The sequence below is a fragment of the Episyrphus balteatus genome, chromosome 3 (genome assembly GCF_945859705.1).
Source record: "Episyrphus balteatus chromosome 3, idEpiBalt1.1, whole genome shotgun sequence".
In the NCBI taxonomy this organism is placed as follows: domain Eukaryota; kingdom Metazoa; phylum Arthropoda; class Insecta; order Diptera; family Syrphidae; genus Episyrphus; species Episyrphus balteatus.
In genome coordinates this window covers 50,339,065-50,411,153 of record NC_079136.1, presented here as the reverse complement: position 1 = coordinate 50,411,153, position 72,089 = coordinate 50,339,065, and the positions used below count along the sequence as shown (strand labels likewise).

General features: G+C 30.2%; 4 protein-coding genes and 1 non-coding gene across 5 annotated transcripts in view; 1 reads left to right on the top strand and 4 right to left on the bottom strand.

Annotated features, from left to right (window-relative positions):
- The window catches only part of LOC129916687 (neprilysin-4-like), a 15,501-nt gene extending 8,359 nt beyond the window's left edge, over window positions 1–7,142 (bottom strand). The window contains exon 1 of the mRNA XM_055996784.1: window positions 6,149–7,142. Coding sequence (XP_055852759.1) covers window positions 6,149–6,894 — 746 coding nt within the window. The 5' untranslated portion in view covers window positions 6,895–7,142. The remainder of the gene's footprint in view (window positions 1–6,148) is intronic.
- Window positions 7,143–18,441: 11,299 nt separating this feature from the next.
- Window positions 18,442–27,676, top strand: LOC129916688 (neprilysin-4-like). The gene is made up of 2 exons (XM_055996785.1): window positions 18,442–19,323; window positions 26,149–27,676. Exons 1-2 carry the CDS (start codon window positions 18,596–18,598, stop codon window positions 27,614–27,616), a joined length of 2,196 nt encoding a protein of 731 aa, XP_055852760.1. The 5' UTR covers window positions 18,442–18,595; the 3' UTR covers window positions 27,617–27,676.
- Window positions 27,677–37,935: 10,259 nt separating this feature from the next.
- Trnak-uuu (transfer RNA lysine (anticodon UUU)) lies at window positions 37,936–38,008 on the bottom strand. Its single transcript has one exon. It is a non-coding gene; the product is annotated as a tRNA-Lys (tRNA).
- A 4,387-nt stretch (window positions 38,009–42,395) lies between these two features.
- Window positions 42,396–49,090, bottom strand: LOC129916714 (neuroendocrine convertase 1-like). Its single transcript, XM_055996823.1, has 7 exons — window positions 48,998–49,090; window positions 48,803–48,943; window positions 48,415–48,750; window positions 48,144–48,356; window positions 47,936–48,036; window positions 43,064–43,272; window positions 42,396–42,997 (listed from the first exon to the last, which is right to left on the bottom strand). The coding sequence occupies exons 1-7, from the start codon at window positions 48,998–49,000 to the stop codon at window positions 42,606–42,608; spliced, it is 1,395 nt and encodes a 464-aa protein (XP_055852798.1). The 5' UTR covers window positions 49,001–49,090; the 3' UTR covers window positions 42,396–42,605.
- A 12,846-nt stretch (window positions 49,091–61,936) lies between these two features.
- LOC129916697 (neprilysin-11) lies at window positions 61,937–63,995 on the bottom strand. Its single transcript, XM_055996796.1, has one exon. The coding sequence runs from the start codon at window positions 63,858–63,860 to the stop codon at window positions 61,983–61,985; it is 1,878 nt and encodes a 625-aa protein (XP_055852771.1). The 5' UTR covers window positions 63,861–63,995; the 3' UTR covers window positions 61,937–61,982.
- Window positions 63,996–72,089: the final 8,094 nt, after the last annotated feature.

The window sequence follows — 72,089 nt, the reverse complement described above, 5'->3', positions numbered from 1 at the left end:
GTTAGAAATCCAAAAATTATTTTTTTCAAAATTTTATTTTTGATTTATATTACAGTTATATAAATCCTTTTTTAAAGAAAATTTCGTTGAAATGTAATACCTAAGTAGTTTCGGAGAATATCGGATTTAAAAAAACCGTTCTATGGCAGGTAACGTTAATAATGATTTTCAAAAAACAATTTCATCGAATGATGATTTTTGGTTAAATAACATTAATTCTAAAAACCCCTCTGGAGAGTCGTCAAATAATGCTATATACCAAGTTTGACATCAATCGGTCCATCCGTTAAGGCTGTAGCTTCGTATACAGACAGACAGACTGATAAACGGACTTGGAACCCACTTTTTTAGCATTCTCTATCATCGTAATGTCATGGAAAAATGTTATCTCAACTTTTTTTTTACGAATGCATAACTTGATATACATATAGCATAGCCGTATTTAGGGGGGGGGGGGGTTTGGGTGTTTAACCCCCCCCCCGAAATTTTTTTTCAGAAAATCAAAAGATACCTATATTATAAACATATACAAGTCTAATATGTGCAGCACTAAATGATTTGTTTTTGTATTTTAGTGATTTGATATGAAAATCTCCCTTAAAATCACTACCAATTTTGCATCGTTGCAGAAGCTGTCGATAAAGTTTGTATAAAGGAAAACAAAAATTGTTTGGTCCATTACAAAGAGTTTTTATCTCTTTGACCATTTCCTTAAGCACTATGTTAACACCTTAAAATGCTCTTTTAAGAACCCTTTAAATACCACAAGTACTTATGCAGGGTTTTTGGTGCCGAGACTAAACTATGCTTTTTCAAAGGGTTTCGGTGGCCGAACTCGAATCCAAAGACGGACTTATTCGATCACATCTCGTTTTTGAATCTATTTAAATCTTTCAGACATCTTTTCTACTGTCCGAGATATCTTCAGTTGCTTATTACCCACTTATGTTCTATGTTAAACTTAAATCCAGTATGTAAGCGAAAATAAATGTATCGATTTATTCAGAGACTGTAGTACCTACCAACGCTAGGAAATAACCTCAAAAACTGGTAAAAAGCGGGATTTTCGATTTTCTAACGGGAATATCTCAAAAACGCGATGTGATAGAATTTTTCTGAGTTCGGATTCGAGCTCAGCACATAAAAAACCTTTAGAAAAGTATATCTTGGTTCCTGTAACAAAAACCTTGTTGGCCATACTCAAAATAAAAAAATGCAATTATACTTTTGCAATGAAAGAAAAACTTGTTTTTATTTCTAAAAATTATAAGAGAAAGTAACGGGACATTTTGTTCTTCTCAATATTCTTGTTTTTTGATCCCCTTTAATAAAAAAAATAGTAGGGTGTCGCTGCAATACTCGGTTTTATATAAATAGCATTTTTATATGGTGCGATTATACTTTTGCAAAGCACTGTATTTACAACATTTCGTTATTCTTTTGTTTCAAATTATAAAATTAAACAATTTCAGTTTATTGTTAAATTTCAAAGTGAAGTATAACACTGGTCAACAAAATTAAACTTCTTTTTTGTTACAGAAACCAGGGTATACTCTTCTATAGGTTTTTTGTGTGCTGAGCTCGAAACCGAAGTCAGAAAAATTCGATCACAAAACGTTTTTAAGATATTCCCGTTAGAAAATCGAAAATGCCGCTTTTTACCAGTTTTCAAGGTTATTTTTTAGCGTTTACTTATTTTTTTTTAAATTGAATTTGTAACAATTTCTAAAAGAATTAAGTTTTGTCTCTCTAAATCCGTTTAAATCTTTTAAATATCTATTTTCTTCCTCGAGAAATCATAACTTGAAATCAAAGTGTTTGGGGCATCTCATATTTATTTGCTTTTAATAGCAAATATCGAAAAGTTCTGTACCAATAGCTTTCAAATTTTGACACAATTCTTTTAGAAACTGTCACAAATTTAATTTAAAAAAAAATACGTAAACGCTAAAAAATAACTTTGAAAATTGGTAAAAATCGGCATTTTCGATTTTCTAACGGGAATATCTCCAAAACGTGATGTGATAGAATTTTTCTGACTTTGGATTCGAGCTCAGCCTATAGAAAAGTATACCCTGGCTTCTGTAACAAAAACCTTGTTGACCAGTGTAATTAGCTCATGTCAAAGAACTTGGATTATTTAAAATTTTGGTTTTTAAGTATTGCTAATTTCATTTAAAACTCAATAGATAGAATGTACCTGTCAATTTTGTGCTACAAAATTTCAGTGCAAGAAAAAGTCCATTTTTCAATGTTTTATATATTAAATTATAGGAAATAATTTTTGAAGTTATACTTCTTATGGGAGGGTGGGTATGAAAATTTACTTTTTGACAAGAATGTCAAAGGGATTATGACGCGATCACCCTGGGTAGCAGGGCTGTCGTTTTACCTTTGGAGTAGGGAGTACTTTAGTATTTAAAAATGCAGTACGCCGCAGTACGGCAAACATAAAACACACAACACGTTGCAAGTAACATGTTGCATGTGGCAAGTTGCATGTGGCAAGTTGTATGTGGCAAGTTGCATGTGGCAAGTTGCGTGTGGCAAGTTGTATGTGGCAAGTTGCCTGTGGCAAGTTGCATGTGGCAAGTTGCATGTGGCAAGTTACATGTGGCAAGTTGCATGTGGCAAGTTGCATGTGGTAATTTACATGTGGCAAGTTGCCAGGGTTGCAAAAAGTTCACATTTCAGCTCAGCTCACAGCTCAGCTCAAATTTGAGCTAGGTACCATAGCTTAGCTCATTTGAGCTGAGCTGAAAGTGAGTGCCCCAACTTCCAACGCCTATATCTCGGAATTTTGAAGAAAATGAAAAAAAATTTTTTGATGCCAAAAAGTAGCGGGGACTCTTACCTACATTTGGGTACAACTCTCATCCCTGTAGGTCCACGCGTTCTCAAACCGGGAGAACTTAAAAGTAAAAAAAAAAATAGGCACGATTCTGAAAAAATAGGCATGATGTGGCGGTTTAACATGGAAGGCGATTTTTTAAAAATCTGACAATGTGCAAAGCGTAGGCCCATGACACAAGCTATCATTAAGCATCACTCCCAAAAATTGCTCTCAAGCGGTTTAGCTTCCAGGAGCGTTCAAAGATTCGGGGATTTTTCGAAAAAAAAATTTACCCCAACTTTCAAACGCGATTTTCTCGGAATTTTGAAAAAAATCGAAAAACCGGATTTTACCACTATCGGGTAGCTGAGAATATAACCTTTCATATGGCACCACTCCCCTGTCTCTAGATCAAAGCGTTCCAACGCCTATATCGCAGAATTTTGAAGAAAATGAAAATAAAATTTTTGATGCCAAAAGGTAGCGGGGACTCAAACCTACATTTGGGTACAACTCCCATTCCTGTAGGTCCACGCGTTCTCAAACCGGGAGAACTTAAAAGTAAAAAAAAAATAGGCACGATTCTGAAAAAATAGGCATGATATGGCGGTTTAACATGGAAGGCGATTTTTTTTTAAATCTGAAAGTGTGCAAAGCGTAGGCCCATGACAAAAGCTATCATTTGGCATCACTCCTAAAAATTGCTCTCAAGCCGTTTAGCTTCCAGGAGCGTTCAAAGATTCGGGGATTTTTCGAAAAAAAATTTTACCCCAACTTTCAAACGCGATTTTCTCGGAATTTTGAAAAAAATCGAAAAACCGGACTATACCACTATCGGGTAGCTGAGAATATAACCTTTCATATGGCACCACTCCCCTGTCTCTAGATCAAAGCGTTCCAACGCCTATATCGCGGAATTTTGAAGAAAATGAAAATAAAATTTTTGATGCCAAAAGGTAGCGGGGACTCAAAACTACATTTGGGTACAACTCCCATCCCTGTAGGTCCACGCGTTCTCAAACCGGGAGAACTTAAAAGTAAAAAAAAAAATAGGCACGATTCTGAAAAAATAGGCAAGATGTGGCGGTTTAACATGGAAGGCGATTTTTTAAAAATCTGAAAGTGTGCAAAGCGTAGGCCCATGACATAAGCTATCATTTGGCATCACTCCCAAAAATTGCTCTCAAGCCGTTTAGCTTCCAGGAGCGTTCAAAGATTCGGGGATTTTTCGAAAAAAAATTTTACCCCAACTTTCAAACGCGATTTTCTCTGAATTTTGAAAAAAATCGAAAAACCGGACTATACCACTTTCAGGTAGCTGAGAATATAACCTTTCATATGGCACCACTCCCCTGTCTCTAGATCAAAGCGTTCCACGCCTATATCGCGGAATTTTGAAGAAAATGAAAATAAAATTTTTGATGCCAAAAGGTAGCGGGGACTCAAACCTACATTTGGGTACAACTCCCATCCCTGTAGGTCCACGCGTTCTCAAACCGGGAGAACTTAAAAGTAAAAAAAAAAAATAGGCACGATTCTGAAAAAATAGGCATGATGTGGCGGTTTAACATGGAAGGCGATTTTTTAAAAATCTGACAATGTGCAAAGCGTAGGCCCATGACACAAGCTATCATTTGGCATCACTCCCAAAAATTACTCTCAAGCGGTTTAGCTTCAAGGAGCGTTTAAAGATTCGGGGATTTTTCGAAAAAAAAAAAATTTACCCCAACTTTCAAAACCGATTTTCTCGGAATTTTAAAAAAAGTCGAAAAACCGGATTGTACCGGAATTTTTTTTTATGATAAAAAAAGAAATATTTTACTAAAAAAATAGAAATATATTTACCATTAAAAAAACCAAGAGAAAAGATCACGAAAAATTATCTGTCTTATTTATAAAAATATCCATGTGTTAAAATAATTCCATTAATAACTAGAACCAAACATCTTAAGCTATGGTGTTTTATAAAAGTTTAAAATATCTTCATATTTCATTGTACTTTCCAAATAAAAATCAATGTATCCTCTCACCCATCACAGCTCAGCTCACTTTACCTTAGCTCACCCAACAGCTCAGCTCAGCTCACCGACAGCTCAGCTCACCCAACGGCTCAGCTCAACCATCAGCTCAGCTCAAATGAGCTGAGCTATGGTACAAAGCTCAAAAGTGAGCTAGCTCAAAATTTGAGCTGAGCTGTGAGCTGAGCTCAGCTAACTTTTGAGCTTTGTGGCAACCCTGCAAGTTTCATATTGCTACTACTAGTGCTGAAGCACACACAATTCTCATAAAATTACCATATCGCACATTTTATGAGCAATTCATTTACTTTCGTTACCGTACGTTCTGAACCGCACAACATGAGTAAATTTCACAGAATAAATTGAAAACTACATGGACGCAAGGAGGATGAAAGAATTAATTTATTGTTCACTTGATAAAAATGTAAAAAAACGAATTGTGGATTAATTAATTTAATAATAGAAGTTAAAAATATCAAATGAAATTCATTTACATATACCGAATGAGAAGTATAACTTCAGTCGCGTGTACATGTGTACACACACTCTTTTTTTTTTATAAAGCCTTAGAATGGTTAAAATTTGTTTCTTAAAAAAAATTTTCTTGCTCGCTAACGCTCGCAATTTATATCAACCAACTTATCACTCTTTGTACCTACAAAACTAGAGATGCCGCTGAATATTCGGCCATTTTTAAATTCGTTTACCGTAAGCAGGGCTTTTTTAAACTTTTAACTACGAATTCCTTTCCTAAAAAATACTTAAAAAGGATATTATCAAATTTTTCGCTTCTACACAGTTCAAATGACTATTTGATTTAGCGGGATTTAGAATCGACTGCAGTTACATATAGTTGATACAAAGTATTGTGATTTCTAAAAAAAAATTTTGTTTGGTCTGAGCTAAATTTATTTTTCCCTGGGGAAAACTGGACTAATAAAATTGTTAATTAACACGAACTAATAACTAAAAAAGATAATTTATTGCTAAAACTACATGAACTACATGTTAACTGACAAATTTAAATAGTTTTCCAATAAATCTTATCTTTTCAATAAATCTTATAAATCTTTCAATATTCAATTAACAAAAATCCAGATTTGTGTGATTTATTCATCGATCAACTTATCACAACTAAAACAAATGTAATTAAAAAAAAATTCACACATCATTATTATCATTTTTTTAACGACTTCATTGGAATAATAAGCAAAAAAAAGCTTTCCCTCTAAACCACAATCTTGGATCATCTTTATTTACTAATAAATTACAATCTTGGACTTTGAATATCTCATACCTGTAAGCTTCAAGGTTCTTTGAGTTTTCCGGTTTCAAGAAATTATCACGATTTGTCATTCCCAATGTCGTCTGTTCCATAAAAATCGTGTATTCCGTTGAAATCGTTGGATTCTTTTCAACTTCATAAGCAATTATTACACCATTCCCGATGTACGATGAATTGATTGCCAATTGAATCCAATCGAATTCATTCTCATTCCAATTCTCATCCAACACTGGCCATCCACCTAAATCCTTGACAAACTTCAAAAGTGGTTCAACTCCTCGTTTGGCAGTTGCCTCTTTATCAACACAATTTTTATAATACATCTTTGCTTTGTCCATGGCACTTGGCGGCTTCTCATGACTAATTGGTTCCATTAGGAGTTCCCGCAGTTCATTCTCAAGATTGTGATGTAATAATTGAATGGTTGAATACTGCCATTTGTCATTGGGAATCGGATTATGCTTCTCCCAGTTGCCACATGCATATTCATAAAAGTCATCACATGGATCAACCGACTCGTTGATAAAGCTTTGCATTACCTCCGATTGTTTGGCACGAATAGCATCGCGACTGATGTTGTGCCTCCAAGGTGATGAGTTCGATGCACTTGGTGCATCAGACATAAGATCAGGCCTTTTGGTCTCATTTCCGTGAAGAAGAAAAGATTGACCGAAATTTGTCAAAATGAGTATGACTGCTGCCAAAATAACCGAAATTACTGTCAACAGTATACAAATTTTCGTGCCAGTGATCTTCATTTGAAGACAGTTTATTTATTTTTTAAATCGCAAAGAACTATTGACACGCGATCTTCGAATTTATTTCGAATTTAATTATATTTTTAAGAACAATTAAATTTGTATACTCGTACTAGACATTGTTTTATTTTGGGGTGAATTTATGATAATCGCCAAAAAGAATTCTATAATTATTATTATTATTATTGTTACAAAGTATAAATTCTCTATAGTCTTCTCTGTACGAGGCGCCGCAATTGACTATCATTGCTAGAGGAAGCTTTTTTTCTAAATTGTTTCTCGACTCGGCGGCGCACAGCGGATTTTTTAAAATATCTCTCTATACCTAGTCTTTTATTTTTTATTTTTTTTCTTCTCCTTTTAAATTAATCGCAATTCTAATCAATTAAAGATTTCTGTGAAGAAGATCTATCTACACGATAAAGGGGGCATCGGATCTAGCAAATTTTGTTTTTCATGTTTATTTTTTTTGTTGTTTGTAAGTTGCAATCATTTATGTAGTAAAGATACTTTAAGGGAGGTTTATGGGCTTGCAAAAATATTGAAGAAAATCCAATTTGGATTTTTTTCACTATTTTGAAAATACTCCACCAATATTACATTTTGATATTTAGTTATATGATGGAAAAAATGTTGATTAATGTTTTAAATATACAGAAACTTAAATTGAGACCAAAAATTCTACTTTTATTTTAAACTATTTATTTTAAAGTGAAAACACATACTATTTTTTAAGTGAAGGAGTTATGGTTAAGTGATCATAATTTGACCGCAATATAAAGTAAATAATAAAAACTAAAAATTTAATAAGTTTTTCATAGATTCAGCTACATCTTTCTTAGACATCCATTCAAGTGACAATTCAAACGATTTATTGGGTCACTGTGGTGTATGAGTAACATTTGTGTTTCTATAGAAAAACCTAAATATCAGTTTATATAAAATATCTATCCCTGTCAAAATAATCTAGCCAACTTAATTGAAGCCGGATGCAATTTTTGAATATAATTTTATTATTATATATTATTTTATGTAAAAAGACAAAAAGCAATTAGTTATTATCGAACAAAAAAATAGCACCGATAAAAATGAGATCTACATCAATGGTATATAACAAATATGATTTTTTTTTTTAACCAGCACCGGGGATTTGCTATGACGATTTATAATTTCATTAGTGATAAATACTGGAAAAAAAAGCCTTAAAACTATGTTTTACTGTTTTTTATAACGGTTAAAATTATTCTCATCGTATTTAAAAAATTAAAAAAAAAAGATCACACCAAAAACAAAAGAAAAAACAAACGGAGGAGGGTACTACATCTTGGGTGCCGAGATTTGATAACGGTATTTTGTAGAGAAGTTGAATACGATCATTTTTTTTTATGGGAGGGGTGGTCTATCTCCCCCGTTTAGGCGATTTTCTAAAAAATGACTTAAAATAATAAAAAAAAACATTAAAAACCAACGGCAACACTTACAGTTATGGAGTGATACCTTTTTCAAAAGCTAGTACTGTACACTTAATTTTAATTTTTAAATAATTTTATTTCAATCAATGGTTTTTGAAATAATCCATTTAAAAGTAAGAAATTGGGGAAAAAAAGTTTAAAAAAACATATTAAATACTATTTTTGTCAAGAATGTGGATCACAATATAACAATGGCTGATAAAATAAACTGTCACAATTGATTCCTTATATCAAATACTGAAATCCAGATATTTTAATGATTTATAGTTTTTGAGAAAATTGAAAAATAGAAAATTGAAAAATAGGTAGCTTTATTTTGTGTTGAGAGTTATCGGTATAGCACATTAAAATAATGAAAAAACGATTTTTTTGGTCCACCCTATTATGTGGGCATCTTCATATATTCATGTGTATGTATGTATGTAAGATAGGTACCTTAGAAAAAAACGATACCAAATCATTGATTTTTTTTCCACGATACGAAAAAGTTGAGTTCAAAATGGATTGATTGTTGTTTTCTGACCGCGAAATGCACGTATAGTGCATATACAGGGTGTCCCAAAAGTTAACGTCAAAACGAAAACGGTTGATAGGGTAGGTGGTGACAGTTATCAGAAAAATAATAAAAAAAATCGCAGCCAAATATTTTGGGAAATATGGGCATTTGAAAAAAAGTCGAAAAAATGGTCACCCTGTGACGGTTTTTCATGTGCCGTGACTACAAATCTTAATTTTTCTCATTTTTTTCTTTTGTTACGGAACCTTGAATAACCCTGCTATCAAATGCATTAAAAAATTTTAACTCAGCTGCATCAGTTTTAAAGAAAATATTACTTTTTTACCCAACTTAGTACTAAAAATTTTTACATGACTCTAATTCAATGAGCCGTAGTGTAAAAAAAATGCACTATGATGTTTCGGCAAGTTGCCTTAAAAGTTGGTGTGTTCAATTTTCTTTTCAAAATGTTACAACATTGTTGGGAATATTCCATAAATAACCGAGATAAATTTTTTTTTCTTAAGAAATCCGACTTTTTTATGAGGTAATTTTTCCATATTATTCAAGTTTTGTACCCTATCAGAACCTTTCAGAATACAAAAACTTAAATAATATGGAAAAATTACCTAAAAAAAAGTCGGATTTCTTAAGAAAAAAAAATTTATCTCGGTTATTTATGGAATATTCCCAACAATGTTGTACCATTTTGAAAAGTAAATTGAACACACCAACTTTTAAGGCAACTTGCCGAAACGTCGTAGTGCATTGATGGTAAAGCAATCGTCTAGTGAAACAACACTTGTAGGATCGATCCCCAGTGGCTGACAGTTTTTTTTTTTTTTAATAATACAGGTCTACAAGGTTTTTGGTGCCGAGACAATGATATACTTTTCTATAGGTTTTCGGTGTGCTGAATTCGAATCTGAAGTCAGAAATATCCTATCAGCTCCCGTTTTTGAAATATTACCGTTAGAAGATGTAAAAAAACTACTTTTGAGGTTATTCTTTTACATTTTTTTTTTAAATATAAATTATAACGGTTTCTATAAGAACTATATTCCTTCTTTCAAGATCTTTTTAAATCTTTTCGATATATTTTTTATTGTTCGAGATATCGTCAGTTTTTTGACTTATTTTAATGTATCAAACAGATATCACGTTTTTATCTCCTTCTTTATAAAAACACAGTTACATCATTTTAAGATATCTCCGGAAGTAAAAAAGATATTGCAAAGATTTAAACAGGTCTTGAAAGAAAGAAAATAATTCTTATAGAAACCGTTATGATGTATATTTTAAAAAAAATTCTTCAAATTAAGGCATAACATCAAAAGTGTTAAAAAAACGTTTTTTTTTTTGCATTTTCTAACGGTAATATTTCCAAAACGGGAGCTGATAGGATGTTTTTGACTTCGCGTTCAACACACCGAAAACCTTCAGAAAAGTATATTTTGATTCATGTGGTAGAAGTTCTTGTTAACTCCAAAATAAGTCAAAAAACGATTTTTTCGAACTTTCTAACGGTAATATTTCAAAAACGGGATCTGATACGATATTTCTGATTTCAGATTCGAGTTCAGCACATGAAAAACTTATAAAAAAGTATATCATAGTCTCGGCACCAAAAAAAGAATTAAATTTTGTAGACCAGACCACACAAAAATAAGATACTTTTCCTCTTAAATTAAGTGGATTTCTTTTAAATTTGCAAATTTAAGAAATTAAGTAGATTTGTCCACTTAATTTAAGACGGAAATCATCTTGGCAAAAAAACATGAAGAAATCCGCTTGATTTAATACAGAACCTGATTGAATTTAGGTGGTCTTTTTTCTCCGTGTAAGTAACTGACTGACTGAAAAAAAAAAAAATAAATAAAAACAAATTAAGAGTTTTTATTCAGAACTTTTAAATTTCGTAGAATGGTAGAGCTGGTAACGTATATAAAGACAAAGGAATAAATTTAAAGTTTCACATTTTCTGCTGAGGTGGCTTACGAACCAACCATTATGAAATACAATAAGGAAATCCTAGGGGATTCAGGTTAACAAATTTCATGGTCTATCCTTTACTAGCGGTTGTAGAATTGAACCTCGAACATTGTTACTGTAATAAAGGTAGTTGAATTATTGGCATCTAAAATTAGTTCTCATATGAAAAGCACTCAGATAGTATAAGAGCACTAAGTTCTGATTCTATATTTGGTTTTAAATTTGTATCAATTTATTTTTGATAGAATATATTAACTTGGCAGGTTTTCAAACAAATTTATCGTCTTTGATCTGAAAATGTTTGATTGATTCAGCCTTTCAAATTTTATGCAGGAAGAACAAAATTCTTGTGTTTTCTAATTTTTTCGTCTTTACAAATTAAATCCTTGAATAAAACGTATTTTCTGATCTTGTAAATAATTTTCTGTCGATAAATCTACAGAAAAGTTTTATCTTTTTTCACAATACTTACGCTTCCTTTATCTGACATATCCAATAATTCTTCAACACTTTACAAAATCCTTGGGATGAAGCAGATACGTGCGACCAAGTTGTGGTATATTATCTGCACTCAAATCAAAATACGGTCTTTTTGCATATGTGGTAGAGGTAGAGTCTAGAGTGCATACAAAAAAGCTCTCAGTCATATAGTCAGTATTGTTTGAATGAAACGTGTTTTGTTTATAGTTCTTCAAAATTGATAAATCACAACTGAAGATGCACTTTGTGGGTGTGTGATAGCTTTTGTTGTACTCGTATACTCGTACTCATATTATGTTGACAATTTGTGATGACATTGCCCCGATACTACATAAAGAAGATAAATAGGTTAGAGCTAGCAAAGTTGAATCTATTGTTAAACATTAAACACAGGGGCGTCTTTTCTCATAACGATAATTGTCTTTTTCGTGACAATGAACATTTAATGATTTTATTTATTTTTTTTTTTTTTTTTATTTACTTTGTATGTTTGTTAGGTTAACAATTTGTTAAAATTTATTAATAAATACAAAATAATAAACAGAAGTTGGGTGAAACCAATTAAATGCATTTTAATAGACGTGAAAAATATATTAATGGGAGACTATTGTTCTTATATTTGATTGGATTGCCACTAAAATGACACACATTAGATGAGATTTTTTAATTAAAAGAAGAAGAAATATACATTTCCACGGTGAAATTAGCTTTTTTTTTAAAGATAAAAATGAATAAAAAAACATACATTGTAGGTAGTTTAATCATCATGCATTGCACGAAGACGTGACTTTATGAATTGTGGTCTTCAATAACTGACTTCTTGAAGACGTTACCTATTAACTACATATAATTATGCAATAATTGTTATGAATTAAGCCTTGTCTGTGGCTTAAATCTTACAATTTTTTTTTTTTTAATTTTCCAGACAAAAAAAAAACTGGTTACATAAAAATTAGATTTGAGACTTATTATAGATGTTGTATTTTTGCATACCCATCTAATAACTTTATATGAGATGACACATAATAACCTGTTAAACCTGCCACAACTAATGTCAATCATAATCATTTTTCAAAGTGTCAGAAATACAAGTTAAGTAGTAATTGGCTTGTATAGGAAGTTGTTGAAAAATAAAACAATTAACTGATCAAGTACACAAAATAAATGTTAAAATTTTTACACATAACAATTAGAAGTTGAAAGAATAATTTATAATTTAATTTAATATACTTGTTAAGATAAATAGGTACTGAATGTAGATTTGTTTTAGCAGGTGTGGAAAAAGAATACAATTTTGGAGTAAATGTTGTTAAAGTAAAAGCGGGTAAGATGGCGCGGCGCGGCGGGGGAGATGGTGCACTTTAAATATCTTGTACATTTATTGCTCTTAAAATGTATGAAAAATATTTTTAGCTTTCTTTAAATATTTTAAATCGAAGTAGCTGGCATTCGTTTCTTTGTTTGTGATACAAAAAATTAAAAAAAAAAAAAAAAAATTCAAAGCAAATCATGTGATAAAATTTTTGTTTCGCTCTTTTTTTTGTTCCGATATTTTGTGAGTCGTTGGGATCTTAGATGACCTTGATACACCAATAAATACAAGAGAGTATAAGTTATGCATTGCATGTGAAATCTGAGCTCTAGTTCTATCTAGAGCTGTAGCAAATCGTATGTATTCGTTACTAAAATGCGGGTATTCACTTCAGTAACGAGTAACGAAACGTTACTTTCTAAACAGTATCGTTACTCGTACGTTTCGTTACTGGGTACTGAAGTAACGAAACATACGAAACGTACCAGATACGAAACATACGAGTAACGACTCGATTCCAGTTTCAATACTTAATCCGATGTAAGAGATACGAAATGAAGTGATACACTTAATTTGTCGCATTTCGCATCTCGTGTTGGTATCGTAACCATAGTCAGAATGCTAACTGCAGATAATTATCTGGAGTTTACTTTTGTCTCGATTAAAACAGTAGTGCCAAGGTTCAATAATCATTGTGTTATCGATAATTTATACAGAATTATCAAAAGAGACGTTTTTGTATTTTCTCTATTTGGCCGAAATGTGTATATCCACGACGCAACCAATCTGTTTATGGCCTTGGTGTTAATGGTATTGATATTTAGCTTAAGAATGTACAAAAGATTTTTGGTTTTTCAAAAAATTAGTTTATTTTCGGTGCAAAATTTTCAACACAAAAAAAAGCAGAGAAAACGAGGTTTGAAAATCACTCTCAATAGAAAAAATAAATGAAAAATTGTTCGACATGGTTGTATTGAAGTGTTAATATTTCGAGATCTGCGCGTTGCACTTTTGAAATAAAGGTCTCTAAAGAATTGTGATAAGATTACTGAAAGAATATAAACAAAAAATTACCAAAGTTTTGTCTAAAAATTTGGAAAAAAATCAAAAAAGTTTCCACGTTTGATTAAAAAAAACGAAACAAATTCAATATAGCTACCTTTAAACTCTTATTACATGAGAATGCCTCAACTAATTTTAATGTTTATGACCTTAAAATGTAGCTTAGATTATAGAAATTGTTTTTTTCAAAAAAAAAATTTTTACACCCTTATACCAATGTACGAAACATACTTAAAATACCAAACATACGAAACGTATCAAATACATGAAATATACGAAATGTACGAAATATGCGAAACATACGAAAGTAACGAGTAACGATATTATTGATGCGGGTACTAGTATCAAAAGTAACGTATACATGCGGGTACTCATTTTGTCGTTACTTTTACAGCCCTAGTTCTATCTGCTTTTTATGGGTGCTTACAAGTAGGAACTATGCGATAAAAGGATGGCGCTGTTTTTTTGCGGGTGCAATGCCGCATTCCGTAATAGAATTTTTTACTTGAGTATAGTGTGAGTCTTAGCATGTGCCATATCACCCGCAAAATATTTTTTTTTAAAGTTATTCAGCGAAGTTTTCATTAAAACACACAATTTAGAATGAGGTAGTGTAAGTGAACTTTTTAAACGTTTACATTGACATAATTTTTATCTATTGCTTCGTTGACATACAAAACATTAAAAATAATTATAAAATTCTGTAAAACAAATAATACGTTGAATATTACCTAAATATAGAACATTTTTGCATTGTTAGAAATATGAAATGTGGTTTACTTTGAAAAATATTCCAAAAACAAAAAAGGTATGTCATTTCACCCGCTTTTACCCTACCACTCAGAAAATTAAATAATTGATTATGTTAGTTAATTAGTATGCGTTTCTTTTATAGTTCCATTAGTTTAGTTACGCCTGCAAACATTTTGTTCCTTCATTCGACGATTTACTCTTTCAACATTAAAAGATTTAAGAAAAATCTTCTAACAGAATCTCTATTATTTGCAGATAAAAAATGGCTTTTATGAAAACATTTATACAATACTTTTGAATTAGCAAATGGCAAATGTTTTAATGAATTAAATTGTATTCAAGGTCTTAAAAAAATTAAAGACCCTTGAAGATGTTGACAAAAAACTAAACGAACCGTTGGAAAGGAAACTCTCGACTAAAATCGGGCTGAGTTTCTGCAGAGTATAGTTTTTGGAAATCCTTTCGAGTTCGAATATTTCTGAGTGAAGAAATATGTTAATCATATGGGGCTGCAGAAATGGTAACGGAGTTACGAATAATAGAGTTACGCGCGACAGAGTTACGGCCGACAAAGTTACGCGAAACCGAAGTTACGAAAAACTAGAGTTACGAATTCTAAAGTTATGTTAAGCTATGACATGTGATTTTTGGGTTGGCAACAATTGCGAGGAACGATATGGAATTATGGAAATAATTAAAATTTTCATAAGAAAAAAATTTCTTTGATTTTAAAATAAGGACTACCTCTATCACCCGAGTACATCGACAGATTTTAAAACTTCTTACGATTTCTGAAACCTCCTTAACCCAGTTAATAAATCAGCTTTAGATTTTTAGCACCCACGCGAAATATGAATGTCGCAACGACTTTAAAAAAAATTGGCCCACTATGCGCCTTAGTTCTGACACCCAAACCTGACTGCATGTTATACAACATTTTTTTCGAAATTTAAAAGTGTCAAACTATCTTAAAATGAATTTGTTTTTGGTAAGTAAGAGAACATTGAAACAAGAAAAAATACAAACATAATATTTTGAAATAGGAAGTTACACTTTTTGAAAATCTAATTAATTTTTTAGATCGATTTTTGTTTTACTTTTTGAATTCAGGATTTTCATTTAAATGATGTATGTATTTGTATGCTAAGCAGTATAAACAGAAAAGATTTTGTTTTATTAACAATAAAGAAGAATGAAGGTAATCTTCCTACTCTTGTAAATGATTGATTTATGCATACTTGTTATAAACTTAAAACTATTTCTTTTTTTTTATAATTTTAAAATCTTATCTTCCGTGTTGACTGACAAAAAATGAAAAAAAAAAAAAATAAATAAACAAAAGATCTGCGCAATGTCAACATTGTGGCTCAAATGTGTTTGTCATTATAGAACCACCAACTAATAATACTTCGCCCACAAACTATGAAAAGGTACAACTTTAAAAGAGTTTTGATCCTTGTTGACATTTTTCTTCGGCAATTTGTATGCAAAGACTGACATGTCGTCCTCACCCACAAGTCTTTCTTTTTACAAACGGAATTGACTATAGGAACAAATCGATTTGCATTTTACACCCAGCTCAATGTTATGTTGGAACAGAGAAAAGCACCCATGCACCTTGACGAACATGCATTCGCTGCTTGTGCAAAACATTATGCCAAAAGACTGAAGTCTTGTAACTAAACTTCAACAGAAATCCTGCGGTAGGTTTCGTGTCTATAATTTGTCATCAGTTATTCTTTGTCAAAATGTCATCTCTATTCATGCAAAAGATTATGATCTATGATGGAGTTGATGTGAGTCCTGTTTCAATGAGCTAGATCTCTTTTGTTGAATAAAAACGCAAAGTATTCATTAAGTTTTTATTGTTAGTAATTGTAAACATTACTTTTAATTATTTGTTGTTGTGGTTTTCTGACACGAATAAAGATAATTTATCCAACTATGCCTTTTGAATATTAATGCAATCTTCTTTTCTTTGTGGTTAGAAATTTGACATTGATTTTTAATTGTTAAAATATTTAATAGCTCTCTGTTGTGTTTACAGATTTTTGTTATAAATATTTCGTTACATTTTATGTATAAACTGGGCAAGTGAAGATAAGATTTATTTTACTATTTTATTGAATAGTTTAATAATGTTTTTGTGTGATATTTTATACCATAAAATAAGTACCAAACCTTCGAATTATTTAAATATTTTTCTGACTGCTTTCATTTTAAAGCTAATAGTCCAGTGCATTTATAATTTGACACAACAGAAGCAGTTTGTACTACCTTTTGGCATGGCGGCCAATTTTTTTGGATTTTTGTTTTAAATAAATATCTGGCCTTCTATTCATCTTAGGTAAAAGTTGGCAATGCAATAAACGTAGACAATTGAATTTCCCATCTTTTATGTTGAGCACACTTTTTCGATTTTCTGAATATTAAAAAAGTTACAGGTCAAAATTTATTAAAAAATTGAATAAAACGTTCGAAAAAAAGATTGTTTACCTGTGCCCCGGTAGGTACATTTAGTAGGTACAATATGTGTATTTTTCAACAAAAAAGTATCAGATGTTTTGTTCAAAATTTATTTTTTTTTTTTTACTTTTTTGACTTGTAACTTTTTTAATATTCAGAATATCGAAAAATTATTCTTAACATTAAAGACGGGAAATGCAATTGCCTGCGATTGTTGCATTACCAACTCTTTCTCTTACCTATGGTGAATAGAAATCGAAATATTAAATAAAAACTAGAAACCAAGATGGTGGACAGAAGGTGAATTTCACGGGTGCGAAAAATCAGGGTTAGGTATATTATTCAGCCATTGTTAAGACTTTTTTATAAAATTAAAAAAAAAAACGTAAAATTCGTTACTTAAATTATAAAACCAAGATCTTAAATCAAATTAAGCTCAAAAAAAAAAATGCAGTTAAATTTCTTTTACAAAGATGCATTCTTAGAAAAAAATTTAAAACCCGTTTTTTAAAAAACTAATTTTTTACTGATCAATTTTTGAAAAAAAAAAGTTTTAATCAACGCTTAAAATCAAAATTAAAAAAAATCAATGTCCCGTTTTCGAAAAAAAATTTCAATTTTTTTTCAAAATTTATTTTTTGATTTATATAAAAACTATATAAGTGTTTTTGTGTAAACATTTTCGCTGAAATTAGGCAAATCGTTTGGGAGAAAATCAGATTTAAAAAATATGGTACGTTTTTCAAAAAAAAAAAAAACTTTTTTCATAAATAGATAGACCTTGCTTACTTGAATATCTTGATCAGAATTGTAGGAGCTGTTTTTGAGAAAATTAAACTTTTCCAAATTTGGTATATCATAGGTACCGTTATTTTCGATCCAAAAAAATTAATTTCAAAAACCCCCCAACCCAAAAACTGCTACATACCAAGTTTGAAGTGGATCTGCCCATCCGTTTAGGCTATAGATCCTTATACAGACCGACAGACATCCTGACAGAATGACAGAAAGACGGACTTTCGAGACCAACTTTTTTTCGCTTGGGTATGCAAATCGATCTGAATTTAAGATACAAAATTAAATTAAATTAAATCTAATTTCTTGATAATTGTTACAGATAAATTCTTCGTTTTTTCCTAGGTAATGTCATAATTACAAAAATAATTTTTTTCGACTTCTTCGACATCTAAATTTTAGTTTTGATCAAAGCCTTGAACATTTTTTTTTTTCACTAAAACTTGTCTTAAAAAAGAACCAGTAAAAAGGGTGTGTGTTTTATTTACGCACCTAAGAAGTTTTTCTTCCTTATCATTAACTTGTAAAAACGCAATAATCAGATCAAGACCTTATACACAATCTTAATTTTGAGGTTCTTAACGAAATGAGATGAACTTTTTGCTTCCACAGAAACCGAAAAAATGTTCTCTTCATTATGTGGCATAGCCTGAAGAGTTCCAATTCTATTTCTATATTGATAAGCAGTGCATTCAACTATACGAACAGTGATCTACATTCATAAACACATTAATTCAGAATATCTGAAAAAAATTGATTAAAAATTTGTTTTACTGATGAAGTGATGATAGTCTATAAAACAATTTCGGACCGAAAGCACTAACATGCTCTTTATCTCGTAGTTGTGGAAAGTTTGAAATAATTAAATTAAAAATGTCAAGTTTAAAATGTGTCTTGCTTTTAGCAATATATTTTCTAGGATCGGTTGTGTCTTCACCAATTTTGCCTGAATTTCTTAATAAATCTTCCATTAATTTAGATGTTGATCAACAGTTATCTAATTCAAATCTATTACCTGATTCGAATTCAATTAATAATCTCCGGCTTGGAATTCGAGCAAAACAATCAAAATTAATGCAAAGCTTTATGAATACTTCAATAGATCCATGTGATAACTTTTATGATTATGCTTGCGGTAATTGGGAAAAACACAATCCAATACCAAAAGATAAATGGAGATATTCTACAACACAATTACTACAAAGTAATCTTCAATTACAACTAAAAGAATTACTTTCTGAGCCTATTGATGAAGATGAGAGACCACTAAGTGCAATAAATAAAGCTAAGTTGTACTACAAAAACTGTCTGGATCAAGAAACAACAAATCAAAAAGGAGTTGAATCGCTTTTAAAACTTATCGAAGGAATTGGTGGATGGCCTGTTTTAGAAACAAATTGGACTGATAAAGAATTCGATTGGGTGCAGCTTTCAATTGATACAGCTTTTGTTGGAAATGGCATCATGATTGCATTTGATGTTGTAAAAAATCCAACAGTTCCGACAGAAAATACAATGTTTTTGAAACAAACGACTTTGGGAATGGTCAATCGTGATAATTATATGAAGAAGGAGAATTCAAAGAGTCTTGAAGCTTATAGGTAAGTGTGAAAGATATGCGAAGAAAAAATATTTTTATAAAAAGTTAAGTTAAGTTAAAATTCTATCCTAAGTGGGCAAAAATATTTTAACAACACCTCAGTTTTTGCAACTAATTAAGTTATTCTCTGAACTACCAATCTAATAACACTGGTCTGCAAAATTTAACTTTTTTTTTCTCCTTCAAATAATTTTTTGATAGGTATTATAAAAGATTAGACTTTCCTGAATCTAAATCTGGTTTCAGAAAAATTCTATCAGGTACCATTTTTGTAAAAATGTGAGTAATTTCTAAAAAATCACCCTTTTAGATTAATTTGAACTTGTATAAAATTAAAACTATTTGTCGCATTGAGCTCAAATTTGGAGAACTTATTCTTCATAATCTTCTTCTTCTATCGATTGACACCAAAAACCAAATATGTTCTTTTACATTCATGTTTACTCATTTTTTAAAATACTGATTGACAAAAAAAGCAGACATTTCGAAATCCTTCATTTTTTAGTAAATCCTACATGAACAAAAGCACCTTAATTAAGGAAATTGTAAAATATCAATGCCCATTATATTTAAAACGTCAAATATGTAAAGAAAACCAAAATAAAATACATTAAACAAAATTTTTACGTGTTTTGTAATTTTATATACTATTTTTCTATTTAGAAATATCTTATTTGTAATAAACCATTCGATAAACTGCCTTGTAAAGCTTCAGATTTGTTTCTCCTAGAAACAAAAGTATACTTTCCTAATAGTTTTTGATGTGCTGAGTTAGAATCCGAAGTCAAAAAAATTCTATCACGTGAGGATTTTGATATACGCGTTAAAGTATCACAAAATTTTTTGAGTTCGGATTCAAAATCAGCACACTAAAGTCCATTCGAAAAGTATACTTTTGTTCTAGGGAGAAAGATATATTAATTTTTAGAGATCAGTTTCTTTATGGTAAGATATGCCAAACCTACTAAACTTACTTAAATTAAGATATCTCGGAGAAGAAAAGAGATATTGAGAAGATTGAAATTGAATTTGAAATAAAAAAATAAGTTCTTTCATAAACCGTATCAATTTTAATTGAAAAAGATTACACTGTGTCAAAATATTTCTTCGAAAACAGCAAAAAAATGGGTTTTTGAGATTTTCTAACGGAAATATCTAAAAAACGTGACGTGCTAGGTCAGTTCTGACTTCAGATTCGGAATCAGCATACAAAAATCCTTTAGAAAAGTGTAGTTTTATTTAAAGGAGGATTTCCTTGCAGACCAGTGTAATTTTTTTAATTTGTTTGCAAATTGTTCTGGAAAATTTTGAAAAAAAAAATTGAAAAGAGTAATAATTTGTTTTAAACTGCTATATAGAAAACTATTTTTAGGTCTTAACCAAGTTGTTCGTCACTGAGTTGCTATTCTTTACTTTACACTTCTTTGCAATTTTATTGAAGGAGCTATAGTACAGGAAAGATAGACTTTTTCGTGGAACGAAATATAGGACGGCTGAATTTTTCAAATCTGAAAGAGGGGTATTAGAAAAGCTTAAGTCCTGGTTTTCGGGACGCCACCCCCCTGGCGAAATCCGCCATTTTGAAAAACGCGAATCGCTCTATACCTCCAAAACTATATGTGTCCTAGAGAAATAGTTATCAGCACAAAGTTCTTGGAAATTTAATTATCCTTTTCGCCAGAGGGGTGGCGTCCCGAAAACCAGGACTTAAGCTTTTCTAATACCCTTCTTTCAGATTTGAAAAATTCAGTAGTCCTATATTTCGTTCCACAATATGCCTGTTTTTTTACTAACTTTCCTGTACTACTAGTCTATTAGACATTAGAGTATTTGTACCGTACCAATGGGTCAAATTCATTGATAGGTATAACAATATTCTACATAATGTAAATGTTCTATATAAAAAAACATAGGTATCTAAAAGCAATGAATCATACAATATAAATGATCAACTTTCTGAACTTTCTGATTGTGAAAGCTATTAAAAAGTATTGTATGCAAAACTTATAGATCATGAAACTATCTACAAAAGATCTTTTTTTTAAGAATGATAGCTTAGACCATTATTTAAAAAAGGAGTATGTGTAGTGTTGTACACATGTACATTGTACATTGAAATTCACTAAGTAGGTTCAGACCATAGCAAAACTGTTAGACAGTAATGAGAATCAGATGGTGCTACTTGCTAGTCCCTTTGACATTACTTTTCAAAAAGTAAATTTTTGATAACTCATTTTGTCTTTCGCATAAAACTCTTTAAAATTTGATTTGATTGAGAAGATTTATATACAATTTATTTATTATTCAACTAGCTAACCCCCACCCGCTTCGCTGAGTGCACATTAAAAAAAATAGAACCTGTTTGAAAATAAATTAAAACCGAAAAAAAAACTGGTTTATTGTAATGAACATTAACAAATTTATTGTAATTTAAGCAGTTATTGGACATTGTTAATGGAATAATGGCACTTGATTATGAAGGCCGAATTACACTTCAAAACAATTTATAAGTGTATTTCCAAGTATTAAAACAAATTACAAAAAGAGTGTGTGTACACATGTACACTCGACTGAAGTTATACTTCTCATTCAGAATACATATATAAATGAATTTCATTTGATATTTTTAATTTCTATTATTAAATTAATTAATCCACACTTCGTTTTTTACATTTTTATCAAGTGAACAATAAATTAATTCTTTCATCCTCCTTGCGTCCATGTAGTTTTCAATTTAATCTGTGAACTTTACTCGTTGTGCGGTTCAGAACGTACTATATGGTTAACGAAAGTAAATGATTGCGCATAAAATGTGCGATATGGTAATTTTATGAGAATTGTGTGTGCTTCAGCACTAGTAGTAGCAATATGCAACTTGCAGGGTTGCTACAAAGCTCAAAAGTGAGCTCAGCTCGCAGCTCAGCTGAGCTGTTGGGTGAGCTAAGATAAAGTGAGCTGAGCTGAGCTGTGATGGGTGAGAGGATACATTGATTTTTATTTGGAAAGTATAATGAAATATGAAGATATTTTAAACTTTTATAAAACACCATAGCTTAAGATGTTTGGTTCTAGTTATTAATGGAATTATTTTAACACATAGATATTTTTATAAATAAGACAGATAATTTTTCGTGATCTTTTCTCTTGGTGTTTTTGATAGTAAATATATTTCTATTTTTTTAGTAAAATATTTCTTTTTTTATCATAAAAAAAAAATTCCGGTACAATCCGGTTTTTCGACTTTTTTCAAAATTCCGAGAAAATCGGTTTTGAAAGTTGGGGTAAAATTTTTTTTCGAAAAATCCCCGAATCTTTGAAGGCTCCTGGAAGCTAAACCGCTTGAGAGCAATTTTTGGGAGTGATGCCCAATGATAGCTTGTGTCATGGGCCTACGCTTTGCACATTCTCAGATTTTTAAAAAATCATCTTCCATGTTAAACCGCCACATCATACCTATTTTTTCAGAATCGGGCTTAACTTTTTTTTTACCTTTAAGTTCACCCGGTTTGAGAACGCGTGCACCTACAGGGATGGGAGTTGTACCCAAATGTAGGTTAGAGTTCCCGCTATCTTTTGGCATCAAAAATTTTATTTTCATTTTCTTCAAAATTCCGCGATATAGGCGTTGGAACGCTTTGATCTAGAGGCAGGGGAGTGGTGCCATATGAAAGCTTATATTCTCAGCTAGCCGACAGTGGTATAATCCGGTTTTTCGATTTTTTTCAAAATTCCGAGAAAATCGCGTTTGAAAGTTGGGGTAAAATTTTTTTTCGAAAAATCCCCGAATCTTTGAAGGCTCCTGGAAGCTAAACCGCTTGAGAGCAATTTTTGGGAGTGATGCCCAATGATAGCTTGTGTCATGGGCCTACGCTTTGCACATTCTCAGATTTTTAAAAAATCATCTTCCATGTTAAACCGCCACATCATACCTATTTTTTCAGAATCGGGCTTAACTTTTTTTTTACCTTTAAGTTCACCCGGTTTGAGAACGCGTGCACCTACAGGGATGGGAGTTGTACCCAAATGTAGGTTAGAGTCCTCGCTACCTTTTGGCATCAAAAAATTTTTTTTCATTTTTTTTTTCAAAATTCCGAGATATAGGCGTTGGAAGTTGGGGCGCTCACTTTCAGCTCAGCTCACTTTCAGCTCAGCTTAAATGAGCTAAGCTATGGTACCTAGCTCAAATTTGAGCTGAGCTGTGAGCTGAGCTGAAATGTGAGCTTTTTGCAACCCTGGCAACTTGCCACATGCAACTTGCCACACGCAACTTGCCACATACAACTTGCCACATGCAACTTGCCACATACGACTTGCCACATGCAACTTGCCACATGAAACATGTTACTTGCAACGTGTTGTGTGTTTTATGTTTGCCGTACTGCGGCGTACTGCATTTTTAAATACTAAAGTACTGCCTACTCTAAAGGTGAAACGACAGCCCTGCTACCCAGGGTGATCGCGTCATAATCCCTTTGACATTCTTGTCAAAAAGTAAATTTTCATACCCACCCTCCCATAAGAAGTATAACTTCAAAAATCATGCTTGGCTGAGTGAACGTGAAATAATGGCTGGTACAAATAAATATGTTTCTGAAATCAATGCAATAATTTTAAACGATATAAATGCACAATTTTTTGCCTACAAATCGGTTGACCCTATCACAAAAATGAATGCAATGTATCAAATTACCAAACGGAGTTTTTGAATTCATTGGCTATACCAGGACTGCCTCAACATCATTTAGCTCGGAAAGAAGTAGCGCCCATTATTATGCTTCGGAACATACAGCCACCTAAACTTTGCAATGTACAAAACTTGTCTTGAAGAAGTTAATGGCAAATCTAATTGAAGCTACCATTTTTTGTGAAAAACTCAAAGGCGAAGATGTGTTGATTCGTCAAGTACCGTTTTTTTGGTCCAAAAAAATTAATTCCCAAAACCCTCTGGAGTGTCGCCAAATAACGCTACATACCAAGTTTTACATAAATCGGTTCATCCGTTTAGGCTGTAGCTTCGTTTACAGACAGACAGACGGACTTCCGGGACCCACTTCTTTGGCATTCTCTATCATCGTAATGTCAGGGGGAAAAAATGTTATCTCAACTTTTTTTGTACGAATGCAAGACTTGATATATAGTACCTATATCGCAAGTAAAAATAAAATTTTTTGGTGCATGATGGTGAATTTTTAAAGTTTGAAATGTCTTAAATTTTTTTTGTCCTATATACCTGCGCGTGAATATAAACAATAATAATTATTATTTTGAAAGCCTGTCTTAATATATTTTTTTTACAAATTAAGCTTAGTTAAACTTTTTAATAAGCTAGAGTGTTTCTTCACTCGTACAAATTGACAGCTATGTAAAGATGGGAGAAAAGGTATTATGTTTTTTTGATACAAACCATCTATATATTAATACCTTTCAAACAAAACAAAAATTACCAAAATCGGACCAGCCAAACGCGAGTTTATCGGCCACACACACTTAACGAACTCTCTTTTATATATAAGATTAAAACTATCAGCATGTTTTTTTTAAACCTTCAAGTTCAAAAATATCATTTTTATTTTACAAATTCGTCAAAAGTGGAAAAATTAGTTTTTGCTATTTGCTTGACAATATTGGAAAAAAAAAAATTACGCTCATATAACAGCAAACAGTATTTCCTACAAGATTTTCTTTAAAATCTTTTTCGAGTGATCGAGTGGTTAAGAGCTATAATGAGCTTAAGATTTTGCATATTAAAAAAAGACTGTTTTTCGATTCGCATGTTTAAATGCACAATATCTTTTGACCGATTCGTTAAAGCTTCTTAAAAAAAATATATTTAAGCCCAAGAAAGTATAAGTTATCGCACTTCTTAACTTTAATTTTAATATTCCTACAAGCTATTTAGCAAGCTCTAGTACTGCATCCCATTTGAAAGGTCACAGAATGCAAAATGGTTGAAGATCTTTTTCATTAAAGAAATGTTACACATACGCCATAGTGACCCTCTAATTTTACTACTGGCTAATGGTGAATCTAGTTGATTTTTGGGTTGGGATCGAAATTCTGTATGTTGCAAAATTCTGTATTCAAAATACTGTATGCCAAAATACTGTATGTCAAAATTCTGTATGTGCAAAATGCTGTACGAACAAAATTCTGAAAGTCAAAATTCTGTATAGCAAAATTCTGGTTGTTCAAAATACTGTTTTTCAAAATTTTGTACATCAAAATTCTGTATATCAAAATTCTGTAAAAATGCTGTAAAAAATATCGTTTTAATAATGTAAAAAAGTGCGCGCGCACTTTTTGTATTGAAAATACAGTATTTTGCCGTACAGAATTTTACAAAACAGAATTTTGCAAGTCAGTATTTTGTCCATACAGTATTTTGACCCTACAGAATTTTGTCGTAGGTACAGAATTTTGACAAGCAGAATTATGACCCGCTCCCTTGATTTTTGTGGACTATTTATTGGTAAACATCCGTATATTAACTGAAAATTATTCTTTGCTTTCATACTTGCCATGGAAGAAATAGCTTTAGAACATCTTTCAAAAGGACGTTCTGTTTAAATGAAACATAAAGCAATTTGTCTTATAAAATCTAGAAGGAAAGTCTTACCAATATTAATAGTGACTTGCTCTAAAATAGACAACCGCAAGTTCATAGTATCTATTAGTGCCTTCGTTTTTCAACTTTGAGCCATTGGTAAAAGGTATCAAGGACGGTTTTTCTGAAGAGCTGTTCTAACAAGTAAACTTTACCATGCATCCATCACCTTTTCCGGTTTAATGCATTAAACTTCATAATGTCTTTTCTTTTTCTTTTCAGAAAATTTGTGAAAAAGGTCCTTCAATTACTAAATGTTAATGACGAAAAAGCCCAAGAAGCTTCAGATGATATTGTGAATTTTGAGGTATTACTCGCTAACGCAACTCTTCCCATGGAAGCAACAAAAACTTTAAACTTTTATCAACTAAATATAACCCAACTGAGCAAATCCTTTTCATACATTGATTGGCAAAAATATCTCTCAGGAGTGCAAGGAACCAAAGCTACCATGAATCAAACAATTGTAATGCAACTTGGCATAAAATATTTCGAAAATCTTTACTATTTGCTAACAAAAACCAAAACTACAACTTTGGCAAATTACATGATCTGGCGGTTAGTTCTCTTTGAGATTATCAATCTCGGAGAAAGTTTTCGAGCGGCTTTGGATGAGTTCACAAGTTCCATCACAGGTCAGGCAGAACCGGCTCCTTTATGGAAAATTTGTGTTAATCAAGTTAATGCTGGAATGGGCATGGCAACATCTGGAATGTATATCAAGAAATATTTCGATGAGTTCAGCAAAAACGAAACTCTCAGATTAATAAACTCGCTGAAAGAAATTTTCAATGACAATCTTGTTGAACTCGATTGGATAGATTCACAGACAAAAGCCTACGCTAAGGATAAGGCCAATGCAATGAGGGTTGCCGCTGGTTATCCTGATTACATTCGATCAGAAGAATCTCTTAATAAATTGTATAAGGAAGTGGAAATTGTGTCAGGAAAGCACTTTGAAAATTCCTTATCTATGACAAAACATAATTGGCGAAAAAGTCGAGATCGTCTATTCAAACCATACGATCGTGATCAATGGACTCTTCCACCAACAATTGTCAATGCTCTGTATAATTTTGGAGCTAATCGAATTTTAATTCTAGCTAGTATTTTACAACCTCCAATCTTCCATCGAGATCATCCACAATCGTTGAATTATGGTGCCATTGGAATGTTTATGGGTCACGAGATTATCCATGGTTTCGATGATATTGGCAGGAATTTTGATTCGGAGGGGAACACATTCGAATGGTGGAGTCCAAAGGCTATAGTTCACTTTAAGGAAAAACAAAAATGTTTTCTAAAACAATATGAAAATTTTTCGAAAGAAGATCAAAGTTTTAAGAGTATTGCAACAATAAGTGAGAATTTGGCTGATAATGGTGGACTGAGATTAGCATACAAGGCTTATTCAAAGATAAAACAACAGATGGATCCATCGACGTTAAAGGATGAAACTTTTCCAGATATGACATTCAATGAGGATCAGTTATTTTTCTTGAGTTTTGCTCAAACTTTTTGTGCAGCAACAAGACCCGAGGCTTTGATTGAATCGAAAAGTTATGAAGCGCATAGTCCGGAAAAGTATCGCATATTAGGTGCATTGATGAATTTTGAAAAATTTTCTGAAACTTTCCAATGTCCTGTTGGTAGTCGATTTAATCCTAGCGAAAAATGTAGATTATGGTAAAAAAAAGGTGTGATTTTTCAAGAATTTAAATAAAGTTGAAAAGAAAAATTCGTCGGTCAAGTGGTTTTTTTTTTGAGGTGATAACGTCTTATAAATCGATTAACCATGGCAGCATCCACGAAAAAGTGACGCCATTTTCTCCAGTTCCACCTGAAACTGAAACTTTTGGAGATACTAAAATCTTCTATAGCTTATTTGAATGATAATAACTTAAAGTTGAATATAAATGAAGGATTTTTAAAAATTTTATCATTTAATAAGGTAAATAGGGGTAAAATAAAATTGCAAAAAAGTGGCTATTTTCTACACGCCGCACAGTGGTGGTAATTCGCCAATCTGACTGGACAAAATAGAAAAAAAAAGTTTAGCCACATGATTTTAAATCATGAGTTGAGCTTCTCAATACAATGGGTAACTATAATTAATGTTTTGTTTTTTTGTTTTCATCTCGGATTAGCGTTAGCTAAGCTTGAAAGTTGGTTCTTGTCAACAGTTGGATGGAGATAATACAAAGTATTCTATTTTTCGCTTGAGTTTGGTTGACGATTAAAAACGCTGTGGTACTTTTATTGTTGTAATTGTTTTTTTTTTTATTGTTAATCTACATTTGGAGGTAAAGTATTATAATTTGTATTTATTAATTACCATTGCAACTATTTAAAAATAAATTCTGTAAGAAGGCTAGAAAGTGCAAAAAAAAAAATATCTTTGTTTTTCAAATAGAGGTAAAGTTAATTTTTCCGCATTTTTCCGGTCTGAAATTAATTTATTAATGTTTTGTGGAGTGTTGTCATTAAGATTTGCTAGTTACATGTCACGCGTTTTCTCGACCGCCATACAACTTTTTTCACTTTTGAAAATGAAGTCAAAATTTTCAAAAAAACAAATTTTCGAAAAACGTGTCAAAACTGCCAAATAAGATCGAAAAGACAGTTTTTTTGATCTTTTAATGAGCAGGTATCATCTTTGAAACATTTTTGACGATAAACAAAAATTAAAAACATATATAAAAGTTTTGCGCTTCAAGTTAAGCGAAAAAAAGACAAAAAAGGTGGAAGACACATTAGACCGCTCTGAATTTCATTTTACTTGACCAATATTATGTGGTAACTAAATAAACAAAAGCAGTAGATTGTGAAACAAAAGTAGAAAAGAATTTTTAAAAATTAAAAAACGGGAAAAATATAACAAACGGAAGGTTAAAAGTCTCCTAACATCTTAAACAAGTTCAATGCAAAAAGCAAGCAAGTGTAAAAGGCCAGAAATAGGGTCACGAAGAAATTTAGAGAATTATTAGCTTGAAAAACATCGATGGTAATATAAACACAGCTATTTTTAATAGGCCCTTATGTTTCAACTTTGCATCGCCCAAAAAGGAGTTACTTTTTTAGATTATCTGCAGATATTTTTAAAGGTGATGCCATTTTTTATGATTGAGAAACATATTTAATTAAAATCATTGCTAAAATTTTAATTTAAAGCATGATATTGAGAAAATAAATCATATATGTCACCTGTCAAAAACGTGTGTAAAAGTTCTATTTCTTAATAAAAACTAATTATTCTGCCTCTCTTTTTTCGTAAATAGCAATAGAGTTTTTATTTATTGAGATTTTTCAAGCGTTTTTTAAAATAATTAAGTATATCCAATCATAGAATATGTTTATGGAAACATAAGTTCAAATACTATAAAAATGCATTTTCTTCATCACTATTTTGATCCACTTTTTGCAGAAACTATAGATTTCTTTTTAAAAAATCTTTCTTTTTTATAGAATTTTATCTATTCACATTCATTTGTTTAAAACTGTTTAGAAAAAAAGTCGATTTAACGCGAGTTATTAATTTTGTCCAGCTAGATTCGTGATTGGCCACACTGTGCGCCGTGCTGTAAAAAGTTGAATTTTTTTTTAAATAGATAGATAAATTTATTGTAAGGCTAACAATGGTGTTTAAAACTTTTTTTTTTAATTTCAAACTAAAACATAAGGTAGACCTTTGACAAAGTAGTGATTACAGGTAGGGGACATTTTTTTTTTACAATTTGAAAAATGCCATTCAGTATATAATGAAAAAAAAAGTAGGGGTCTACCACGGACTCTCTGCGTTTTGAAATATGAACTTTTGAAAAACACCTACATTTTTAGGGGTATTTTGAGTGAATTTTTATTTTTAGAAATTTTTCGTAGCGTTCAAAAAATTTCAAACTTATAGAACATATAGTTTATGCACATGCATGTGAAAAAAATTGGTATTCTCAAATGATTTTTGAATGAATAACGAAAAAAAAAACAATTTTTTTGTCCCAAGTTTTTTGACCGTTTTTAAGCGTTTTTTATTTATATCTGTTTTTTTTTCTTAAACAGATAAATGAATAAAATCTGTTGCCCATAAACAGCAGCCACCAGTGTGGTAAGTACCGTATTCTCAGTTTAAAATTTCAACATGGTTGGCTTTAAAAAATTCTTACTTTTTTTTGAAGGCATCGTAGAAATATGATTTAAGCGTCATATAAAAGGTGAAATAATAAATTTTCAGATGATATAAAGTTTATTTAGGGTTGTCATTTAAAAAAATGGACTTTAAAGGTAATTAAAGAGAAAGAAGATTGATTTTCTTGTTTTTTTTTATGATGAAAATTGATTGGGTTCAAAATATTCTAGCTTCTTTTTGTAGATGTCGTGCAGACATGGTTGATATGAATATTTTAAACTGAAACAATAAGCTTTCAGATGGTATAAAGTGTATATAAAAAAATGGATTTAATGGTGTTAAAAGAAAAAAAGTTTGAATTTTTCGTTTTTTTTTATGAAAAATGATTGTTTTCAATAAATAATTTGTATACCTTTATAAAAAATTGATATACATACGTAATGAGAAAAGAAAAAAAGGTATTTTTTTAGCATTTTCTTGTAAATTATGATAGGATTCAAAAAATTATTCCGTTTTTCTACAAAACATACAGATATAAATAATATGTTAGGTCTTAATCTTTCGTTTAAGTACTTGACTATAACGGCTATATTATTTACTAGTTTAAAAAATACATCTGGATGTAAAATTGTCAAATGTCAAAAATATCCAAATCCAAAATAGTTATCCCGATTTTAACTATGAAAATAATTAAAAAATAGTTAAAAATGGCTATTTTTTTATCTGTGTGATAGTGAATATCATGGATTTGGATTTATTTTTGACATTTCAATTTCCTTACATCCAGATGTATTTTTTAAACTAGTGAATAATATGGCCGTAAGATTTATTATCTTATAAATTTTGTTACAAGAAAGTTGACATATAAATAATTTTTAGGTAATTTTTTTTAACAAAAGCACACAACCTATTTTCTAATGAGGTTATCGCGTTAAATCATCGTCCGTAAACCGGCTTTGCAGGCAACCACTTTTTCGGAATAAAATAATAAAATAAATAAAATTTTGAAAAAATTGATTTTTGGATTAAAAAACAAAAACTTAATTTTTTTTTTTGAAAAAAAAGACTAAAAAGAAGACTTAAATTTGGTACAATTCGTCGCGTCGGCGGGAACCAAATTTGTTCTAAGCCCTTAACATATTCTATCGAGTAAGCAGAATTTTGCTTTCTGCAGGCGAATTATACCTTAACATTATTAATTTATTGAAAAAAAAAACTAAAATTCAAGAAACCAAGATAATTCCCGGGACTGCACTTTATCGACGGTAACATGGATTTTTCACAGGATTTGACCAAACACTTTTGAATTTCGCTAGCTAAATTTCTTATAAACATAAGAACCGTTTGGAAATTTAAGACATGAAAATCATTTTTGACTTGACTTTGATATCATGAAAATATTCTTTCTTTAAAATAACGACTTTTTTCAAATGCCATTCTAGTACCTCCTTAAAATACTTAAAATACATCAGAAAACAAAAACGCAATAAAACTTTCATTCATTCAAAAACATAATATTTTCTAAAAATATTACTTTCAGGTAATTAAACTGCAAACAAAAAATACACATAAAAGCCAAGGTTATTCCTAAGTATATAATGCATACACGACTGCTGTGCATCTTCACTGACTCCCAACAATCTGACAGCAGCCCGCCAAATAACCATCTGCTTCAAATATTCTCCGTCAAACTTCAAATTTTTTGAGTGATGTCTTGAAGGGACTTGTTTTTCTGTTGGTGTGTATTTTTAATTTAAAAATAAAAAAATAATAATAAAAAAAAAATACACACCCACTCCACACAACCCTCGACCTCTCGAGAAACATAGAAGACAGAACTCCACGCAAAAATTGTTTGGTTTAATTTATTTCAATGCGCGCCCCCGTTTTAGATATTTTAAAAGCCTTTTTTAAGAAAATGTATTTTTATCCATCATAATCATCTGCTCCCACTTGCGTGCATTCGTTTTGCATATCTCCCATCAAAACATTTCGTTATTTTTTTTTAAGCTTTTTATTTTTTTAATTTCGTCATTTTGATCTTTAGGTAGTCAAGTCGTCTCTAAAGAAAGAAGAAGTAGCTATGATCTTTATGATGAGCTATTGCGGTCTTGTGTGCTTCGGTCGTTAAAAAACTCTTGCACAGGTTTATCTGAACGCATAGCCTTGATGCCGGTTCCTCATGAGTGCAGAATTTTCAATGATTCCCATTCCCAATCCCATCCACACTTTACTTAATTCTGTTCAACGGATATGTGCATCTGGATGTTATTTTGTCAACGATGATCTTGCCCAGCAGTTTGACTTCATCTTCACTACATTTCAAATTGTTTGTTTTCATTTTCATTCAGAGATGCCATTCGAAAATTTTGACTTCTTACACACTCGCGTTTGGATCAATTTATATGTACTTATGTATGCGAATGCGAACATTTGTGTTATTTGTGTGCTGAATTCAGGCCCGCTTACAAAAAATCACGAAAATAGGGGGAATCTTGAGAAATGGAAGTTTTCCATATTTTCACAACCAATAAGTGCACGTTTTTTGTGAACATTTTGTAAGTCGGTTTTTTACATATATTCGGTATTTAAAAATTCACCTAAACAGCCCAACACTTGAAGATTTGCAATACTTCATGCACTTTAAAATGGAGCAAAAAAACATTTTTGAAAAAAAGTTAGTGTAAAATACATAGATCGGAACCAAAAAAAAAAAAAAAAAACAAGTTCACTTTTAAAGAGATGCGATGGGTACCATATTTATTAATGTCATGCGTCGGACAAGGTTTTCTTTTGTCACTGGTATGCGCGTTTTTAAATAATGAACTAAAATATAAATTAAAACCAGTTCTTAAATATTATTTTTTATTTCAAAATAAAACTCACAAAAAAAAAAAAAAAAAGAAAACACAGTACAAGGAAAACACACACAAAAATCAATTATTTTGAATTCCAATTAGTACTTAAATAAGAAATACATATTTACACAAAAAAATAATTAATTTTGGTCAAAATCTTTAAAAAAAAACATCAGAATAAGAAAACTCGGTTATTTTTCCGTAACTTAATTCAATTTTGGACAAAAATGCTATCTGCAATAAAGTTGAATCTAGTGTTTTTAAAATTGAATCATTTAATTTCAAAACATGATAAGTCCATGATTTTAAATTTTGCAGGAGAAGAAAAAAACGTTCTATTTTCTTTTGAAGTATGTAGCAAAATTTATAAAAAATATAATCTGTAGAACTTTTTCCTAGGTACAAAATACCGTTTCGTTTTTTAATTTTTGGAGCGATAGTTCAAAAGATTAAAAATAAAAACGCTTTTGGACTTATCATACTTTGAAAATAAAGGGATGTGAAATTACTTTTAAAATAAGTACACAATTTTGCTTTCATCTCCAGTCTATCACAAAATTGTATTTGAGATTAAAATATAATGTCCGGAGTGCTTCTTTAACTTTAAAGAAGCTTTAAACTTAAGATTTTCAGACAGTAGCATAATATAGCATTTACACATAAAAAAGCTGTTGTTTATTTTCAAAAGATGATAAGTCCGGGACTTATCCTGTTTTTGATACTAAAAAAAATAGAGTAGATACTTCATTATTTTGAAGATAGACGTGGTTATCCCTAGAGTAACAATTTAGTCAAAAAAACGAATTTTAAAAAAAGTGGACTTATCATGTTTTGAAAATAAATGATTCAATTATGTTTGCTGTTACTACTTTTTATGGTGTTATCATATTCCCATTTTTTTGCTCAAAAACGCCTCACAACATTTTTAAATTTTTATTTTAAGGGGGGAAATCCCTCTGGAAGACAGATTTTTCAATAATTTTTTTTTTGAAAACCGAAAGCATTTGTTGAAATTTGGAAAAGTATATGATATTATTGACATTATGAAGTATTGATAAAATTTTATTGAAGTAAAAAAAAAAAACAAAATGGTGGCTCTAGAGCTCTTTGAAGTTGACGCCTTGCGTTAGCGCCGTGCAATGCCCTGGTCCAAAAACTATTTATGATCAAAAAAGAAATTTTTTTCCAATAAAACATATTTATACGCATTGCATGAACCTAAACTTAGTAAAAACAAATCTAAAATAAAAATTAGAAACCAAAAAAACACAATGTTTTTTTTATAAAGAAATTGTTAAAAAAATATTTATTGTAATTAGTTTATTAAACTTTTAGGTTCATGCAATGGCCATTTATATAACGAGTAATTTGGCTTTTATTTCAAGGCGATAGCTTCATTAGTTTTTGAGTTACGTTGCACGGCGCGGAAAAAAACGCGTTTCGAGAAAAATGCGTTTAAAGTTTACGTTTTCGTACTGTGGTAGGTTCGGAGCGCATGGGTTTGGGACTTTTGAGGCTTCATTTAAGGCTAAGACCACTGAAAATAGTTTCTTCGGTTGATAAATGAATTTATTAGACAAAAAAAAAAATAATTCAAAAATAAAAAATTCCAGAGGGATTTCCCCCCTTAAGCTGTGTAAAGTTGGAGGGAGCTATTAGATAAAAACTATACTATCCTCTTTTCCTAGATGGTGGCCGTTACCGTTTCTCCCGAAATCCTATAATCCCAACAAGTTGACATTAATGATAAGGACATACACTCAAATACATTCCATGAAAAAAATATTTGTACCGCCAAAAAGCGATTTCAAAAACTTATGGTCACCGAACTTATTATACCTCTATTGCAAGTAAAAATTGAAAACAACTTTTGAAAAGTTTGGAAATATTAATAATGTTGTGACCGAACTACCTGGTGGAATCAGAATTGCAGGCACCATCGTTAATGTTCTTTTGTACGCCGATGATTTGGTAGTTTTGTCTGAAACTCCACAAAATCTACAGCTGATGTTAAACCGCCTGGTTTCATTCTGTGAGAAGTGGGGACTTATCATTAACACAGATAAATCGAAGGTAATGGTTTTCTCAAGAAATAATCGGGGTAGCTCAACACAAAGCTATAATTGGTTCTTGGGAACTAACCGTCTTGATGTTGTGAGAGAATATACATATTTGGGAGTAAAGCTTAATACAACACTTGATTTCAAAACACATTTTGAAGAAAAAACTAAAACTTGCCAGAAACTCATAAACGCTACATGGAAAAATGTTTTGTTCAATGAACACGTTAGTCTATCGACAAAGTACAAAATCTTTGATTCAGTCATTAAATCGACATTGTGTTACGCTGCAGAAGTATGGGGAACTGATGAATTTGAAGAAATGGAAAAGCTGCAAAGAAGTTTCATCAAAAAATTGTTCAACCTACCAATAAAAACTCCAAATTATGCTATTTATTTAGAAACAGGTTTACCCAAAATTTTTACTACTACTCTTAAAACACAAGCCGACTATATTCTAAAAGTGCTCGACCTCCCCGAATCACGACTTGTACGGAAAATGCTGCAGTATGAAATCCGAAATAAAGATTGGTGGATGGAGAAATGGCGAAATCTTGGCGAAGTCTATGGAGAAAATACCAACATAATTCCCGGCGATAGAATAACACTAAAAGATCGGTTGTATAGTACAATACAAAAGTTTGAAGATAATCAGAGAGCGTTGCTTGTAGCGGAAGCCCAGCAGTCGGATAGCAGATTCTTGTACTCGAAACTCAACTATAATCTAGAAGCTGATAACTATTTTTGTGATTTGCATAGTTACCAACAAATCTCCCTAATATTTAAAACTAGATGCGAGGTCCTTGGGCTAAACGGTGCACCATATAATGGAAGTTTTGATCGGTTTTGCACATTGTGTAACCTAAAATCCAAAGAGGACTGCTTTCACTTTATTGGAGTGTGCCCAATTTATGCATTACAAAGAAAACAATATTTAGGAGCTAAATATTTAACGGTGCAAGAAACAGTGGATTTGCTAAATGGCCCGAACTGGAAAAATCTTTATTTATTCTTAAAGAGTGCATATAAATATAGAATGTTATTGATAACTGAATTTGATTAAAACAAAATTGTAATGCAAACTTATTAAACCAAAAAAAAAAAAAAAAAAAAAAAAAAAAAATTGTTAAAATATTATTGCCAACTGAGCTGACGGCAATGCCATAGCTTATAATTCATTTTTATAATAATCATGTAATTACTTTATGAAATCAATAAATGAATTACTTACTTACTTACAACGGCGTATACAAGGGGGGGGTCACGGGGTCATGACCCCCCCCAAGAACTCAAAACTTAAACAAGAAATTGTTATGTTATACTCAATTCCTTTAAGAAAGACCGTTTTCAAAATATTGAAGTTTTAGAACATGAACGAAAATGAAAAGTGAAAAAAAATTTTTGGTATTCAAACAACCTATTTTACCATTTTTTGGGGATGCGATCATATTTTTAGCGAATGCTATGCTGGATTAGGATTATTTTCATTAGTTCGATAATATTACAAATTGACAGACACTAAGTTGAGTTCTGCTGTAGAGTTTTGTGTAGATTTAAAATCCGAACAAGAATACATATTTAGAGCTTTAAAAAAAAATTTAATTGGGTATGTAAAAAAAAAATCATCACTAGAGCAACTTTCCCTATAAAAATAAACGGATTAATCCTCAAGAACTCATCGATTTTCATACATTACTCAATCTTCAATCGCGTTTTAAGGCAAACTATAATTTTAGTCCAGTGAATAGAGACATTTTACTATGAAGCAAATGGAAAAAATAGGGACAGGCTGAAATCTTGCAGAACTGAAGTTTTTTGAGGTTTGTTCAATTTTTGGCAAAAATCTCAGTTTTTACTATAACTACATAATTGAATCATCTGAGAATATTCGGAAAGCATTGATATTTCATAAATAAGTACATTTTTACAAAAAAAATTTTGGCCGCCATTTTGAAAAATGCCTTTTTGTGATTTTCTCGGCTTCCGTTTGTTGTAGAAAAGATTGTTTTGTCTTGTTTTGTAGAAAAACTCATTCTCTATTTTTTTTTTAATTAAAAAACTTTTTTTTTTGTAATGTTTCCGTATAAAAAGTTTTCAAAGAAAAAATGTAGGTAAAATTTTCGGAGATAGTCGTCAATATTACATTTTTTTCTCGATTAAGGTTCATCTTACCGAAAAAATCTTATCATAATTTTTGTACAAATCTAAATTTACATTTATATTATGTTTTTTTTTGCACGCCCAAAACTGTTTAAGTTATAACGAGAAAAAATTCACGACCACCCCGAAAATTTTACATTTTTGTGTCACTTCTAATACGAAAACAATACAACAAAAAATTATTTAAAACAAAAATTAGACAATTAATTTTTAATTTTGTCTGTACTGAGGTAATTTATTCAAAAATTATCTTTAAGGTGTAATAGCACCGTGTAGACACGAAACCGAGTGTCATTTTCATCAGTATATAAAACAAAGAAGAAACTTTATTTTCTTTTAAGTTTTTTCTTAGCTCGATTTGGTGTATCAAACTCCAAACTAAATTTTTTCATTCAATTTTAAAACAAAATTAAAAAACAAAATTATTTTCAAATGCGATTCGTTTGCCTGAGGTTAAGAAGACTTTTAATTCAAAAGTTACCACTGTTTATTACATAAAAAAAGATTTTATTTTTTATTGTAACTTTTAAAATTACTTTAGGCTAGGGGAAAAAATATATACATAGTTGCTTTTAGGCAAATTATTCAATGGAAGCAAACGAATCATATTCCGTTTTTGTTCGATTCAACTATCACATTTTCCACCTATCAAAATTGTTGTGCCAAAAATTTTGGCATGACCCCCCCCAAGAAGTAAACCTGTATACGCCCCTGCTTACTTACTTACTTACTTATTAATAAAACTCAGCATTTTTTTTTTCAAAGAAGTTTTTTTTAAGTGTAGCGCAGTATAAAACAAAATATTTGCCGCCCGAGCAGGGACTTGAACCCTGGACCGTTGGATTAAAAGTCCAACGCTCTACCAACTGAGCTACCCGGGCAATTGTATATATCCGATTCAAATGTGAATTTTTGTCAGTTGAAACAATTGCTGCAATATTAATATAAAAAATAAAAAAAAAAATACATACATCTTGATAACAAAATATAATAGAGCAAAGCAATTAACATGGTTTTTACCGACTTCCATAAAGGAGGAAGTATTCAATTCGTCTGTATTTTTTTTTTTATTTGTGTTACCTCATAACTTTGGACTAAGTGAACCAATTTTGATAATTATTTTTGTATTGGAAAGCCATAGAAACTATGAGAAAAACCATAAAACCCAGTTTTGATCCATGGAAGTCGGTTTTGTTTTTTTTTGCGAAAAATTATTATCCATGTAAGATTGCGAGTAGTGAAGCTGGTCCCTAAATGAAAGAAACCTCAAATCACTGTGCCAAAAAATTGTTTCTAAACATAAATTCATCCATTTTGATGAATGATGAGATATCTGTGAGTACCTAAGTCAGTTTCGTTTTTTTTGAGAATTTTTAAAGCACTTTATCTAAGAACTCAAAAGTCCATTACACACCAACAAGCCTTACTAAACAAAGTTTAGTTTTGGGTATAATTCCATGAGATGCAGCATTGTAAAATACCCTAACATCATGTACCATAAGCAGAGGTTTATTTTAAATAACGTTTTAAGCTTGTTTTTGGTCAAAATGCACATTGGTACTCTGGAGGATAAATCCGACTTGAATTTTGATTTCAATATTTGATAAATTGTTAGTACACAAACAAACCAAAAACCACATTTTGCACAACTGCACTATTTTGTTTTTTAAACGTAATTTTTATTTTTTGCACATAACTGGTGTATTTTTGGAAAGTTAAGTTATATGGCAAATCCAATTCCCTACAAAATAAGTTGAGTACTTTTTTCGCTAATTGCTGTTGTTTTAAGTTACAGTCCATTTTGTAAGAAAAGGAGATGTAGATATGTTTTTTTCTAGCCTTACATTTTTTTACTAGAGCACCATACAAAAATTTCTAAATTCCCCGTTAGTATAGGTAAAATAGGCATTTTAAAGAAAAAAAATTGTTACACTCATGAAACTTGGCAAAAAGTTTGCTTTTGGGATAAGAACCAAGTACAAAAAAAGTCTATAAAAAAAAATTGGGTGAAAGGGTGTTTTTTCGCGGACAAGAGGGAGAAGTAAAGAAAATATGGGTATATTTGAAAAAGTGTGTAATACTTGTGTAATATTAGTGGTACCCTATTGAAATTTCGTAATTATGTTACTTTTTAAGAATCAAAAGTGTCTATACAAATATCATGGTCAAAAGGGTGTTTTTTTGAGTGAAAACAAAAATGATAGGTCACCCTAATGAAATTTGGTAAAAACATTGATTTTGGGATAGAAAGCAAGAATAAAGAGTTTTTATAAAAAAAAAGTTTGGTAAAAGGGTGTTTTTTTCGAAGAGACAGTAAAATCTGTAATTGGTCGCAAAATAACTTTTCTTAGAGCAATTGTATTGACTTTATTTTTATGTCATTAGATTCAGCATAAAAAAAATACCTTGAAAACATGTGTCATATGATGATATTCGACAAACAATTTTTTTTCAGTATATTTTTGACCTTCACCTCCTCCCTCTTGTCCGCGAAAAAACACCCTTCCACCCAACTTTTTTTTATAGACTTTTTTTGTACTTGGTTCTTATCCTAAAAGCAAACTTTTTGCCAAGTTTCATGAGTGTAACAATTTTTTTTTTTTGTTTCTTGATTTTATGTACTATTTTACCTGTACTACGTACTAACAATCGATTTGGAAAGTATTCAAGTCTGTTTTTCTTCAATTTTTTAATTAATTTTTTTCGAAATAATCATTTTTTCCCGAAAAAACAAAACAGACTTTCAAGGATGGAAACTGTGATTTATGGTATTCTTATAGATTTTATAGTCAGAACTGCACGATATAAAGACAAAAAAATGTAAAAATGTAATAGTTTCGCCTACTTCACCGGTCTTAAAGCATAACTCTCCACTTTTTTCTCCACAAAAGCTCAAAGGAACTTTCACGGGTGAACAAATAAATGCAAATTTGTATGGTTTCACGACTTGTTTCACAAGGCTTTTGACTCTATGCTGAAATACTGAACATGGAATTATCGGTATTCTTTTCTTCCCCGATCTCCACCTCCTCTGCATACGCTCCTGACAAAAAAACATTTCAAGACAAAAATCTATCTTTTTCGTGACTTGCCCTATCTCACATGAAAAAAAAAAAAAAAAATAACATCAACGAATGTTCTCACAAAATCTTTCCAATTAATTTTGGATTTGATAAATTTATGAAAGAACCAGCTAAATCCCTTCTATAGGCATTTTTATTTGCAGTCTTTGATTCGCATCATCATACACCTAACGTCAAGAAATTATGGAAGTAAAGCCTGTGCATGGAGCAACTGTGTGCCAACGACATCTTTGCGAAGATTTCCTCAACTTTAATTCCTGGAAATTCTTAATTGGCCGCAATTTTATGTCAATTTAATTTTAAAAAGCTAATTCGCATACGCTTGAATTGGAAAGTTGCTTCTTTTTGGTTTTGATCGGATCATGACCTTCCAAGATTTTTGTATAGGTTTTTGAATTTCTGGGTATTAAGAAAAAATTATAAACAAAATTGAAAGGTGATAAAAAATCTATGTTTGTTGCAGATCAAATCAGAATTTTTGCATAAAATTTTTGTTAAAAAATAAGTCATAGCTTTTCTAAATGCATTCTTGGTATACATATTTCTGTCAATTTTTCTATTTCCCGATATAACTAAGTCAAATTGCTTTCCCTTATACATTTAACCCACATCAATTGCATTCTACTTAATAGTAGATATTATTTTTCCAGCTCAAAACTAGCAAACTACCAATAACTGCTTCCGTATTCCGGCTTCGGTCATTCGGATTTTCTATAATGCTTCTGGTATATTCACTTTTCCACTCGTAAAAGAAAAAAAGATAGCTACGAATATCTAATAAGTCGACCCTACACAAAGTTAATTATAAATTCCTAGAACATAGTCTAGGCATTGCATTGGTGTTTGCTGAAACATAATTTATCATAAAGCACTTCGACCACAGTGGGACGACCCATAGCAATAAATACAAAAATCGAATATTATTGCGGTACTTTTGAGTGATTGGTATGTCATCCCAAATATATTTAGGTTCTAACTGCATCAAAATTATTTGCGTTGTCCAATTAGTGCAAAAGTTATAGAGTGCTAAACATTGTCTAGATTAATTTTTTTTTTTGGTGGTGAAAAATCAGGTTGTAATTGGTCTTACTCCCAAAATTTTTTGTGCGGTAAAAAATGAATTTAATAATGGATAATAACACTCATCAAGGTATATAAATTAATATTTAACTATAAAAAAATTTTTGTTTTGTTGAGTTTTGTTTTTATTAGTGTTGGTAGAAAAAAAATTTTTTTGACTTTGAGTAAGATTTTCTTTTTTACACCTAAAAGGCTCTCTTGGGTTTTTATTGTTTTATACTCAGGAAAGTGTCCTCTAAAGGAATCAAGAAAAAAATCTTGCCCCAATTTGCTCCAAGTACTTATAATCGCGTTTTTTAGGTTCGACCCCCTATATCAAAAATGGTCAAAATTTAAAAACTTGACTGGATAGTGCGAAAACAGACCATTTGATGGGTTCTGTTTGAAAATTCAACAACTTCTTGGCTAAGAGGAGTCAACAGGAGATGTAGAAGCTCAAATACAGGAAGTAACTATAAATTTTATTGCCTCAAAGTAAAGTAGAAGATGTAGCAGTCTTCTAGAAGACTCAATCGGTTCATGAGCTCTAACGAATAATGGCTGAATTCTAATCTGAATATAACTAAAGTTATACATGATCGCGTAAGTGATAACATCAATTTAAAACAAAAAAAAATGCTCTTTAAACCAATATTATTTATAACATTTTACCATTTTAATCAAAAATGATGGGATCGAATTCTATAAAAATGCAAAAATCTTGGCAGTTGTCAAATTTCCGGTCAAAAAGTTCACATATATCAAATTATGATCGAGATATATACCAATATTCATCAAAAAATTATACAGATCTTAGTTTTCCCCTAGAATTTAACCCGGACGACTTAAGTTATACTTCCGAAATCGACAATGAATAAAAAGGTTTGTTTCTTTATTTTGTTATTTGCTTATTTGTTTGAATATTAGTTCTATTTTACATAAATTAAAATTATTTAAAAGAAAAGAAAAAATAATAATAAAAAGAAAATCCTAAAAGAAAAGTTCGCTGTTCAACTCTTTTAATTAAATAAAAATGAATTTCCTGGCTAAAACGTTTAAATTTATCTGGTTTTCATGTTTAATTCATAGATTTAGGTATGTAAATAGACGTCTTAATGCAACTTTGCGTAGTTTCAGTCACTAAAACACAAGATATTAGAAATGCCGATTTTTCCATACATTCGTCCCACTGTGCAACATGAGCATGTTGCATAGAGGCTAAAGAGGATATAAGGTGCGGTTTAGTTATTAGTTTTGTTTTTGTTTTGTTTTTTGCATAAAAAAGATACTCGATTTTTAATTTTTAATTAATGCATAATTTGTGCGAATTTATTAGCTAAGGAAAAATTAATGATGATGGAGCATGCGTGGTTCCGTATAGAACTAACTGTACAAAGCCAATACTTCGGATGTTCTGTTTCATAACCAATGGTGTAGTATCGCGAATATCTAACTGCCATTGACCGTATGGATTCTCGGACCATGTTGCTACGGACATGAATGGCCAGCTGTCAAAGCAATTTCCAGCAAAATAGTCACGCGGTCTTCTATCAAGAATGGCTGTTTGAGTGCCTGATGGCGATGACAGAAATAATTCCAATGCACCACGGTATTGACATGTAGCGGTGATTATAACTTGAACGTGCTCAAGATGGCGAATTGTTTTGTCAGTGTAGTTGAAGATGATTTTCTGTGAATTTGTTTGGGATGGGTTTTCTATCAAGGATCCTGTTGATGGAAGAAGACATTTTTGTTGAGTTCTTAGGTTTGATTATGTATTTTATGAGTATTTACCATTTACTTTGTCGATTTTTTGTTTTGGTACTGTTTTCCATCTTTGGGCTAAGTTGACCAGAGCATCTGCGTCCATTAAACCGAAACCGAGTTTTGTACTATAGAAAAGTCCAGCTCCGTTTTTATGCCAGTCATCTCCTTTAGTTAGAGGTTCTCGAGTTGCAGATCGAACTATGATGTGTTGAACGTCACGCCATGTCAATTTAGGACTGAAAAGAAAGCAAAAACATGTCTTTTAAATAGCGAGCGAATACCTAATAGGAATCTAAAATATGTAAAGTATTTATTGATGGTTGATGTTGATACAAGGCATTCGATTTTTTTTGCCCCGTTCGATTTCACTATAGTCAAAAAAGTTTTTTTTTTATAGAAATCAATTCGAGCGCTGAGCTCGAATCTGAAGTCAGAAAAATTCTATCACATCACGTTTTTGACATATTACACTGGTTTACAAAATTAAACTTTTTTTTTGTTGCCGGAACCAAAATATACTTTTCTTTACATCCTCTATGATTTTTGAGCAAAACACACTTACTTCTTCTTAAGATATCTCGACCTATACGAAAGATATCGGAAAGATTTAAACAGATTTTGAAAGAAGAAAAACAGGTCTTTTAGAAACCGTTACAATTTTACATGAAAAAAAAACGTCCGAAGTAGTCAAAAAAACGTTTTTTTGCATTTTCTAACGGTAATATTTCAAAAACGCGAGCTGCTAGAATTTTTTTGACTTCGGATTCGAGTTCAGCACACAGAACCCTTGTTAACCAGTGTTATCATGCCAAAAATCAGAAAAATAGTATTTGCGACGTTCAAAATTCAATATCTCAAAAACTTTGAACGTTAGAGCTATTCTAGTGCTTGATTCAAATTAAAAAGGTCAATGATCATTAGAAAAGTATAATTTGGTTTCTATGGAAAATTATATCTCGCCAATATTACTGTCATTTACGGAAAAATCAATTTTAAAAATCGTTTTTTTGTTTTTTTTCAATTTTTCTCAATATTTTCTAAAACAAAAGTATAGTTTTTCCACACAATCTTTAAAAAACGGTTTTAAGCTAAATAATTGCATTTAAAACTTTTCAAAAATCAAAAATTTTTCGGTAACTTTTTTGATTGAAAAATAAGCTATTTTTTTAAATTAAATTCGTCAAAATTCCAAAAATTCACTTTTTTCTCAAAAAACATTTTTAGTAGATAGAAAATATAACAAAGTAATTTTTAACCAAGTTTTGTTAAAATCCAACTATTTTTGTAAAAGATAAAAATAAAAAATAAAAAAAATCGTATTTTTGCATTTTTTTCAATATTTTTGAGGTTATAGAAAAAAAATTTTTGTGTAAAAGTTGTAGACATTTATACTACCTACAACTTTTGGATTTAACTTTTTTCAATAGGACGTCTAATGTTGACATAAATCGTAAAAAACCATGATTTTTGACACCCACCCCATTTTCCCCCAATTTTTTTGTGGGCAATTTATTTTTCCCCTTTCATATACCATTTATCCTAAATTTTCCCACCACCCATATGCTGCTAATAATTATTTTTATTTTCAAAAATTATTGGCACTGGTCTAAAAAGTGTATGCCAATTGACAAAAAAATTAACGAAATCAAGGTATGTCAAAGCACAGAAAAGAACCCGTTTATTTTTGAATAAACGTCTGTTAAACTTCTACTACAGAATGGGAATGATATGACATCAGTATCATCTTTGTTGAAGATGTAAAAAAAAAATGCATTTTTCTTGATTTTCAAATACTAGTTAAGGCCATAAAAAAAACAATACGAAAAAAACAATATAAACGAAAAGACACAAAGAAGGGCATAGCAATTAATAGTAATCTTCAAAAAAAAATCAGAAGACGTAGAAATGCTTAAGAGATTGGTTTGGAAAATCTAACGAATAATTCTCGATGACAGATTCTTGCAGAGGGCAACGAAAGTCCGTCAGATGGCAACAAAATTGTGAAGAATTTTCAAAACATCAATTTCTCAAACTTTACTTTCCAAAAGTTAACAATTACTTAATCGAAGTTAGTATAAAAGCCAAAAAAAGCTATTAAAGTCATTTTTGCATTTCTGAGAAAACGACAACACTGGTTGGTTTTCAGTTTTTTTTTTTAATTGAAACCTAGTATAAATTTGTTCAAAGACACTTTCCTTAGGAAATTTTCTTTATGAATTAGTTAGTTAAAAACTTTTTAAAAATAATTTTGACTCAAATTCAAATTCTAACCAATGAAAAAAGACGTTTAAAAATTGAGGATTGTTTTTAATGAATCACTTGCTATTTGACGCCCAAATTTTTTACACATTAATGAAATAAAGTAGCGGTTAAATGATAAATGATTTATTTTTATTTATTATTATTTATTTTGCTTTATTTATTTTTTTTTTTTAGAAAAAATGACAGATATATATTCGAAGGACTAATAATGACAGGAAAAAAATAGTAATTGCTTATTTAGAAATATATACCTAGCGAATGAATGGACCGATTGACTCTGTTTATTGTATAGAACAACATTTAAGACTAGTAGTACAGGCAAAATAGTACATAAAATCAAGAAATAAAAAAAAATTTGTTACACTCATGAAACTTGGCAAAAAGTTTGCTTTTGTCTATACAAAAAGTTTGGTGGAAGGGTGTTTTTTCGCGGACAAGAGGGAGGAGGTGAAGGTCAAAAATATACTGAAAAAAATTGTTTGTCGAATATTATCATATGACATACATATATTTTCAATTTATTTTTTGATGCTGAATCTAATGACATAAAAATAAATTCAATGCAATTGCTCTAAGAAAAGTTATTGCCGATTAAAAACAAGGGTGCTTGTTTTTTGATTCCAATAAGTAAAATATAACCGAAACCTATGTGAAAAATATGCTACACTGATAAAATTCGGGTTGAAGGTTTTAGATAAAGCAGGGACAAGGGATTCATAAAGTTTTTAAAATTAGTTTTGGTGAAAGGGTGTTTTTTTCGATGGGTTAAGTTGTGTGTGAGGAAGGTATCATAACAGCTAACTTAAATTTTATTAATTTTTAAAACTTGGTGTAAATGTTTTGGTTGATATAAGAATTAAGAATCTATAAAGTGTAAAAAATTATCTTGAGTGAAAGGGTGTTTTTTTTTTTAAAGAAATGATGAAATTCGGAATTAGTGCCACAAAAATTAGGAAAAAATTGTAACACCAATGAAAATTGGTAAAAATGTTTCATTTATAACAGAAACCAAGAACCCGAATAGTCTATACAAATATTTTAGGTTAAAGGGTGTTTTTTTGGGAAATAGGGAAAAATCCGCTATAAGTCCGATAAAATCGATGGTATACCTAAATGGTACCCTTACAAAATTGATTAGTTAAATATGTTCTCTTTCCCATGAAAATTACGAATAATGTAAGCCTATAAAATTTTTTTTATGTGAAAGGGTGTTTTTTTTAGAAGTAAAGAAAATATGGGTATATTTGAAAAAGTGTGTAATACTTGAGTAAAATTAGTGGTACCCTATTGAAATTTCGTAATTATGTTACTTTTTAAGAATCAAAGTGTCTATAAAAATATCATGGTCAAAAGGGTGTTTTTTTGAGTGAAAACAAAAATGATAGGTCACCCTAATGAAATTTGGTAAAAACATTGATTTTGGGATAGAAAGCAAGAATAAAGAGTTTTCATAAAAAAAATTTGGTGAAAGGGTGTTTTTTTCGAAGAGACAGTAAAATCTGCAATTGGTCCCAAAAAGCCAATAATTCGCGTAAAACGTGTAAGAACTTATCTATAAATGATTAATTTGTCATCAAAACCATAAATAAAATGAATTATAATCTTTTTGGGACCAATTGCAGATTTTACTGTCTCTTCGAAGGAAACACCCTTTTACCAAAACTAATTTTAAGAACTTTATGAATCCTTTGTCCCTGCTTTATCTAAAACCTTCATCCCGAATTTTATCAGTGTAGCATGTTTTTCACATGGGTTTCGGTTATATTTTACTTGTTGGAATCAAAAAACAAGCATCCTTGTTTTTAATCGGCAATAACTTTTTTTAGAGCAATTGTATTGACTTTATTTTTATGTCATTAGATTCAGCATAAAAAAATACCTTAAAAACATGTGACATATGATGATATTCGACAAACAATTTTGTTCGGTATATTTTTGACCTTCACCTCCTCCCTCTTGTCTGCGAAAAAACACCCTTTCACCTAGTTTTGTTTAACTGAATGGCGTATTATTGTGTTTTTTTGAAAAGAAATTTTCATTCGACGTTGATCTTCACTAATTTTAGTCAAGTCTGTGTAAAAAAATATTAAAATTAACTACAATTTAACAGTATAACTTTTTTACCAAATCATTGAAGTCAATGTGTATGTCAGTCTCCTCTTTAATTCTTTAACAAGAAATCTACTTAATTGTTGTTTTTGTTTTGTTTAAATATTTTTTTTTAATGAAAATAATGTCAAACCATATATCATTTTCTCATTTGTGTCGATAAAAAAAGTTTTAAACATCAACAATTTATTTAAGAAAATATTACACATACGCCATAGTGACCGACTTTCTTTAATTGGTTCGGAATGATGACTAAATGTGTTTCATCAAAGTGGGGAAAATACGGTTCACATTTGAATCCCAATAAGTCATCATCTTTGGCTGCGAAAGAAAAATTCGACTATAGGGTATTTAAAGCTACGAATTTTCCGAGATGTGTTGAAAACGAATTAAGATTTATGTAAATAAGAAATGTATAAAATAAATATTGATGTTCTGTCATTTCCCCTGAGCCTGAAGGCCTCAATCCTGATCGAAGTCGACGGACTTAATAAACGGCAGTGTTCATATTTCTAATTGAATACTTACTTTGCTTCCAGTGCTAAGGCAATAATTCCAGCTGCTAAAGGAGCTGATGCAGATGTTCCTGTATGTTGTACGGTGCATGAGTTTCCAACATCAGTAGTTGACTAAAGAAATATAAAATTACAAGAGTGTTTATTATTTGCAGGGTTACTGAAAGAAGGGATCAGAAAAAACTCCTTTTTGAAAAAAAGGATTTACAAAATGCACTTACAATCATTTGATCAGAATCATTTCCCGATGAATATGTCACAGTCATAACTGAGGCACATTTTTCACTATACCACGCACCACGTCCCTTATCATCGGCACTCCCAATTGTTATTGTATAAATACTAGCAGCATAGCCATCACAGTTGCAGTTATCTCCCTTTTTCCTTCCATTTCCTGAAGCCCAAACATAAATACTTCCAAGTCCTTTTCGTCCCTAAATTTAAATAAATTATCAGTACGAGTAAGATCCTCCAATATCAACCTTTTCCTACCAAAACAACACCCCTCGCCAATGCTTCTTTGGCAAAAATTCCCGGTGCTTCCATAGTTTGTCCATTATCCATTGGTCCCCACGATGAACTATAGATATCGACTTTATCCAAAGCAAATCCTAACGAAGATCCTTCAAGCAAATCATAAACCAATCCTCCAAGCATTTTTATACATCCAATTCGACTATTATAAGCTATTCCAACACCACATTTCTTATTATTGGCCATCATGGCAATTTCACCAGCACATCTTGTTCCATGAGAACTATCATCATCATCAGGTTTTGGATAAGGATCAGAATTATCTTCGTTGTAGTTCCAACTTATTTGTGGATCCTAAGATTAATCAAAATTAAAATGAAGATAAGGATTAAAGATAGAGGCTTACATAATTCTGAACAAGATCCTCATGATCATACTCAATTCCATCATCTAAAACAGCTACCCGAACATTTCGTCCTGTGATTCCCTTAGCATAAACTGGGAGGACATTTAAATTTAAGGCTTTTGGCAAGCTAGAATTTATAGACTGTTTTTTTCAAATAAATATTAAACACTTTTTCAGGGCTAGTAGAGTATTTACCATATACCATTGATGTTCCCAAAGTTCGTCATTAAAAGGTTGATCAGTTGATCTATAAGATGGGCTTTCTTCGATTTCGTTGTATTCATTATTATCATCTTCGTCATAATCAATAAGATCTCTTTTGTCACGTTGAAGGATTTTCTGCTGTGATGCCCATAAAACTCGACCATCTTCTTGTAAAGGCCTGTGGCCAGAACGTTTGTTCCCATATCCCACATTCCATTCAGGTAGCTTTTCGAATAAGAATATATTTTCGTAACCATCGATCTGAAAAAATTAAAACGAGACGAGTTTACAAAAATATAAAAAAATTTTTGGACACCAAGTGCCGATATATTTTTTGTATAGATTTGAGTCCAGAAAACTCGAAAATCTTATCTAAAAAATTGTATATGGATAGGTTTTCGAGATATGATTTTTCAACAACTTGTAAAATGTAACAAGAAAAATGGCTAAAAAACACCAAAAAAGAGTCGATTTTGAAAGTCTATATTTTATACAATTTTAGCCGTATTTAGCTTTTGTGACCATTATGTTGAAACATAAAATATCTCCTTTTCTCTGTTACATGTTGAATATTATATAAATGCTCAAAAGATAAGAATAGACTATTTAATAAAAACATAAAAAATATCATTTTTTATCTCGTTTTTGAATATATTTTCTTAAGTTTTGTACAATATTTTAATTTTAAATTTTTTTAAAAGGATATATCGATAGGAAATTTAAATATCTTCAAAAAATTACTTAATACAAATTTTCAAATTCAGCTTGCTTTTCAATTTATTGGCAAAAACTCAAAAAGGAACAAAAAGAGTCGAAAAAGAGTTGAAATTGTTATCTTTTTCAGGAAGTGTACTACACATGAAAAATTTAAAACTTTGAGGACTCGAAAGATTTTTATTTTTGCTTTCAGTAAGAAATTTTTTTTGGCAAACATTTTCTTTTAAAAATCGATTTTTTTTTAAATGTTTTAATAACACTGGTCGGCAAAAACAAAAAAAAAAGTCGGGAGCAAGAACTATGTAAGGTGATTTTAATTGACTTGAGTGTGCTGAATTCATAACTGTTTACAGTCACGTCTAGTTTTTGAGCTATACTCATAACTATTTTCACTAAAAACTCTCAAAAACTTATTTTCAATGAAGTTCTTTTTGATCAAAAAAATACATTTTTCCTTAATATGTTGCTTTTTAAAATCCAAATCATAAGTCGCAAACTGAAATTAGGATAAAAAAAAAACCATTCATTATGATATGTATAGGTACTAATATTTTGAGATACGAGTATCATAAATTTCTTTTTCCAATAACTTTGAGAAAAAATATTGCGTTTTGAGATTGCATAAGAAGATTTGCAAAAAAATATTTTACGGTGGGGTAATTCGACGTCAAATGTACCCAAAAACACCGTTTTTGACCTATTAATATTCAAGTATTTCATAAACGTGACAGACATGACCAGTGAAATTTTGACTTTGGATTCGGACTCAGCACACAAAAATCCTTTAGAAAAGTATGGTTTTGTTCTAGCTCCATTTTCGTTGCCGACCAGTGTAATTTGCACTTAAAAATCTTAAATGATGCAGAAAAGTTGTTTTAGTGTTTCTTGCTTATTTATTTAACTTTCAAGTGCCGGTTTTTCTGTTCAGATTAATCGTTAATTATTCAAGATATAGCCAGTAAACTATGTATGCTTTGAAAAATCATATCTCGAAAACGTATCCATCGTAATTTTTACTTGCGATATAGGTACTATATGTATATCAAGTTATGCATTCGTACAAAAAAAAGTTGAGATAACATTTTTCCATGACATTACGATGATAGAAAATGCCAAAAAAGTGGGTCCCGGAAGTCCGTCTGTCTGTCTGTCTGTCTGTCTGTCTGTCTGTCTGTCTGTCTGTCTGTCTGTCTGTCTGTATAAGGAACTAGAGCCTAAACGGATGGACCGATTGATCCCAAACTTGCTATGTAGCAGTTTTTGGAGACTCTTCAGAGGGGTTTTTGGAATTCATTTTTTTGGACCAAATATAACGGTACCTGTCATACAAAAATTTCGGAAAAGTTTAATTTCACGAAAACGGCTTCAACGATTTTGTTAAAAAAATTCAAATGTTAGTTTTTAAACAAGGTCTATCTTTTGAAGAAAATTTTTTTTTTTTAAAATCATTAACGGTACCTGCCATAGGACCGCTTTTTTCAAATTGGATTTTCTGCAAAACTACTTATTGTTATTCAACGAAATTTTTTACACAAAAGCATTTATATAATTTAAATATAAGCCAAAAATAAAATTTTGAAAAAAAAAATAGTTTTTGGATTTTTAAAAAAATTTTGAAAATTTTATTTTGAAAAATCATTTTCGAAAACGGGACATTGAATTTTATACTTGTTTTGTGGGGCGATTTGATTTCAGATATTGTTTTATTTTTTTGAAAAATTAATTTTATTTTTTTTTGTTTTTATATATGTACCTACCTACATTTCCCAAGTTTCTATATAAAAAGTCTTAAAAATTTAAGCAACTTGAACTTTAAGAGCAAGTTCGTGCGACCCAGTCGTGCATTTTATTTTAAAGTGATTTCCGAGTACTTGAGGTCAAAGTACGTAAGAAAAAAATTACCGGATTGAGTGTCCATTTTGGCTGTAAACCAATGAATTAAAGGAGCCCTTCAGACGAAAAAAAAAACTCGATTAAAATTGAAATCTTAATTAATTTAAATTTTAATAAATGAAATGATATTCGAAATTGAATTATCATTAACGTTAATTCTTTTTTTTTTTGAAAATTTCCTAATAATTCCTAACCATTCTGGTCTTCCCATGCCCTTGTCCCTTAGGGAATTCATCCCATATAAATACTGAAAAAAAAAAAAAAAATACTCTAATTGCCATCCGGTCCAGATCCATTTGACCTACTGTCATTTTAATTACCATTGAACCATCAGAGCACACAACATGTGTCTGGTTTCGTCCCCACGCCACAGATTAGATAAAAATATAATTTTTTCCTTGGTGATTGATTAGGATTATAGATTTATTTGGTTTTTTTTGTCAAGAAGTCAAGATAAAAGTCCCATACAATTTTTTTTTGTGATCCACCCACGCCACAGTCATCCCTTATTCGTATTTATATGTAACAAATGTAGGATTAGAATGCTAATGCCTACTACTGTTTTCTGTGGTTAAATGCGTCATTGGATTGTTTTTTTGTTTGTTTGTTGGTTTGTTTATCAGTCGAGTGGTTTTCAATTTTGATTAACCATGTTCCAGTTAAAATGTTAAAAGGCAGTAAATAATTGTGACTATCTAGAGCAGAAAAAAAAAAACAAACATAGTTGACAATCATTGTATATATATTTCCATAGTACTATCATGAAGTAAAACGATCTTAGGAACTCTAGTGGTGACTTAAAAAAGCAGAATTTGTATGAAAAAAACACACTGAGCGCCACCTCAAAAAAGTGGCGACATGAAGAAAAACTAAATTCGACTTCATGATAGTACTATAGAAATATATATACAATGTTGACAATGACATCTGTCGATAGTGTAGTTTGCATTTTGTCTTATCAAAGAGGATTTACGAAGACAAATAATGTAAAACGTATTGATTAATAATAATTTTGAAAACAAAAATAATGAAAATCAATGTTATTTTAAATAAATGAGATCGAAATACAAACTTGTAATTGAAATGTCATAACATTATTTTGTTCAGCTCTGCGACTTTTGAAAACTTAGAAAAATATCACTCTTCACGTAGTGTTGCATACCCACTAGGCGTTACCAATTCAAATGTAAAGTAAGAATCAGTTAGTAAGAGAAATAGTATTAACACTTCATTATTAGTTCTAAGACTGACCGTTATTATGCCTCAAGGATCACCAGGGCATTAAACTATAGGTAGGGTTATCAAACTTAAAGGACACAATAAATTACCTTCTTATTTTACTTCGTGTAAAACAAAATCTCATAAAAGAACTATCCGTTTTTCTGCCTTCGTCATCGGTATATACATATTATGTTATTTTGGATGAAATTAATGTACGTAAGCAATTATCATACAATTTTGTAGAAGGTGGAAGGTTTTTTGTTTTTCTTGTTGTTCTTACAACAATGCAACGGAGCTAGAATAATTGTGGACCCACCTTTCCGATATTTGTCTGATTTGTTGCAAAAAATAAACTTATTTTGTGATGAAACGGTCATTAAGTGAATCACCAATAATGGTCAATCCAACTGAGAAGAGTTTCTTACTTTTTTATTTTTCGTGATGTTGGTAATCCTAAAGTTTTATAGTTCCGTTTTTAATATCCTTAAGATAATAAACCGTCACTTCTAATACAATTGTAAGGGTACTATGTCAGTCACTCTAGCAAAGGATAGTCTTTGCACTTGATATCAGGGATGGAAAATTACATTTTTTAATTGTACTGAAAATTTAATTTGGATTGTACTGAAATGGATACAATTGTATTGAAATATATTTTTCACACGAGAAATTAATATAAAATTTAATCAAAATGTTTTATTTGCAACAACTCTAAAATTTTGCGTATACATTTCACTATTTTCTGCGTAAAAGAGTAACATGCCTTTTCCATATAAAAGTTTGCAGGTCTTCGGACTTAATGCTGTACTTTGAAAATTGTTTTCATTTTCTTTTCTGAATTTATAACAGAGTGAATTCAGTGTTTTGAATTTCGACTTTATTAGTCTCTAATTTGAATAGCATTTTCAATATTTGCTAATGAATGTCAAAAAAATGTTTACAATCAGTTTTATCAATATTAAAAAAAAAAAAAGCCACTATACTCAAATTGTAACATTTATTTTGGTTAAAAAAAATCTGAAACTGAATTAAAACTTAAACAAAAAGATCTTTCGTTTTAAATACTTTTGATTTCCTCTTTTTTTAAATATTAGATTGCAAAAGAATTTTTAAGACACAGATTAAAAAATTATATTGAATTTAGACAAATTGTATTTTTGTACTCGAGCAAACGCATTTGTATCGAATTCGATACAATTGTATTGACTTTTCCATGCCTGCTTGATATTGAAAGAATATATTATGTAAAATGATTTAAAACCAAAAGCTTGGTGATTCATTTTTTGTTTTAAATTTTGGTTTTTTGTATTGATAAAATAAGTTCAAAATGGGATACCAACTTCATTTTTGATTTAGAATCGTACAATGTCGTAAACTGTTACCTTTATTAAATTAAGCGGATTTCTGAATGGTTTTTTGCCAACATAACTTCCGTCTTAAATAAGGCGGACAAAAATTTATTCTTGAATGTGCTAATTTAAAACAAATCCAATTATCTACCTAATTTAAGATGAATATCCTCTTAATTTTATGTGGAGATTTAATAAAAAGAAAAACTGGCAGCCACTGGAGATCGATTATACAAGTCTTGGTTCACTAGGAGAGTGCTTGATGACCATCAGGCTATCTCGCTGTTGAAAATTGGTATGATAAACTATAACTAAACTGAAGTCTGATACAAATTTAAAAATTTGTTTAAGTTTTTTCAACTACAAAATATTTTCATTTTTAGTTGTTTTTTTTTTTTTTTAAGAAGGTTAAATTTAAAATGGGTATCATATTATTTTAAAGTGTTTTTTTCTTCTCCGAGTAGCTGAATACCTTTTTATTGCTAAGAAACTGCCAAATGAAATTTTAAGTTTTTAAAGATTTGTTGAAACTAGTCCCTTTCTGTTATTAATTCATTGAATTTCATTTTTTTTTTTTTTTCAAATTTTCCTATAGAATTTAACAAGTGAACTTTTTATTAAGTTAGTTTTAAATAACTATTAAAACTTAAGCCAAGTTCATAATAAGTACAAAACTCTTAAATTGTCAAAAAGTAGGTACCTACGAAATTTTGTAAATTTATGTGGGCTTAAGTTCTATTTTCTTAATTTTTATTTTGTATCATCAACCATTTGGGGATTCTATTTTATCCTACTTAATCGTTTAGAAATTAATCTTAATAAGTTTTAAGACTTTGTTTTTTGTTCTTTTTTTTATACATTTCAAATATTTCAAAATTCAGAAATGAAAAGTCTTGAAAAAGACGTTTTAATTTAATTTCTATGTAGAATATAACTCTATTAAAAAAAAGGTTGTCTGTAAATGCGGTTTACGGACGAAGATTTTACGTGATAACGTCGTAAGAAAACAGGTTGTGTGCTTTTAAAATGAGCCATTTGAAGGGTTTATTTATTTCAAACAATCATAATTTACAAGAAAAAGCTAAAAAAAATTAACCCGATTTAAATGAAAATTTTTATACAAAAGTGTGTAAGTAAAAATAATAATAAAATTTTAGAAAATTTTCAAAAAACGCATTTTTGGTTTTTTTAAAAATATTTCAAAATTTTTTTTTGAAAAATCAATTTTTTGAAAACGGATCAATGAAAAATTTTGAAATTTAGTTTTTATGTGTAAATTAATTATTTCTTCAAAATGGCATACCAACTTTTTTTTTTAAAAATTTTAAAAAATTTTTATATATGTATAAAAAATTATTTTTTTAAAAAACGGCTCCTACAATTTTCGAAAATTTTTTTCTAAAAATACATAAAATATTATTTTTTTAGAAAACGGCTCCTACAATTTTCGAAAATTTTTTTCTAAAAATACATAAAATATTATTTTTTTAAAAAACGGCTCCTACAATTTTCGAAATTTTTTTTCTAAAAATACCTTTTTATACAAGAAATAAAATGGCATATTTTTTTTTTTTTTTAAGATAATTTAAAACGGAGTTTAATTAATTATAAAAACAGATTTAATTTTTTTATACTACTTATGAAATTTTAAATTTCTTGAATAAAAAGCTTTAACATTATTGTTACTTTAAGCATAAGAGCAAGTACGTGCGACCCCAGTCGTGCAATTTATTTCTTTTCTCATTATATTAATATTTTACAATGAGCAAAAAGTATTAAAATAATTTATTTAAAACAATCATTTTCATCAAAAAAGCAAAGAAAACATGTAAATTTATCTTCTCACGCTATTAAATCCATTTTTTTTAACAATCTATAAAAATGTTTACACCATCTGAAAGCTTATTGTCTTAGCTAAAAATATATATATAGATCAAGTCTATGAGACATCTACAAAAAGAGCTAGAATTTTTTAAACTCGATGAAATTTCATCAAAAAAAGCAAAAAATCATTTATTTTTATGTTCTCATCCTATTAAATGAATTATTTAACATTGTGTGGCTTGTAGTTAGTCTAGCGTTATGTTTGATATACCAATTGAAAGGTAATTGTATCAGGATGCTGATAAATGTTTAATCAAATATCTATCTGATCTTGGTAAAAAGTTATAACCTGTTGAATTCTAAAATTTTATTTTAAAGTTATCTCAAAATTTTGTTCACGAAAATAATTGAAATTTCGCACACATATAGTCGTAGTCATGGTCTATCATTATTCCACATATAATTTTCCTCTATCTATTAAAGAAAAAAGGTAAAAATAAAAAACGATGAAAATCGGTTAAAAACGGCCAAAAAAACTGTTTTTTTAAAAACTTATTTTTCTCCGTATTCAGTCAAAACTCTTTTAACGATTCCAATTTTTTGCACATGTATGCGCATTTATCAGCCCTACATGTTGATCTGACACTAAAATCAACTTTTTTAGCTGATTTTTTACTTATTTCAATTTACTGATTTCGTGTTCTTTCTCCTTTTGAATCTTTCGGCTCGAATTCCCAACATTTCAATGTGATCTGCATTTTTCTTTATTTTTTAGGAATCGTTTTTATATCTAGTTTATATTTTACTAGGGATTTTTTATTCCTCTAGTTTGAATTCCATAATTTCCCTAATTTTGAATTCCATCTTAAAACACCTCTATCCGGTCGAATATTAAGTACGAATAAGTAAATCTAAAAAAACTCCTGTCCTTTATCATTATACGAATGAATTGTCCGAAAAATAACAAAAAAAAAAAATGGAAAGCTCAGCAGATCGGAAAATGTAAAAAATCGGGCCACTATAGAAAAAATTCATTTTTTATAATGTAATAATTTTGAACCTTGTTTGAATTGCATTGAGGCAGATAACTTATTTTACAACAACTTGAAAACTAATTGACTGAGCATAACGCAAAACTTCAATCCAATCCGAGCTTTTATCTAATCAAGGGGCACGGTAGTGCCCAGTCAAGTTCTCTAGCAACTTTGGCACTACACCCTTATTTACAGGAAACAACTCAGGCCATTTTCGACCCCCCTCTAACTTCCACACCAAAGATGCTAGAAATTTCAAACTCACTACATTTGTTGAGCTCGTCAAAACCAAACACCTCACAAAATTTCAGCCTCCTACGATGAGTAGTTTCTGAGATATAGGGCTTCAAAAATCGCAAAAACCGTAACTGACTCACTGACTCACTGACAGATCATCAAAATTATGGAGAACTTCCCGATATCGTAGAAACTTGAAATTTTACACGGTGATAGGACTTGTGGTGTATACAAAGGAAAAAATCGAAAATTTGAGATTTTCAATTCAGGAGGCGTGGCATCCGCCCATTTCCGCTGAATTATCATCAAATATTATAGAGCACTTCTGATTATCGTAGAATCTTGAAATTTGGTAGAATAGTAGAGCTGGTAGTTTATACAAAGGAAAAAATTTAAAACTTGAGAATTTCAGCCAGGGGGCGTGGCAACCGCCCATTTCCGCTGAATTTTCATAAATTATTATAGAGCACTTCTGATTGTCGTAGAATCTTGAAATTTGGTAGAATGGTGGTGCTGGTAGTTTACACAAAGGAAAAAATTTAAAGTTTGAGAATTTCAGGCAGGGGGCGTGGCAACCACCCATTTTCACTGAATTTTCATCAAATAAAGAGATTTTATATTCTACAGCCATACCTTGCAAAAAGTAGTGAAATCACAACAAAAACATTACTGTTAAAAAAAGAGCCAAGTTATCCTATGTTGAAATTATGCTAGCACAAAAAGTACTGAGATGTAAAAGTGTACCAAGTTCTAAAGTTTGGGTTCAAATTCGTATCAATAAAATTTTGATTGTTTACTTGGCAATTTTTGAAATAACTTTAAAAATCGATAATTAAGAAAAATTGTCAAGAAAACAATCAAAATTTTATTGATACGAATTTGAACCCAAACTTTAGAACTTGGTACACTTTTGCATCTCAGTACTTTTTGTGCCAGCATAATTTCAACATAGGATAACTTGGCTCTTTTTTTAACAGTAATGTTTTTGTTGTTTTAGTTTATGTGATGTTGTACATGGTTTTCAAAAAATTCGCACTTCAAGCACATTGTTCAATGAACTACTTTCAAATTCAAAAACAATTAAACTCAAATAACAATTTCCAACAATATTGTTTGGCACATACTTTTTTAACAAACTTGTAATGATTGTGCCTTGCAACTTGCAGTGCATCAACAAAACTTGCATAATCCTTTAATGCGACCAAGAAGTATTTATCCAAAGGAGCGTGCAGCTTAAATCCACTTATTAAATGTATTAACAACGCCGACACTACAAAAACAACCACAATCCGTAAACACATGTTTTAATCGCACTTTTCGAAAATCTACAACATGACCGATGACCGTTCGTTGCTAGTTCTAATTCAAACTTCAACTGATGTATCAAACTGAATGAATGTTCTTTTTATTTAAAAGACACATTCAACTGGTGTAAAGTGTGACGTTTTTGTCTCCCACTATATCTAATAGACAGGACATGATGATAATATAGAAAGAAAAAAAAAAAAAACCCTCTATATCATTAAAGTTAAGGACGATGTGCGCAAGTATCATTTTGTTTTTAGATTGTTATAACCGCCACCGTATCTATTATTGCCTTCACTAGAAGATAAAAAGATAGTAATAGGATAATGAAAATGTAAATACTGGGTTCTTTTGTGGATATTTGAGTATGATGTGATTGCAAATATTTGGATATGAAGGATTTGTTTCGAATGTAGATTAGCCTTATTAAGTTAAGTAGATGTTTATAAATAGATCAAAGGGTCATCCACATGGTAGCTTTTATTTTGTTTTATTATATGTATTTTGCAATTGACTTTTAATCTTACTTTTGAAGTAAAAACTCATTGCATGAAAGATTTCTAAATGAAAATCATTTAATGTTGTCAAATTTATTATTCTTGTCATCTTGTTTTATACATTCATGGAGAAGAAAATTGAATTCATCAACACGAAGTTACTTCGAGTTTGAAAGTGTTTAACCCGAAATTCGACCTCCCTTGTAAAGAAGTAATATGACCAGAATATCCATAGTGGTCTAACTGTTTTTTTTTTTACCAAAATACTTTTTTCTAACTGCCCTTTATCTTCTACCAAGCACTTTGGGTTTGAAATTCTGACAGTAAAATTTTAAAGAGCTATGGAAAAATTGGACCCTTAGATAGTATAAGACCTGTAACCTAGCCATCATTCTAGTCTGCATGCAACCTTCAAACTTTAACGAACTGTTAGCTTCATTTTTGTTTCCTTGTGAAATCAAGAGACATGGATAAAAGGTCACGTATTTTAAAAGATTTTTTTGTAATTACAAACAAAAATATACATAAAACTTGTTTTTTAATTTATAAAAAAAGGTACATACACATTAGGGTGTGTCAAAGTGCTTAACTATGGAATTTTCAAGTGTAATAGCTTTTAAAAGTTGCATCGCTTATCAAAATTAAATCCTACGTTAGCAATTTTCATTTGAATTAATATCTATGACTCGCTCAAAATAAAGGAAGACTTCGATTTTTAGAGATTTTTGAAATATATGTTTTTTTAATTGCACAAAAAAAAAAAACAATTTAATATTTTTAAGCTTTCTCATAAAAGATAATTCAAAGAAAAAAATGCACGAACTTGCTCTTAGAGTTAAAGTTGCAAATAAAATAAAATCTGAAATTAAATTGTCCTCCAAAACAAGTATGCAGTTTTGATTGATATATTAACATGCATTTTTAGAAAAAAAAATTTCAAAATTTTTTGGAAAAAAAGTTTTAAAATAAAATTAGTATGTCATTTTGTAGAAATCACTAATCAACATCTATAAACAAAATTTAAAAAAATTCAATGTCCCGTTTTCGAAAATTTGATTTTTCAAAAAAAAATTTTCAAAATTTTTTTAAAAATTCAAAAATTATTTTTATTTTATTTATTTTTATTTTTATTTTCGGCTTATATTTAAATTATATAAATGCTTCTTCACAAAAAGTTTCGTTGAAATCGAATAAGAGATATTGAGATATTTCAATTTTACTAAAATCGGTATATGACAAGTACTGTTATTTTTGGTCCAAAAAAAATTAATTCCAAAAACCCCCCTGGAGAGTCGTCAAATAACGCTATATACCAAGTTTGAGATTAAACGGTCCATCCGTTTAGGCTGTAGCTTTTTATACAGACAGACAGACAGACTGACAGACAGACAGACAGACAGACGGACTTCCGGGACACACTTTTTTTGGCATTGGTTACCATCGTAATGTCATGAAAAAATGTTATCTCAACTTTTTTTTTTTGTACGAATGCATAACTTGATATTAGTATTAATATAGCAAGTAAAAAGTTTTAAGCTTAAATTTGTTGAAATTGAACACTTGGTAAAGAAGCTGCGAAGTAATAAGCGAAGGAAAAAAATAATTTTTTTTTACATAAAATTGTTTTTTTTTTCTAACAACTGCAACCGATTTGACTTACGATATTATAATTTTTGTTTACATATTATTAGACCTCAGACCCTAATACAACTTTTGACCACTATACCTACCTATTACATTGCAAAATTAGAGTACTTTGTTTTCGGCCATACAAAAGTGACACACCCTAATGCACATACAGTACATACATGTTGTACACAAACACTTGCCATCTTTCTTGTTCACCAAATAATTAATTTTTTTTTTGGATATTTTAATAGTTTTTTTTTAACACCTTAAGTTTTTCAAACGTTTTCCAAAAAAAAAAAAAATTGGAATGCCATTCTTCAGAAATTAAAATATTATAAAAAAAATGAATTATTAAAAACAAACACCAAAAATATTTTATTTGAAATTTTTCAAAATATCATTTTTCGATGAAATCACTAAAATCGTTGTAGTATAGTAATATAAGGTGAAAAAAGTGGTAAACCTCGGAATGAATGTTAATCGAATTTTTTATGGCATTCTATAACTTACCTCAAAAGTCTAGAAAAATCTCATGTCCACACGTCACGATTTTCAAGGTCACACCGCGAAATTTAGATTTTCGAAATAAGCAATAATATGATTTAAAGGCATTTTTTCACACATATTCCAACAAAACCCACAAATAATTCAATCTGGCCGTCTTTGAAAAGTAATGCACCTTCTCCATGTTGATCTGACACTAAAATCTGAAGCGTTGTTTTTCAATTTTTTTTTAAATTTGCACCTAATCTTTAAAAAAAAAAACATTGTAAAATACCCGAAAAGATTAGGTGTTTTTCAAAAATTCATATTTCAAAACGTCTTAGAAAAAAAAGCGTAAACCTTCTTATAATAACAACTTTGTCAAAGGTCTTTCACATGTTATCATTAAAAAAAAAAACCTATCATAATTTGGTAATTTTATTTTTTAGAATTTTTTCAATACCCAATATTGTCCAACAATAAAATTATGTATCGATTAAAAAAAATTTAACTCTCTACGACTATAAAGTTTTAGAAAATAGCCATTTTTTTGCTATGTCGTTTTACACCTATTTACCCTATTAAATTTTTGAATTTTGAAAAATCTCTTTCTTAGTGCTGACTTTCAAGTTTATACCTTTAAATAAGACATCAACGAATTTTATATCGATTATAGTTTAAGCTGTGCATTGATTTTATTATACATCACCAGTTTTTACAACAGAATAAAAATAAATTAAATAATATTTAATATTTATTTAATATGAAACAAAAAAAATCAAGCCAATTACCAAATTTGACACTTTTTATCAGGATTCAACTTGGAACCTTTGCTACATGTAAATGCCTCTGCAAAGTACTCCGAATTAGCAACAACATTATTCACTCGTTCTTTGTTTGATGAATGACTTTTCGGTCGACTCGATGATTCCTTAGCTTGACACCAAATCTGTGCATAACTCAAAAAGAACAACTCTTTTTGACTGAATTTTGAATTACCATTCGGCTGATTGTCTGTCATCTTTTGATATGCTCTATAAGCCAAATGCATACCCTCATTATCAGCAACATCTTCATTCAAAGCTCCAACTCTTCCCTCACTATATTGATCGATAAAACAATTTGCCCTCTTTCCAAATTGAATAATATCCTTTGGATTAACATCCATAATCACATTTCCATTTTGATCATAATTCTGACCATCATAATCTAATCCATGAACAAGTTCATGACCAAATATCGATCCAATCGAACCCATAATTTGAGCATCTGTTGCGTTTTGCCTATACAATGGTGGTACTAGTAATCCTCTTGGTATCTCCAAGGAATTCGTTGTCAACTTGTAATAAGCATTCACTTTGAGTGGCTTTAGATTTGGACTTGCAATTTTATTATAAGTTTGCAATTGAATAAATTCATTCAAAGCAGACAATTTATCAAAAGCCATTCGAGCTTGTTGATAATTTGGCTGATCAATTTCAGTTTCAGGTTCAAGTTGAATAGCAACGTCCGATATGCCAATGTCTATATGCAAGAGCTCTAATTTGTCAATTATTCCAGCCTTCGATTTAGCTGAATACCAGCTGGTGTTTTCGATTTGTTTGATGAATTCATCTCGAAGTTCATCGAAAACTTCACTTGCTCTTCGATCGTTCGAAGATGTAAGATCTTCAAAGTCACTGGCAACTGAAAGGGGCATCTTTTCGTTGACTTCATCAATGCAATCTGTCCAGGTTGGTGGATCCATTTTGAATTTATAATGACGAAGGAATTTCGTCAATTGATATAGAGCTATTGTTTCTGGTTTTGTTTTTCGAAGAAGTTTTTCGAGTTTCTTTACAAATTCAATTGGAACAACTATTTGAGGAGTTCGCTGCTTGGCACCTGGCGGCAGAAGAGTTTCGAAATAGAGTTTCCAATTGAGGCTTGGAAATTGTTCACCGAATTTATCAATTGTAATTGGATCGATGAGGACATCTTCAATATTTTGATTCAAGTTGTCTAGTTCGAATTCGAAGTCGACAACATCTTGACCGTATTCTTTAGCTTTTCGAACACGAACTCCAAAGGCTAGAAGCAGGTACTTGACATAAGTCTGATACATGAAAGCGTCATCTCCATCAGGTGAACCCTGGAATGGTTTTTTCAGTGGAGTCAAGTACAAAACATGATGGTTATTTTCCGATGCCTTCCAGTTTCGATTTACAGAAAGTTTAAAAAAGGTATCGACTTGGTGATGTCTTAGTTTTGCTGCAATTTCAAGCCAATCAAATGAAGATCCATTGAATGTTTCATTAATGTACGGCCAATCGGAGTAGTCAAAGAGAGTGCTCATGTGATTGGAAAGAATTTCCTCATCAGACTGCAATTTGCTGTTTACACAGGAATAATAGAACTTACTTGGTGGATGGGTTTCATGAGTACCTTTTTGTCGCAATGATCGGTAGTAGTCTCGAATTATGTTACGATTCTCCTGTCGCTGGTCGTTGATAACATCGGTAGCCTCAGAGTTAAGTGGTGTCCATTTTCCACAAGCGTATTCATAGAAATCCTCACACGGATTGACCGAAGTATCAATAAATTCTTGGAAACCACGAGTATCTTGACCGAAAGTTAGTGATGATAGTAGAATAACTGAGAACACTTGAAGAAGTGTTGAACCCATATTGCTCGGCTCGCAATCGAATTACGTCTGACTGTTTATTTGGAAAATTCTTTGGAGTATTTATGTGCGATAAGGTTATAACAACAACATATCTGAACTGCTAGACAATGTTATGATCAGTTTCAAGTTCCGATGAACAAGTTGAACTGAGATTATGTTTATCGATGCGGCTTTTTTATAAATTAAAAAACAATCTCAACGAATAGACGTGATTTTAATTATTTGATTGGAATTCAAGTACGTAGTTTAAAATGAAAAGAAGAAGGGTGTAACATAATGTGTTAAAAACTGTACAAATTAATTACAAACATTCGAAAGTCATTCGAAAAAAAAATAGTTTTGCATAAACCTAGATTTTTTTTTAATAAAAAATATGCCATATTTTTATTCAATATCTGAAAGAAAAATTTAAAAAAAAATTAATGTCCCGTTAAAAAAAATAATTTTTCAAACTTAAAACTAAAAAACCCAAAAAATGTAAAAATGCTTTTGGGAAAGTTTGTTTTTGATTTAATTAGATAAAAGCTTTTGTGAAGAAAAACTTGGGTGAAAGTCAAAAATTAGAAAACCGGTATGTGGGGAGTTACCGGTAATAGTGAAAATGTTTTTCGAAAATAAATTATTTCAGAAAACTTAAAAATTCCCTTTATTCTGTCTGTCGGTCGGTCAGTCTAGGGATCTATAGTATAGGTACAAATGAAACGACTTACTTCAACCTTGGGCTTTTGGAACTTAATTTTTTGAACCATACAACATTCATAAATCAGTTTTTAAACAATTTCCAAACAATTTATTAATGGTAGGTATCTGCATAGAAACAATTTTTTTTAATCTGATTCGATTTCAACGAATTTTGTGTGCAAAAGCATTTACATTTACATAATTATATAATTTTAATATAAATTAAAAATTAAATTTTGAAAAAAGTTAACTTTTTCTTAAAGCAAATTTTCCAAAACGGGGCAGTGATTTTTTTTTTTTAATTTTGTTTTTAAATGTCGGTTAATAAACGCTACAAAATATCATACCAATTTTATTTAAGAAGTTTGTTTCCAACAAAATTATTTATAAAAATTAATTTTTTAAATAAAAGCTCTAACAATTTAAAAAAAAAAAAAAACTAATTTTTGGATGTTTAAAAAATTTTAATTTTTTTTTTCTGAAAAATCCAACTTTTGAAAATAGGACATTTTGAATTTTGGTCTCAAGCGTTTTTAAAAATTATTTCTGTATTTATAAAGGCTTTAGACATTAAGATACAATATTTTATAAAATAGCGCAAACATCAAAGTATTACATAGCAATTAAATGATATTTTTAATTTATATATTAATTTATAAATTTTTAAAAATTTTAATTACAAATAACATGATTATTTTAAAATTTAAGAATTAAATTATTTAAGGGGTTATACCTAGTTGTAACTTTGAAAAAAAGTCAAATTGTTTGTTTGCATATTTTGATTTTACATTTATGTAAATATGTAAGAATATTGTCCGAAAATTTCACATTCATACAGCAATTAGTTTCGGAGAAAATAGTGTATTTGTGAGGAATTTTTCACTTTGTTTACATGGTTCCCAAAATTTTTAAATGTGTTTTTCTCGAAACGGTGTTTTCAAAGTCGGTGAGAAAAATTTCTCCTAAATGAATGGACCGATATCGGCTTGAAATTTTCACACGATCTTCTTAGATACTTTTGCCAGGTAATGAACGAAGGAAAAATTTTTCTGACAGTAATTCGATTTTGTAAGCCTGTTAAAAGTGTAAATTTTCTTGATAAATAACGATTTTTCAATTTGGGAAGTTGCCATTTTGTCAACAATCAACATTTTGACAATTCCTTCGTTCATTACCTGTATTCATCTGTTTGGATCAGACGATCAGAGATATCTTCCTCACCACCAGACAGCTTTTTGTGAAAGTCCTCTAGGAGATCTCCTAGAACGGAACTTAATATTTTTGTAAATACATCGCGAATTCTTAAAAAACATTGAATTCGCTATATTTATGTACATTTACTGTATTTATTTATTTAATAGAAAGCCTCTTCTCAAAAACTTCATATAAAATAAAAACTAATTTTTTTTTATTTATAAGACTCTCTATACATATAGAAATTTGGTAAAAAAAAAATTAAAAAACATAAAATTTGAATTTCAAAGGAAAAACAACATGTTAAATAAATTATGCTGCAATTTAATTTATTTTACTAAAATATTTATTTTGGAAAAAATATTTTCTAAATCGTTAGACCGGTTTTTAAAAGGTTTTTAAATTTATTTTTTTTTAAATTTTATTTAATTCTATTTCAAAGATGGCATTTAAAATACTTGGAAATTTTATTGTTTGCAGATTAGCTTGCATTGCTGAGATTCTTAAGGGGGATTCCCTGACAAAATGAACTAAAATTTATTTGTATATGTTTAAGAAAAAATAGAATAAATTATAGAAATTTTATTATTTGTATTAATTGCAAAGTAAATAATGTTTTTATTTGTAAGTCTCATATTTATGTGGGAGAGGGAAAAAATTGAAACGTTTTTTAGTTTTTATTTTTAAAGTTTATAAATTAATTTTTATTGAATTTAAATAAAAATAGTTCAAAAATAATAGTTAAGTTAATAATAGGGTATTTCATAAAAAATAAAGTAAAAGAGTTAATAAAAAATAATCTTGGCGGGAATTTTCAAACAGGCTTAACATTGACTTTTCTTATACTTTTTTCTTAGCTTAACTTCTTATACTTTTTCGAAGCCATAACTGATCAATAAAAATGGTTCATTAAATTAAGAGAGAGATCATAAATTTTAAATAATTGTTATAAATTTTGACATATAGTATATAGATCACTGAACGCCGTAGGTACATTCAGGAAATTCAAACTAAAAATAGATTTAAATTACCAATGCTATAGTTAATCAATCACTTTGAAAAAGTGGTATTCTTTTAAGTATTCAATCTTTAATGGTGGCTATTGACTTGATTTTTAATGACATTAATTTCTTTTCAACAGAAAAATAGGAAAATCCTAGAAATGAATAACAAAATTTTTTGAATTTTTATAATTTATTAAATAGATACTTTTGCATATTCTCAGATAAGTGATGTTTATTTATGGAAAAATGGTTTTACAGTGCTGCTAAGAACATTCCGGATTTTTTTGTCATTTTCATCAATTGAAATTTTATAACACAAAACTGTAACAAAATATTATTTTAAAATTATTTCTAGGTCGTTTATATGTCAGTTAAGCAATTTTAACAAAAACTAGTGATGTTTAACACATACAAAAATTTTAAAAATTGAAAAATGAAGTTAAGTCAGAATTTCAGCTGTGAAAAACTAACCGGATTTTTCAAGGATTTCGATTCTCGTTGTTGAGGTAACGGTTTTAAGCGTCACTTCAATACAATTTTTGTTTGCAGTAACAAAAAAAGTTGTTAGCTTTGTGAATTTTAAAAATTATTTAATGGAATAACGGAAAAACGCGTTATAGTTATCAAGTTCGTTATTGAGTTGTGGAACGTTTTCAAGACGAAATAAAACAAAATATTATCCCTTTGGGATATTGAAAATATATAAGTTTGATATCATCAAAAAATAAAAATGCGAAAAATTTGTTGAAGTAGATCAATTGGGTGGATGCCATCACAATATATCCCTAAAAACAGATAGGCGAATAAAGAGTTTTTTGATAAAAGATCCTTTTGTGACTTCTTAAACGATTTGTGAGGAGCTTAATCTGCCTTCAACATCAAGTACAGTTAGATAGGGTTTGAGAGATTTGGTCTTTATGTCTTTCGGCTCGGAAAAAGGCCATTTCTTTATACAAAGCATTGTCTAAAAAGGTAGGCAATGAAACATGGACATGTTTGAAACCAAAAAAATATGCTCCCTATTGTGAAGCACAGCAGAGGATCAGTGACGGTTTGGGTTTTTTCAGCTGCAGACTCTAGCCCGTTACAACAAATTAACGGAATTATGGATCATTTCCAGAATAGAGAGATGTTGGAATCGATAATGGCTCCATTAAAGGAGAAATAAATGCCTTAACGTCGCCTCTTTCTGCAAGTTATGATGCCAAAAATTGTTAAAAGCTCATTAAACAGTAGTTTGGTTCAGACAATACTCCTGGATTAGAATAGCCGTAACAATTAGCCGACTTGAAACCGATTAAAAATTTGTGGGCTATCTTTAAATGACGGGTAGAAAAGAATAAGCACACCTCAGTAACTAACGTACTTGTAGCTTTGAAAAATGACTGGGAGCATATTCCTAGTTCTATTTTATTTAATTTGGCCTAGTCCAAGTCTCGTTGGTGCCAAGAGGTCTTCAAAAAGAAAGGTTACTGAGCAAAATATTAACTTTGAAAATTAACATTAAAAAATCCGGTTAGTTTTTCACAGCTGAAATTCTGACTTTTTCAATTTTTAAAATTTTTGTAGATATGTATTAAAGATCATTTTTACTTGCTCTATAGGGCAAGTATTGGTTTCGTGTAGAAAAAAAAATTCGAGGTTTTAATCAAAACCAACATTACGATGATGGCGAAATCAAAAAAGTGGTTTTCGTCATGCCGTCCGTCGGTCTGTGCGTCTGTGCGTCCATATGTACATCGAGCTAGGGCCTAAACGGATGGATGGATTTAATTGAAACTTGGTACAGATGATTTTTGCGTAATACCCTAGTCCTTTTTTTTAGGTTTTTAATATCTCTTTTTTAAAGCATACCTCCCATATACCGTTTTCGAGGTATTGCCATTTTCTCGAAAACGGCTCTAACGATTTTGATTAAATTTGGTGCACGTTATACTCTTATTGATTCTAAAAAAACTGCGTTTTTAGTTTTTCGCAAAAAATCCGGAGAACGGAAATATGGCGTTGCCGTTTTTCAAAAATTTAAATATTTTTTAAGTTCATATATTTGATCAAAGCACAAGTAAATTTCATTCAAAATTTTAAGACATCATTTTGAAGTGTAAAATGTAAAAAAAAAAAATTAAAAAAAAGTTTTTGAAAATTTTTTTTTTTAATTTTGGATTTTTTTTTGACTTTCGATTTTTTAAAAAAATTTTTTTCTCGACACTAAACAAAATCTTTAATTTCCAATAGATATTTAAGATAAAGATACTTTGAACTACAAGAGCAAGAACGTGCGACCCAGTCGTGCATTTTATTTTCAGTTGAAATTGCTTAACTGATATATAAACCACCTAGAAAAAATATTGAAACAATGTTTTGTACCAGTTTTGTGTTATAAAATTTCAATTGATGAAAATAACAAAAAAATCCGTAATGTTCAATGAAACTTATTTTTAAAATTCAAACTTTATTTTTGTTCTCAAGACTCGAAAGTTTACGTTCTTGCACTTGAGCATCGTACTAATTTTTCTAAAATACGAATCATAAATTCTTCTATTTTTGTTGAGATTGATTTTATAATTAACTTTTCTTTAAAGGATGATCTTTTTGTCATCTTTCAACAATGACTAGCCTTATCCATAATTTTTTAACAGGAAATGTTCACAAAAACCGCTTCCGTAAGTTACAAGGTAATAAATTCCTGTTCTAGTACCGGCGGAAGTACCTATTCTCTCGGCACAAGAAATTAAAAATCTAATCAACATATCGGTCGCGGTGAACATCACTTCAAATCACAAACAGGAGCGAAGGCCAAACATGCCGATAGACAGACAGACAGGAGGAACGGAAGACATTTGATTTGACTGACACACTGATATAGCTTCAAGAAACTAAAGATTTAATATCTGCCCATCGGGAATACATTTCAGGATTGTATAACTCTATAAATAGTAAGAAAGCCTGATATATTGTGAGGATGTTTGTGGTGATAGTGGCATGTGGTAGATGTGATCTCTTCAGTCAGTTTGGGTAAAAGAATTAAACGCAAAATCAGATCTAATTACTTTTATTACTCGAGATGTTTTCAATAATAATTAAGTGAGTAGAATTTATATTGGTTTCTGGAAAAAAAAGAAGACAAATTGGTGATCCCTGTTTTTCGGATCACACCTCTCCGGACCCATCAATGTCGAATTAATTTCCTAAACACTTTGGGTTGGAGTAATTTGTAACGATTTATGAAATTGGTATTTTGTTTTTCAAAGAAATACTCGTTGAATTGTGGCCGTGATGATGTTTGTTTTAAATTTATTTAAGGGTATAACCTTGTGTAGAGTGAGTGATCTTCTTTAATTCTTCTGTTTCTAATTTATATTTATATTTATGAAAGATCCTTTGCATTAAATAAATTCTTGCCTTATTTGGCGGAATAAAAAAAAAAAAAAAATAATATCATTAATTTTTGCTAATTAAATGATACTTTGATGCGCAAACCAAACATTTTTAGCTCGCATATTTTTTGAGTTATTGAAATTCCACCAAATTAAGTTTTAAGTTAGCGGACAAAATCGAAATGATTAAAAGCAATAGACCTCTAAATTTTAAGCTTTTTAAATGCTTTTCAATTCTACAAAGTTGATTTTTGTAGCCTTAACAGTGTTTTTGTTATTTAAAATTCCGCTATAGCGGACGAAAATAGGAAAATTATTATTTTTTTGATGCCCAAAATTTTAGCTAATTATATGATAATTTTTTGCGCAAAAGTTATTTTTGTAGCTCATTTTTTATTTTAATTTTAAAAGATTTAGAAGTGCACTTCCGGTTTGATCAGGCCAGTGCACAGTGGTTCCGTAGTAGGCCATAGGCCGAAATATCGATGTCAATATAAAGACGTCATTTTTCGTTACTTTTGTTATAAAAAGCCTATTCTTTTAGATGGCATAACAGAGATTTTGAGAAAATAATGGAACTTTTCATATAGACCATGAAAAGTTGTCGAATAAAAGTCTGGTTTTAATGCTTTTTTTTTGTCCCGAATCAACTTAAACGTTTAAGTGTATTTTTCGGTTAAAATTATTTTTAAAGTTTTTTTTTTTATGGAACTTAAAGTTGAAGGTATGTACTATATTTAAAGAGTTTACAATTCTATTTTACTTAAAATTTTCAACAAAAAAACAGACTAGAAAAGGACAGGTTGAAATTCCATACTTTTGTTTTTCTTCTCACTTTAACGAAACTTTTAACTATGTTGTCATCAATATAAATACATGATTCATATACATAAATTTTATCTAGCATGTGTAGTTTCTTAAACAATTGAATCTGTCTGCGAATATGTGCGACGGGCTACGACTGACTCTTTCACACCCACTGCTTCAATTTTACTCATATTTCTTATATTTAAAACTTTTGCATAATATTTTTTTTTCTTTAAGTTTTCTTTAACTTTTCGTACATATTTTAATAAAAATATATGATATTAAGCAAGCTTTAAATCTAAAATGCAACACACAAATTATGACTGAAATTAAAAAAAAAAAAACAAAAAAAAAATAATTTTAAAAAATAACACAGCCACACACAAAAAAATAAAAGTTCTGACCTGGGATTGCGACTTAGTTTTTCAAATAGTTTTTGGGTCGCTGAAACCGAATTCAAAGTCCGTTTTGCCCCATCAGGTCAGGATTTTGAGATAACCTAAAAAAATATGACGAAAAAAAATAACTTAAAAAAAATGTCAAAACCAAACCAAAATTTTTGGGTCGCTAAAACCGAACCCGAAGTCTATTTTGCCGTATCACGTCTAGTTTTTTGAGATATCCTCAAAAAATGTCAGATAAGAACTTTTTTGAGTTTTGACATTTTTTGAGGATATTTCAAAAACCTGACGTGATACTCCAAAATAGATTTTGAATTCGGTTTCAGCGACCGAAAAACTATATGAAAAGCCTAGTCGCAACCCAAGATAAGAACTTTTGTTTTTTTTTTGGTTTTGACATTTTTTTGAGGATATCTCAGAAACCTGACGTGACAGGGCGAAATTTACTTTGAATCTGGATTCAGCGATCCAAAAACTATATGATTAACATATTGGCACATCCAGATCAAAGAAAAAACTTTTTTTTTTTCGTGATATTTTTTGAGGTTATCTCGAAAACCTGACGTGATGCCGCAAAACGGACTTCGGATTCGGTTTCAGAGACCCAAAAACTATATGACAAACCTAGTCGCAACCCCAGGTCAGAACTTTAATTTTTTTTTGTGTGGCTGTGTAATTTATCATTTGTTTGTACGTTGATTCAAGATTTCTTTTTACATTTTGTTATTTAATATGTAACCAGGATTTTTTATTAATTAATTGTTT

Excerpts from the sequence above, each read along its gene's own strand:
- LOC129916688 (XM_055996785.1), top strand. The coding sequence starts at position 18,596 with ATGTCAAGTTTAAAATGTGTCTTGCTTTTAGCAATATATTTTCTAGGA. Across the intron at positions 19,324-26,148 it reads AAGAGTCTTGAAGCTTATAG|AAAATTTGTGAAAAAGGTCC; the intron begins GTAAGTGTGAAA and ends TTTTCTTTTCAG.
- LOC129916714 (XM_055996823.1), bottom strand. Across the intron at positions 48,357-48,414 it reads TGGCGAGGGGTGTTGTTTTG|GGACGAAAAGGACTTGGAAG; the intron begins GTAGGAAAAGGT and ends ATTTAAATTTAG. Across the intron at positions 48,037-48,143 it reads ATGATTCTGATCAAATGATT|TCAACTACTGATGTTGGAAA; the intron begins GTAAGTGCATTT and ends ATATTTCTTTAG.
- LOC129916697 (XM_055996796.1), bottom strand. The coding sequence starts at position 63,860 with ATGGGTTCAACACTTCTTCAAGTGTTCTCAGTTATTCTACTATCATCA.